The sequence below is a fragment of the Acartia tonsa genome, chromosome 2 (genome assembly GCF_053477335.1).
Source record: "Acartia tonsa isolate MP-2025a chromosome 2, ASM5347733v1, whole genome shotgun sequence".
NCBI classification, from domain to species: domain Eukaryota; kingdom Metazoa; phylum Arthropoda; class Copepoda; order Calanoida; family Acartiidae; genus Acartia; species Acartia tonsa.
Genome location: NC_137261.1, coordinates 27,170,582 through 27,242,670, shown reverse-complemented (window position 1 = coordinate 27,242,670; position 72,089 = coordinate 27,170,582). Strand labels below are relative to the sequence as shown.

General features: G+C 31.2%; 3 protein-coding genes across 5 annotated transcripts in view; 2 read left to right on the top strand and 1 right to left on the bottom strand.

Moving 5' to 3' along the window:
• Nucleotides 1–7,164, top strand: part of LOC145308295 (ethanolamine-phosphate phospho-lyase) — a 12,984-nt gene extending 5,820 nt beyond the window's left edge. For both annotated transcript variants that reach the window (XM_080150256.1, XM_080150257.1), the window contains exons 9-13: nucleotides 3,768–3,901; nucleotides 4,179–4,219; nucleotides 4,824–4,983; nucleotides 5,552–5,763; nucleotides 6,279–7,164. In XM_080150256.1, the coding sequence (XP_080006382.1) occupies nucleotides 3,768–3,901; nucleotides 4,179–4,219; nucleotides 4,824–4,983; nucleotides 5,552–5,763; nucleotides 6,279–6,476 (745 nt within the window). In that variant the 3' untranslated portion in view covers nucleotides 6,477–7,164. The remainder of the gene's footprint in view (nucleotides 1–3,767; nucleotides 3,902–4,178; nucleotides 4,220–4,823; nucleotides 4,984–5,551; nucleotides 5,764–6,278) is intronic.
• On the bottom strand, nucleotides 6,827–10,155 carry LOC145308322 (uncharacterized). Its single transcript, XM_080150258.1, has 3 exons — nucleotides 9,946–10,155; nucleotides 7,658–7,748; nucleotides 6,827–7,395 (listed from the first exon to the last, which is right to left on the bottom strand). Exons 1-3 carry the CDS (start codon nucleotides 10,039–10,041, stop codon nucleotides 7,244–7,246), a joined length of 339 nt encoding a protein of 112 aa, XP_080006384.1. The 5' UTR covers nucleotides 10,042–10,155; the 3' UTR covers nucleotides 6,827–7,243.
• Nucleotides 10,156–28,104: 17,949 nt separating this feature from the next.
• On the top strand, nucleotides 28,105–61,133 carry LOC145308269 (lachesin-like). Of its 2 annotated transcripts, XM_080150254.1 has the most exons (15): nucleotides 28,105–28,391; nucleotides 35,571–35,652; nucleotides 39,895–39,961; nucleotides 44,025–44,096; nucleotides 44,694–44,775; nucleotides 45,408–45,506; nucleotides 45,927–46,085; nucleotides 48,749–48,846; nucleotides 49,251–49,376; nucleotides 50,003–50,083; nucleotides 54,337–54,411; nucleotides 57,137–57,285; nucleotides 58,070–58,135; nucleotides 58,791–58,859; nucleotides 59,700–61,133. In XM_080150254.1, exons 2-15 carry the CDS (start codon nucleotides 35,571–35,573, stop codon nucleotides 59,837–59,839), a joined length of 1,365 nt encoding a protein of 454 aa, XP_080006380.1. In that variant the 5' UTR covers nucleotides 28,105–28,391; the 3' UTR covers nucleotides 59,840–61,133. The 2 variants fall into 2 exon arrangements, with proteins under 2 accessions (XP_080006380.1, XP_080006381.1); XM_080150255.1 differs by lacking the exon at nucleotides 58,070–58,135.
• The last annotated feature ends 10,956 nt before the right edge of the window (nucleotides 61,134–72,089 follow it).

Here is a 72,089-nt window from a genome sequence, read left to right as displayed (position 1 = left end):
GTAAATTTTCCTTTAATATGTTTCGAAATTCTTGGCGATTTACTTTTACTTTTAAAGTATCACTTCTAAACCGATTAATATCTGGTGGGTGAGAACCGGTTCTCAGCCATACTGAAAAATTATGTATAGCATCGTATTATTTCCAGTTTTCTAAAAATAAAAGTTGTATAACCATAAGAATAAAACAAGCCCGTGCCTTCGGCCTCTTATGGTTTTAATTTTCTAATTGTACAATTTTATATCCGCGGAAAGCTGTTTATAATACGATGCGATAGAAAATTATTACCCTTGCAACTATTCACAGACTTTGAATTTATTAAACCGCCTTATAAATTCATTTCAGATTTTGTAACCTTTAAACTGTATGGGTTCTCTATTTTAGGGAAGCTTCACATAGGTCCTGGTATGGTTTTAGGCTAATTTGTATTCCTGATTTGAGTCTTGAATTAGTTATAGGCTATTTTTCTACCCTTCCCATCTAGACAGTGTTGCGGAGCCGGGAGCCGAAAAGCCGCCATATTTTGCTGGAGCCGGAGCTGAAGCCGTAATTTTCGTTAAAAAACGGCTCCGGCTCCGGACTGGATAAATAAAAAGATTTTTTATAAATTATAATTTGGTAACTCTGTTTTGTCATGTGCAAATGCCCCTTTTAAGTTTTTCAAGTCCATTTTTATCAAAAATTGAACTTTTAAAACCTTCAAAAGTCAAATATAGACGTGGGGGAAAAATATGTTAAATTTTTTCTTGATTTGAGGTCGGAGCCGGAGCCAAATCCGGGGCCGGAGCCGCACCAAAATCAAACGGCTCCGCAACGCTGCTTCTGGATGCTAGAGGCGCAGCTGCTTATATATATATATACATATATTCCTCTCTCTGAACTTGAATTGAGGTGACCTGTAAAAAATCATTTGTTATGCTTAATTAATTTGATGGGGGGCCGTTAACTTAGGGTCTGATTTTGTACAATATTTGTCTTCATGGGGTTTCTTAGATATTTACAAATATTTTTAAATACATTTATTTAATAAAGTTTTCAAAACAAAAGTCAAAAACTTTTTAAAATCATCACATTAGTGGTTATTTACTTTTACTCCTAATTTTTGCCTACTTTCTCCGTCTTCTTACCTTACCTCGTAAGGGCGGGATTCTCTTTTGATTTTTTGGTGATCATCTAGAAAATACAGAGCATCATTCGTTTGTAATGGGATGCAATACTCGAACACCTAAGGATATTATGTAAAGTAACATCCAACATACAACCAACCCTTTGAATGCACGAACTTTTCTTAAAAGTCCTAACTTTGCATTGTTATGAGTTGCACCTGTTTGTGGGTCAAGGCATTCCACCATTGTCTAACGCGCATCTGACATAGCAGCAGTAAGAACCATTTTAACGTCTTTAGTTATGACGCGGTGTCTGGTCGAGATTCGAACCTATCACCTCCCGACGACGAGCAGATGCGCTAAGTGTTGAGCCACGGTCGGCGGTACATTCTCGGTCTAATGAGTGTCTGCTATTTCTAATTTGTTCTGTTGACTTTTCTTAATTTAATTATATCAAGCTCCAATAATTATTACTGAACAAATTGTTTTTATAATGATTTATAATAGTTATTTAATTTCTGTGGATAGTAAAACATTAAATTATAAGATTAATTTTTGTTTTGTTAGATTGGTTGATTCATTAAGTTGAGTGTTCAAACATTTCAACCACTACTTTTAATCTACAGGGAGTTAATTTTGAATATCATCACTGGGGATGTACATCAATTCATCAGCCATTGTCTTATCCCTTTGGATCCCTAAGTTTAGATACAGAAAAGTTGACAACTATTTATTTCCTTCATCTTTTCTCCACACAAAAGAGATCTCTACCAGGGATCGTCAGCTGCTTCGGAAAAAAACTTTTTTGTGAATTTCAAAACCAGATATCCATATTAGCAGGATCTTTGACTGTCTGTCTGTACCGAAGGATTTCTATAACCGCTGAACCGATATGGTTCTCCTTTATAGTAAAGCTCCTGATAGTTCCAGGGAAGGTTTTAAAATATTTTGAAGGAGAGTATCTCCACCCCTTCCTCCCCAATAAAAAATATCACCCCCCCCCCCAAACCAAAATTATTTTTAAAAATTTTCTTTCCAAAACTCAAAATGAAAATAGGGGAAGGGTCGATTAAGCTCCTCTCACCTAAGTGCCCCTATAAGGAACAGGATCTCTGTCTGTCTGTCTGTTTGCTTTCTGTCTGTATCGAAATTGTTCTCCTTTACAGGGTAGCTTTTCATAGGTCCTGGAAAGTTTTATAGCTATTATAGGGAAGGGTACCACTACCATCCCAAGAGAAATAGCAAAATGTCTTCACACAATAGCAGATTAATATATCAGAATATTGTTTTACCTTCTTATATTTCAAAATAACACATTTTTTGCAGTTCAATTTTGTATAATTTCTAAAAACATACCTAGAATTACAAAACTTTTAAAGATCAATTAAATTGGCTATCCTCGGCCTCCTGATTGATTTTTAACTTTTTCTCTGCAAAAAAAATATAAAATTTGTCAAGTTTGTGCATAATTTGCACTATTCTGCATTCCTTAACCTTATGTGTGTGTGTGTGTGGGGTTGTATGTGTGTGTGTGTGTGTATGTGTGTGTGTGAATGTGTGTGAATAAGGGGGGGGGGTGTTAGAGGCTAGAAAATGTGGTTGTGCAATTGTAACTAGCAGCTACGCCCCTATAAGTCTATTGGAGCATTTAAGGGTTTTTATTTTAATTTCAGTTTTAAAGAGAAAAGGGTAAATTTAGCGGGGGATCATTTTTATTAGGATGGTGGAGAATAGAGATACACTCCCCCAAAATACATAGTTATAAACCTTTTCTGGACCTATGAAAAGCTACACTGTAAAGGAGAACCATTTCGGTTCAGCGGTTAGCGAGATCTACGGTATAGACAGACAGACAGAGATCCTTTTACTTTATTACATATTATAGGGAGTGTATGTTAAAGGTAAAAAACACAAATTTAAATAAAATAAATTGGTTAAAAATATTTTATAACAATCCTTACCTGAATTATCTCATAAGATTCTCTTACGAATTTCTTCATGATATAGATTCAGAATAAGAAATATTTGTTTTTGTGTAGGTTTTGTGATTTTTTTATGTGGCATAAAGTATTTTTTTGATAATTTGTCATAAGTCATGAATTATTGTAAAATATGCAATAAATCAATGATTTTTTTTCTAGAATGCATTTTTTATATTGATTAAAATTCATTTACATACAATATATATAGGGAGGGAGGGGACAATGGGATGTTTATTACACTAGTCCCCAAAGTTTTATAATAACGTTCTCTTATTAGTTGGTTTATAAACTTTGGGGACTTGTATTGAATTTTGATTGGTTGGTTCATTTAGTTGAATTTTCCGAACGTCTCAACCATTAAATTGTAATTCCTAGAAGAGGTGATTTTGTGTATCATTATTGGGAATGTATATCAATTAATCGGTCATTGTCTTATCCCTTTAGATCCCTGATAATATGTATAGGATGCATTTGATTTAGTTTTTGCAATTACATAAATATATTGATTGGTAATTTATACTTTGTTTTGGATTTTTAGAGTTACATGTCCAGTATGGCTTCAAAACCGATTAATATCCGCTGTATTAGAACCGGTTCTCATTTATAATCAAAATGTATAACATCGTATTACAGACAATTTTCAACGATTGTGTGAGTTGGTAATTAAAAATATTTTTCAAGTGAGGTGGACAGTATAATAGAGAAGATGGCTGATAAGGGAAGGGCGCCAGCTGTTTTCATCGCGGAGAGTCTTCAGAGCTGTGGCGGTCAAGTCATATTTCCTGACAACTACCTGGGGGAAGTTTATAAATCAGGAATTGTATTATACATTATAAATTCATTCTTTTTTTCTGACTGATTTTGGTTTTGACGTGTCTGTAATTTGTGCTAAACATAAAAAAAATCAACAACAAAAAAAAGAAGAAATGTCCTAAAGTAGACAATTATCTATTCTTTGTAAACCTTTAATGTAGTGTTTCAGAAATCCATTTACTAGTATTGTTATTGGGAAAAAAATTAATCAATCAACATTTTAATCCCAATTTTTTAAGCAACATTTTTTTAATGCTTAATGTATATTAAAAATTATAGTTCGTGCTGCTGGCGGCATTGTTATAGCTGACGAAGTTCAGGTGATTTTTTTAATTTTTGCTCAAATGTGAAATTACTTGTGTAATATAAAGTAGTAAGGTTTTTATGTCTGAAGCTAGAGATCTCGGAAAATACTTGTCTGAATTAGCTTTACTTGTCCAGGATGTTTTTGCGTGGTTTTAAAATATTTTCTGACCAAACCATCTAGTAATATTCTAAAAGTAATTTATGGCTTTATAATAATCGAAATAAATAAAATATACACGGAAAAAAGTATATAAAATCACAATTAAACGTCAACGCTGACAGGAAAAAATGACGAATCGACTTGAGAATTTTGTTGAGTTATCACAAGATAGGTTTAGTGAATATATTTTTGTTCTCTTTTTTTTCCTTAAGTCAGCATTAGATTTTGCAAAAATAATCTGTAGTTTCCTTCAAATTAGAGGTCGAGCAAACCCCCGCCCCCTTTAAAATTACTAAAATAAGGGTTGGTTTTAGATTGTTTGTTTATTACTTTTAAGTCAGTTTTGGTAAGGTTATATTGTCTACTAGGTAGACCTGCAGGGTTTTGGGGAAAACTCAAATTGTTTTCATATTCAGCGCCTATTTCTTTATTCTGAAATATGGCTAATATTGTTTTAGGTTGGATTTGGACGTGTTGGAAAACATATGTGGGCCTTTCAGAGCTACGACTCTAGTTTGGTGCCTGACATAGTAACAATGGGTAAACCCATGGGAAACGGACATCCTATTGCTGCGGTATTTACCACGCCAGAAGTTGCACAAAGTTTTAGTGCCACAGGTATTGACAAATCTTTTTATCCTTTTAACAAAGTAGCATGATGTCTATCTGTCTGTTTGTACCGAAGGATCTCGCTAACCGCTGAACCAATATGGTATTTCTTAATAGGGTAGTTTTTCATAGGTCATGTAAGGTTTACAATTATTATGGGGGAGGACATCTTCACCCTCCTAATAACAGATGACCCCCTATTTTTCTTTTTCTATTGTAATCTCAAACTAAAGTAAAAATGGGATGAGGATCGTACTTTCCCTTTCCTGCCTTAATTGCCTCTAGAGCCTTATAGGGGGTGTGGCCGCTTGTTATTATATAAAGAGAGTATTTTGTGAGCTCTGAAGGATTTTAGAGAATTTATAACTATCCTAATAAATCCTACAAACACTTAATTCAATACACAGAAATTAAAGAGCGCCCCTTGAAAAACTTTTTCGCGCATTGGAGCGTGCTCCGAGCTTCTTATAAAGTCCACTTTTGTGGAATTGAAGAAGGGTGGAGCATTAACCAATTAATCATATTTAAATCCAATCTTTTTGTATATGGACTAATTTTAAATTTAAATTCTATTAAGGAGTTGAATATTTCAACACTTACGGAGGCAACCCTGTCAGCTGTGCCATTGGCAACGCTGTTCTTGACGTCATCGAGAAGGAGAAGTTGATGGAGAATGCTGTCGAGGTCGGTAACTACTTGCTGACAGAGTTCAAGCAGCTGGCAGGACGGTATAAGTGTATTGGGGATGTCAGAGGACGTGGTCTGTTTGTCGGTATCGACTTGGTCAAGGTAATTATTTTAGCTTATGAAAGTTACATTCTATTAATTTCAAACCTTTGTCCAAATGTTTTTTATGTACTGATAAAAAATTGCAATTTAAAAGAAACCACCAATTAGTTATATACCTAAAAATAGAACTGAAAGTATGAGTTGACATAATTATGTAGAAGGCTATGCTCAAAAAAAGCCTGTCTAAAAATGCTTGTCTCAGAAAACGCCTATACTAGCAAATGCCTACTACATCTGTACTTTTAAAACACAATGTTCTAGCATACAATAGATTAATAATTATATATTTTATTATCATGAATATATCACAATTTTAAGCATTTATATTATCTAAGAAAATATAGTGAGAATAAAACCACTATATCACATTCCTTACTATTTAAATTATTATGCATTTTGAGAAGTTTTAACCGGGCATACATCCAGCTGTCTATGCATTTAGAAAAGAAAACGTCTATTTCTAATAATTTTTCTTGCACAATTACTTTTTAAACATTATATTATTTCTATATTAGGACAAAGCAACACGTGAGCCCGATACAGCGCTAGCCAAGAAAATCCTGACCACCCTGAAGGAGAAGCACATCCTGATCCAGACTGACGGGCCCAGCAACAACGTCATCAAGCTGAAGCCTCCGATGGTCTTCTCCATGGAGAATGCCAAGCACTTGGTACATAATATTGTTCAAGTCTTTGATTCTGTGGAAAATTAAATTTTAATTTGTTTACAATTATTTTTCGTTTTGTTGCTTCTTATAACAAAATATTTATACTTGCTTTTTATGTGCCAAATTAAAGTTTTTTGACATTCCATCTGCTTAAAAACTTAATATTTTTTAATGCTTTTGATTTTAATGTACATATTATATATGGATACTATGGATTCTATTAATCAATGAAAATGAATCATTTTCTAATTTTTATCTTTAAAATTTGAGTCTATATTTGTGAAAATTTTACTTCTAACTTATTGCATAAATATTTATTATACCTGTAAATCTTATGACTTTTATATTTTTAATAAATTTGTAAATAAAGAACCTTAAAATAAAAATAATTAAACTTTTATTTTGAATTATTTATTGCACTACATTTCTAAATTATACAGAGTATTAAAAATTTTGATCATTTCTAAAATTTTTTATCAGATTATTCTATTTAAAGTAAACATGCTTGTTTTGATTAAATAAAATAGAATACTAATGGCTAAGCTACATTATTTGCAGGTCAGCCTAAAAGTATATTTTTATCTGATTCAGGATGAATAGATTTAATTAACTGAAACAGCTACTTATATGAAAATTATGGCAAAAATTTGTATTTAAAGCTTTGCTATAATAAGTCTTTTTTTACTTAATTTGTTTGAAAAAAATTAAAGACGTGAAAATAGTTGTGGGGAAATGCCCCAAATTTGATAAATTGAGATTCTTAACCACGTCCTTTTACAATAATAAATGTATCACATTAAAGTTCTATAAAATTAGAGGAGCATTCTTCCCAATCTGTTGATGAGACCATTGATACCCAGTTCACATAGTATGCCATAGCATCCCTCGACAAAGGATCTGTACATTCCACTAGGTTCTCCGTTTCTGCGTGACAGAATCACAGGTCGTCTTACTCCAAACCATCCTAAAAATATAATTTATATTCAGAAAATGTTTTTTTTTGTAATTTCACAGGGATCTATAGGGATTAGACAATGACCGATGAATTCATGAACCAACAAATAAAATTAAATAATCAAAGTCCCTAAAGTTGTTAATCCAAGGAATAATAAAACGTTATTATAAAACTTTGAGGACTAGTGTAATAAACAGCCCATTGTCACCTCTATCTCTCTCTGCAAAATAATACACACTGGATAATAATATACAAGGTAAAAATTTCTTACCTCTTCTGTATTGTCTGCTAGAGTCAGAGTTCCACAAAAGCATATCAAGGGTTTGGAAAAATTCTTCAAATTCAATCTGTCTCTGTGTTAACTAAAATAAGAATCATTTTTAAAGCGAAGCTTTTCAATAATTAGTGTCGGTACGTCCGTCCGTCCGTCCGTAACGGATGGCTTCTTTCGTTAATTTAGGCATGTTAGAATCGATTTCTGTAGTAGTTAGGTAAAATTTAGAAAGCGTAGCAACTTTATAATCGTTACCAGAATGTCTGTACGTTTATTTTAAACACGTTGATTTTAAACTTCTTAACAACAATTTTTATGTTATATAATCATCCGATTAATCTGATTTTTGGAGCACTAATTCCTATTACAATAAGGTACAATATTATAAGCGAAGCATCTCTATAGTCAAGTCATAAAAATGTAAGTATGTCCCTACACATTATCCTGTATTTATTCAGATTTTCAACAAATTTACTTACAATTTTGTTTCGACTTTTATACATTTATATTTTGGTTATTCAGTTCTGACACACTAAAGAAATTATTGTTCATTTGTCCATCCTTATGATTTTAAAGCTTCCTTTTATGGATGTTGTTGAAGTAACAACTTTATTGCAGTAAATGAGATGTGTTTTTTTCAAAAAGCAAAAATATTTACATTTTTACCCTTTTTTTAAATTCTAATGGTAAATAGAATACAATTAACACATTAAAACTGCATAAAATCGAGGAAAAAAGCTTTTTAAAAGAATTTAAATATTTTACATGACTTCAATATAAAATACATTTTTAGAAAATTTAATAAGTACAATTTTCAATAACTTGTGGAAGATGTCATCCTTGTTTTAAGAAATCAGTCTAGAGAATCGTAAGACATATTACTTTTTTTCAAAGTTAATGATGCAGATGCAATTTATCAAGTTGATAATTATGTATTTTGATTTATTAACCTAATGTTTCTAAAATTAAAATTGCAATGACATTTATCTTATTCTTGCTACAAACCTAAAGTAATTTAATCATGCATTGAAAAATTAAATCTTACACTTATAATAAAGCTTTTGAAAATGTAATATTTTATGTTCTTTGTGATGCAATAAAATAGAATTACTTTAAGATTGCTAAAAACTTTTAAAACACCCCCCCTCCCCCTAAAAAAGTGGGGTTTTTTTGATAATTAAGGATTTATTCGTCGGGCTTTGTTTGTTGATCCACATTCCCCCACGCAAGCCTAAAATCTGTAATTATATAAATTAAACTTAAAAGAAGCTCTTATTAGAATTTTAAAAAATTGATATAATCCATAACATAATTTTTTTTTAAATGGACATATACATTTACCCCTAAATAGTTAAGCCTATCGCTTTTTTTAAAAAATGTATTAATGAAAAACTAAAAAAAAACTTAATTTTTATATGTTTTGACAAGTTTGAGAATTAAGTTTAAGAATTAATTTTAAAATTGAAATATACAATCTATTTAGGATTTTTACAGATAAACTGAAGGGATCCAAAGGGATTAGGAAATTGCGGATGCATTGATGTATGTCCCCAATGATGTTACACAAAATTACCCTATGTATAGACGACAATTTGTGGTTGAAACGTTTAGACGCTCAACTTAATGAACCAAGTACCAACCAATTACCATAAAATTAAAGTCCCCAAAATTGTTGAGCCAACTAATAATCAAACATTATTTACATTTTTGGGGACTAGTGTAATAAACAGTCCAATTTCCCCTCCCTTCCCTGGTTAAACTGTGTCTTGAAGAACCTTGGCCGTAGGAAATTTTAGGAGAAATCTTTGTCAAGGTCAGAACTCATTCTTGTTTTGGTCAACACAGATTATTTAAGATAAAACTACATATGGGAATGGGACAGAGACAAATAATAAACAATAAATAAATTAAAATTAAAATAAGCACAAACTTTCCAAAATTATTTTATATCAATCAAACCGACAAGAAGAAAGAAAATATTTATGAGAAGAAAAAAAACCAAAAGTTCAATAAAACACAAAATGTAGACTAAATTATATTCATTTATATAAATAAACACAAGTTATTTTTTTAACATTTTATTTGTGGAAGACAATTGTTTCACTATTAAATAGATCGACTTATTTCACCCTAAATCTGTAATGCTCTTGAACTATTTTTTACTAGCTATAACCACAAAAACTGTAAAGTATGTTTATTTAATATCTCATCTTAGAAAATAGGTTAATATAACTACAATAAGATTTTATAAAATATAAAAATCATAATATAAAAAAAGCCCAAACCTGAGTTTCTCGCTTAGCAACATTAGTATGTTGTGACATAGACGGCAGAACAGCCATACAGACAACTAGCAACAAAGCCACGCTGAATTTAGTCATCTTGAAAGATATGTGTTGTCTCTTAAACTGGCAGATAAGAACTCCTATGACATAACCAGCATCCCTTTAAAAAGAACATAGAGAAAATACGCTTTTTACACACATGTACGCATGGTTACAGCGTATAGAGCTGTTGAGAAAATATACGCAATTGGGGAAGTAAGGTGTTAATAAAGGGAAGGAAGGATACGCAAATCGGGATGGTGGTTTTTTTAACAGATAATAATAATAAAAGGAGAGAGAGTGCGTATAGTTTCAGGAATAAAGCATTTTTATTCACCTATACTATTTAGACCAGCTTAGCTAGGTTAGGTTTTAAGAGGTTAGGTTTATATTTTTACAAACCATACAATTTATTAATAATACAAAGAAGAAGTTGTATGATATCTTACACGTTAATTGATTTTTATCTACTTTATCAATCCTTAAGGGATCTTAAGAACTAAGACAATGAAATAAAAATTTATGATGCAAAATTACCCTTTTTAATCACTAGCTGAAAACTTTGAGTACCAGCATAATTTACATTCAATATCCTCTCCATTCCTGTAAATCATCAAGTTTAAAATTCAGCCCTTTAAATATTTCCTTTATCCATGATAATGACTTTACGCAAAGGTGGATTCCCATCAAACCTTCTATTTCAACTAATTCTTCTGTTATTTAGCGAATGAATTGACTTGAGAACCCTGAAGTAACTTTCACTTAAGTAGATAAAAATTAGCCTAGACTTAGAGCTCTCAGGGATGAAAAACTGCATCAGGATGTTAAATTGGAGGCATCGATTTTTATAATTTAAAAAAAAATTATATTAACTTCTTACTTAATTTATTAAGAATCGGATTAAGCTGTTCTAAATTAAAAGTTTTTTTAAAAATAGAATATACATTGGCAAAATTTATCAAAAACTAATCCGAAATTTCGGAAATTTCAAATTGAATTAACTTGCTTGATTTGGAGTAGCTTTAATTGTAATAGAGATAAATAATCTATAATACAAAGTAGAATAATGTCTGTCTGTCTGTCCGTCCGTCTGTCTGTCCGTCCCTTAAGATCTCGGTAACCACTAAACCGATCGGATTCTACTCTTCAGGGAATATACCTTCTGGTCCTGTGGTGGTTTTAGGCTATTTTCTTGGGGGTGGGACAACCCCAACCCCCCCAAAAACAAAAAAAATCCCCCCAATTTTTTTGTGCTGAAGATTTCCTTGGTCATTTTACGAATTTCAACAAAAAAAATTTTTGATCACCTATTGGGGCAAAGCCCCTAGAGGCTAGAGGCGAAGCAAGAAGTAAGTTTTTTGTTGTTCATTCATAGCTCATTATTCTATCTCCAGGAAGCTTCATATGTGTCTTATGATGGTTTTAGGCTAATTCATACCTCCTCCCTACCCCTTCGTATACAGAGCCTACCCATATAAACAAGGGGGGCAGGAACTAGTAACATAAATAAAATCTTAGGAGTTTTAATGTTTTATTGGTATTTTAATTTTGTAAAGAATCGATGCATCTTAACAATGGCTATATAACCAACACGCGTCCGACGCTGATACAGCCAGATTGGGAGAGATGGAGAGAAAGAGAGAGAGAGAGAGAGAGAGAGAGAGAGAGAGAGAGAGAGAGAGAGAGAAAATGACCATTGATAGATATGACTCTAGTTAGGCTCTCTCTCTCTCTCTCTAAATTTTCTCTCTTTTCGTTCCCTCGCCATTAAAAACTAATCCCATGCAATGTGAAGGTCAATAATAATTGTTGTTATAAATAACAATTTAAAATTATGCGTCAAACATTTCATAAATGACATTTTGACATTTCTTTAATGTTTTATATTTTGTACATAATTATATTTAATTTGTTTATCATTGAATTAAAAAATACATATTAGTGCATCTACTCCAATACTAGGTTATATCATAATTTCAATAATTTTACATAGAAAATAAAGATCCTCTTTAAAAATTGGCAGAAACGGAATTGTTTTAATAAGGAAGCAAGTATTTTTACCTTTGGACCTTTCGACAAAATGGTCAGAAATTATTAAAAAGGAAACCAATCACAAAGTTTTATATCTATAACTATAAAAGGATCTAAAAAGCAACGTCCCCCTTAAGTTATGAGTTATGAGTATGGACCGATTTTTAAGAGTTAAATTATTAGAAGCTAGTTGCATAAAGGTATTATGTCAATCAAATAATAATAAAGTCCGTCACAGACAGCATGGTATAAGATTAACTCAATCTATAAAAAAGTTTCGTAAGTAAAAAAGGAAATTTTCGGATTGTGGTAAATTTGTCTTTAAAAAGCATACTAGAAAGTTAATATAGATTATGGCTCTGTCAATCAACCAAAACTATTTTGCACAAAATAATAAGGATAAAGGGATAAATTATTAAGTAGAAAATATACTAAAGTAACAGTCCTGCCTAATTCCATCAGAGCACTACAGAAGAAGTGGGACAAAGTGACTCAAAAATCAGCCATTTGACGTCATAAAAATAAGGGATTGTCAATCTCTTTTGTAGAGGTTATCTTTCCCACTTCTCCTCTCATCTCCGTAATTTTTATGTCACATGGCTGATTTTGAGTCACTTTGTCCCACTACACTACAGAAGGACTGATAGAAATGCATACAAAAGGATAGACCAAAGGACATACAAGATGACAGACAGTTGACCAGACAGAAGGAAAGACATAAGGACAGACAGAAGGACACACGAAAAGACAAGCAGAAGGACATACAGTGGAATTAAAAGAAGTACAGACATAAGGACAGACAGAAGTACTGAGAGAAGGACAGGCAAAAGGACAGAATAAAAATTAAAATAGTGGGGTCGACTAACCCCCCCCCCCTCAAAAAAAAATATTTTTTTATTTTTATTTTAAATCTAAAATACAAAAAATTGATCAAACCTCTTGGGACAAAGCACCCAGAGGCTAGGGGCAAAGTCGCTAGTCCAATATATAAAGTAGTAAGGCTTTTCTGTCTAAAGCTTAAGATCTAAGAAAATACTGGTCCAAATGGGTTGTACTTTTCAGTGAAGATTTATAAATATCTTGGTATAGAGACTTGGGGCGAAGTAACTAGTCATTATACTAAAGTAACCGGATGTTTGTTTGTCTGTGTGTCTGTACCGAAGGATCTCGCTAACCGCTGAACCGATCGGGTTCTCCTTAACAGGGTAGTTTCACATAGGTCCCGGGAAGGTTTATAACTATTTACTTGTGGGGTGGGTCACCACCAAAAAAAATGGAAAATACCCCCCCCCAAAAAAAAAAAAAATTCTTATTAAAACTAAAGTTAAAATAGTAGGGTCGACTACCACCCGCCACCCCCCCCCAAAAAAAAAAAACGATGTCTGTCCGTCTGTCTGTCCGTCTGTCCGTCTGTCTGTCCGTCTGAAGCTTAAGATCTCAGTAACCACTGAACCGATTGGGCTCTACTCTTCAGGGAATATACCTACTGGTCCTGTGATGGTTTTAAGCTATTTTCTTGGGAGGTGGGACACCCCCAACCCCCCAAAAAAATGAAAAATACCCCCCCCCCCCCAAAAAAAAAAAAAAAAATTTTTTTTTTACTTTTTCTTTTAAATCTAAAATACAAGAATTAGGTTGATCAAACCTCTTGGGGCATAGCCCCTAGAGGCTAGGGGCGAAGCCGCTAGTATTTACATAAAGTAGCTTGCAAAAATTGTCTTGTATTTTAAGATTTTTTCTAAAATTCCTTTTATTGCAATTTGTTGTTCTTAGAAGTAAAGAAAAGATAGACACACACATCCTGTTGCTTTTATGTAAGGATATCTTAAATTCAATTTTAATCAGCTAATTTCCAAAAATATTTTTTTCGCCGATAGATAGGGCGGCTTTTTTTTATATTTTTGTCCATTTCTCTGGGTAGGGAGGAGGTACCCTCCCACAAAATAGTTTCCCAGGACCTATGAGAAGCTACCCTGTTAAGGAGAACCCGATCGATTCAGCGGTTAGCGAGATCCTTTGTTACAAACAAACAGACAGACAGACATCGTTCTTTATATTATAGAAGATTAAGTAGAAGCTATGCTTTTAAAATTTGACAAGATAAATCTCCTCAAGTGATTTCATGCTTCTGATTTAATAGAAAATAAACCTGCGAAATCATTTTTTGGTTAAGTAATACTCTTTTTTCTGTGTGTCATTATTAGGTTAAAAGGTATTTTTACGTACTTTAAACGGTAGTAATATCCTAATAAAATTTAGATTTTATAATTCAAATTTCTTATTTAGATAGAAAAATGTAAATATGTTGATAGATTCACAAATTATTAAAATTAAGACTATTTTCTAGAAATTGAGAGGGATAGGAAAATGGCAAATATTTTTGTTTATAAGAAATTTACTGGTAAGTAAAATAAGAAAAAAAGGGTTGTGATTGGATAGATAATTTGTCTTTTACTTCCCTTCTGGGATGGATTTAGCTATTGGTCAAGGGAAAGCGACAACCCCCGAGGGGAAAAAAGGTGCCAGGGGTTCAGAAGGGTCTTTTCTTTTAAAAACTAAAATCCTTTTATCAATGCACCAAATCTCAAAGAGAAAGAACACTTGTCCCCAAGGTTTTATAATAGCTTTTTCTTATTCGTTTGTTTAACGACTTTCGGAACTTTTACTAAATTATGATTGGTTGGTTTATTAAGTTCGGTTTCCAAACATTTCAACCATAATATTTTCATCCAAAGAAGGGGTAATTTTGTGCATCATCATGGGGGTGTACATCAATTTAACGACCATTGTCTTATCCCTTTAGATCCCTGACCAAATCTAGATAAAATAAACTTTTATTTGTTGTTGATATGACCAACTGGTTTTATTTTTCAAGGGCAAGTATTTTTAAAATGACAAAACACTTTGTTTGTGTGTGTGTGTATGTGTGTGCTTATGTAATAATTTTATATTTATTTGTTGACACCATGTGGGAAAAACCAGAGAAATAATGGGATAAGACAATAGTCGATAAATTTATTTACAACCCCAATGACGATACACATAATTACCTCTTTTGTGTATTAAAATTACTGGTTGAAACGTTTGACATTCAACTAAATGAATCTACCAATCAAAACTTCATTAAGTCCCCAAAGTTGTTATGCAAACGAAAAAGAAAGTGTTATTATAAAACTTTGGGGAATAGTGTCCCCTTCCTCCCTGACTGTAAACGCACCTTTTCTATATATAAAGATTTTGTAATCACTTGGTCGCGCTACAAAAGATTAATGTTTTTAAGTCATAAAAAAAAGTAATCGATCTAGCACCGCAATTAATAGACAAATTTTAATGAAAATATGTTGAAAACAGGAATAAAGTCAATCACACACGCACGGACAGACAAGTAAATTATAGAGTAGTTCGCTACTAAAAAGTATAAACCGTAGTTCTTCTTAATCAAACTAAACAGATTCTTTTTAAAAAGATCTTACAATAATTATAGTGTGAAAAGCTTTATATTTTTAAATCCTATTATAGATAAGTATATATGATATATATAGAAGAGTGAGGGGTGGATATCCAACCCACTGAAAAAATTCAAGGGGGTAGATACACCCCCCTTAGTGTTCAAATCTATACCACCTATGACATAGGTACTAACCCAATGATACACCCCCTAAAAAGCCAAGGGGGGTTTTAAGTTAAGAAGTCACACCCTTGATAAATATAAGGGGGGGGGGGGGGTTAAAAAATAGCATGCTTAAAGCATCAACATATTAATCAAAGAAGGCTCCCCTCCCCACTTGTTTTTTTTTTTTGGGGGGGGGGGGGATATCACTTGGTTAAACCCTGTGCACGCAACTGATTAAAACAATTATAAAATTTGAAATTGAAATTGTCGTGAATTTCTCCACGAGTTCAAGTTCAACTACGATGACATTTTGAATTACATTGCGGTGTTCTCATACATGTCTTTTTTATTTGATAATTGTACATCGATAAAAGTCATATTTTTGACGTTTAATTTCATATAACTGTAGTGGTTTTGCCCTAAGAGGGGGTTGGGGTAAATCCACAATCTTAATATATAATAAACAAATGCTACAAAAGCATTCTAATTTGGGGTGGGTTGGAGGGACATTTTTTTAAATAAGGGGTTTCTAAGCTCAGAGGAAACAGTCTAAAACCAGGACAGTGGAAAGTGTTATGTATTTAGAAGTTTACTTTCACACTTTCCACTTCCCATCTCATCCTTTTTTATAGACGTAATTTTATGACGTCACACGTGACACTTTCTGCAGTTCTTCTAAAACCTAGGTAAAGGAGTTTGGTTATTCATTTTAAAGCAACGCCCAAATGGTCCAGCGGTGATCAAGGTTTAAAACCTTATCCGAACTGAGAGACATAGTTCTACTAAGCATTCTTTTATTTTGTTTATTTTAAACACAGTTTTGTCATATGTATAAAAAAAAACAGTTCATAAATAACCATGCTTTTTTAGTATTATCGTGTTTTTTTTACAGAATTATATGTAATTATTTTCAAGGTTTGAAATATTTGATTGATTTTAGGAATTTGAATTATTATATATACTTCATAATTATTAAACTATAGCTTCCTTTTTTTTAACTCGCAAAATATGTTCTATAAAGTTTTGCTTTCTGTATAACATCGGATCTTAAATTTAAATCTTAAATTTAATCTACAGAAGGGGTAATTATAATACAAACGTGCCTATATTTTAAGAAGACTTGATTAATATTATAGAGATGCTTCGCTTACAAAATTAGACCTCTTAGTAGCGAATGTTAACATTTCATAAATGGAGAAAAAATATATATTAATCAGTGCTCGGCAGCAGCACTTTCAGCCGCGCAGCTGTAAAAGTACCTGAATTTTGCTTGTTTTAAGTGTATACATAATTTTGTTTCTGTTAAGAGTCCATTACTATTATTGTTTCATTAATTTAAGAATATACATACATATATGTATATTTTTTTACTGCCAAACAAATAATAATAACCCAATCACCCACCCTTATTTTCCTTAGATAATTACAGATATAGGGCAAATTATCCTTTTATTAGAGGTAACAGGATCTCTGTGTGACTGTCTGTCTGTACTGAAGGGTCTCGCTAACCGCTGAACCTATGTGGTTCTCTTTTACAGTGTAGCTTCTCATAGTTCCTGAAAAGGTTTATTGCTATTGGGGGACAGCACCACCAGCCTTCCAAGAAAAATCGCCAAAAAATACCAAACATATTTTCAAATTTCCACTAGTTTTACTTACTTGACTTCCCTTCCTACAAGGGAAAGCTTTTTCTTTTTAAAACTACATTTAGGAGGGGGGGGGGGGTCTAGTTTCCATCAGTCTAGTACATTCAGTCTATTATTATTGTCTGTTCATCTGTCTAAATATGCATTGCCTTGTGATAATCTACTGAATTACTCACTATGACCTAACTCGTAGGCTCTTTCAAATATTTAGACAAAGTTTTTTGTTCAATTGAAACATTTTAGGTTCTAACTTTTTCTGGGTCTTAAAATGACTGTTTTTTTTAAATTAATTGTGAATTCCCCATCCTAATAATGATATGTAAATGATAGAAATGTATGTAAATAGATTGTGTGTGTGTGTGTGTATGTGTGAAAACACGTGTTGGTGTATCGACAGGTTCCTGACTAATGATCTTTGCCTCTCTCGATTCAGGCTGTTCCAACAACCATTTTTTTAGATATCATTGGTTATTAATAAAACCTGAAATATATCATCACAAATTTACTGTTATTCTCCTGTGACTGAATGTTATTAGAACTGTTCGCTAGTTTATTACATGAATTCTCATCAAATACATTTGTCTTTCTTTTCTACTCAACATGAGCCACAGAGGTTTTAATCGTATAGAGTTTTTTGTGTGTTTTTTGTAACAAAAAAAATACAAAAACTAAATATCTGTTTTAAATGCATTTTTCAAACAGAGCAATCATATTGCAAACAATTACAGACTGCAAATTACCAAGAAATTATTTAGAAATTTCTCATTGGATTGGCCCGTGCTGAAACCAACATATTATGCATAAGGAATAAGAATAAAAGGATGGTTATTATTTGAAAACAAAGCAGAGTGGTATATCGTCAAAAATTTATATTGAAATCTACTAAACCATAAAAAAAACTTTACAATCCTTATCACATGAGACTGTTTTTGTGACAGATTTAAAACAAAAAAATTGAATTTTCAGAGCTTTCACTCAAACCTAATTCTTAAACACAGAACCCACCATAGGCCCTACACTCGCCCGCTCCCGATAGATGCTTTTAACTTTTTTCGAACACAGTAAAAGTGTCGGACTGATTATGAAATAACAAAAAAAATTAGCCAATGAAAGGCCATTATTGACCAATGCATGGTAAAATTTATAGTGGCCTCTCATTGGCAAATTTTTTTTTTACGTCATAATCAGTCCGACAATTTTACTGTGTTCCTTTTTTCTCATCCCTGAGAGGGCTCTAACCCTGCTGGTCCCTTATATCTCTCAGTGATACTAACCATTTGGGACTCCCATTACCTATACTTAAACTAACCCAACTTCAAATAAGCTCAAAAATACATTTTTCAAAAAGTTCACATGTGGGCAATATTCCACATTAGGAAAAAATTCAAATTTTATATTTTTTCAATAAAATATTTAATTTATACAAAAAGATATCTAAAACCCTTATTTACCTATATCAGACATTATGATAAAACAACACACACGCATACATAAACAAAATATGTAATGTTCCTTCTGGTTGTATATTAAAATCTATTCAGGTTTATTTCACCACAATCCATTTCACATTTCTGCACATGATTAGTTGGGTTATATCTGGCTAGGGTTGCCAAGGAAATCTGGGAATTAATCAAAGTGCCCTAATCATGCAGGGCTATCATGAACCCAATATAACCTAACCTAGCCTGACCCTAAATAGAAAACAAACACAAGAAAAACTAACCCCCCCCCCCCCTACTGATTTTTAATTTAATTAAAATAATAGGAGGTTTTCTATGCCCGACCTGGCACTTTGAGGGAATCATTTTAAAGGAAACCTGCAAGAAATACACCACTCTAACTGCTGAAAGACTGTCACAAGTTGAACAAATACCCAGAATTTGAAGCCTCCAACTTCAATAGCAAAAAAAGTATAGGTATTTTAAAATGAAATTTTCAAAAATTTTGGGTATTGGGTCTTCTTGTAGCAGTATTTCAGCAATTAGAGCGGGGTACTTCTAGCAGGCTTCCTTTAAATAGTACTTTATACTTATAGATAATTGATTATTTGTATTGGTATATCTAGATAATTCACACCTCCCTGATAACATTTATATTTCTCCGCATCTTTGAATGTGTGTATGTGTGTGAGGGTGTATGTATGTGTGAAGGTTTGTGTTATTAATTGTTTGTTTGTTTGTGAGTAAAATTTATGTGTAAATTTAAAAGATAATTTTACCAAAAAGAATTATCATATCATAAAAAAAGCAGAAATAACATACAAAATAAAATTTAAACTTAGATTCTTTGATAATTTTAAGCTATTTTTAGTAGCGAAGCTACTCTATAATTCACTATGTCCGTCCGTCAGTCCGTCAGTCAGTCCGTAACGCTATGGGGGAAATGGGATTTACTCAGCTCCTATAAAAGATAGAATGCTGAAATTTTTTGACAACATTCCCATCATTAAGGAGCACAATTGACTGTAAAACATCATTGGCGTTCGGACCGATTTTTAGCAGGTTTTAGGCTATTTTTATATTTTTCACATTTTTCTCCATATCTTCAGTGTTTATGGTCCGATTTTCAAAATTTTTTCAGTTACAGATATCAAAATTAAATTTCCCGTCGTTTAAAGGAACAACCATGAAGGCCAGACTACCTTTTTAGCAGGTTTTCGGCTATTTTTATTTTTTTCACATTTTTCTCCATCTTCAGTGTTTATAGTCCGATTTTCAAAAAATTTTCAGTTAAAGATATCAAAATTAAATTTTCCGTCGTTTGGAGAAAACAACAATAACGGTCAGACTGCCTTTTTGCAGGTTTTTAGCTATTTTTACATTTTTTACGTTTTACACCATATCTTTGGTGTTTATGAACCGATTTTCAAAATTTTTTCAGTTATAGATATCAAAATAAAATTTCCCGTCGTTTGAAGAAAACAACTGTGAAGGTCAGACTGCCTTTTTGCAGGTTTTTGGCTATTTTATATTTTTTTTACATTTTCCCCCATATCTTTGGTGTTTTTATTCCAATTTTCAAATTTTTTTCAGTTAAAGATGTCAAAATTAAATTTCCCGTCGTTTGAAGAAAACAACAATAATGGTCAGACTGCCTTTTTGCAGGGTTTTGGCTATTTTTAAATTTTTTACATTTTTCCCCATATCTTTGGTGTTTATGATCCGATTTTCAAAATTTTTTCTGTTATAGATATCAAAATTAAATTTCCTGTTTGAAGAAAACAACCATGACGGTCATTCCCATCCACGAAATTTTGTGCTTCGCTACTTATGGATGTTGTCATCCTTGTTATCTATTATAGAAGCAAAATTTATTTACATTTAATTCTTTTTGAATTATCATATTTATTAGTAGCGAAGCTACTCTATAATTCACTTTTTCCGTCCGTCCGTCAGTCCGTCAGTCCGTAACGCTATGGGGGAAATGGGATTTACTCAGCTCCTATAAAAGATAGAATTCTGAAATTTTTTGACAACATTCCCAACATTAAGGAGCACAATTAAGTACAAAACATTACTGGCGGTCGGACGGCTTTTTAGCAGGTTTTAGGCTATTTTTAAATTTTCCACATTTTCCCCCATATCTTTGGTGTTTATGGTCCGATTTTCAAAATTTTTTCAGTTAAAGATATCAAAATTAAATTTTCCGTCGTTTGGAGAAAACAATAATAACGGTCAGACTGCCTTTTTGCAGGTTTTTAGCTATTTTTACATTTTTTACATTTTCCACCATATCTTTGGTGTTTATTAACGGATTTTCAAAATTTTTTCAGTTATAGATATCAAAATCAAATTTCCCGTCGTTTGAAGAAAACAACTATGAAGGTCAGACTGCCTTTTTGCAGGTTTTTGGCTATTTTATATTTTTTTACATTTTCCCCCTTATCTTTGGCGTTTTTAGTCTAATTTTCAAATTTTTTTCAGTTAAAGATGTCAAAATTAAATTTCCCGTCGTTTGAAGAAAACAACAATAATGGTCAGACTGCCTTTTTGCAGGGTTTTGGCTATTTTTAAATTTTTTACATTTTTCCCCATATCTTTGGTGTTTATGATCCGATTTTCAAAATTTTTTCTGTTTTAGATATCAAAATTAAATTTCCCGTTGTTTGAAGAAAACAACCATGACGGTCATTCCCATCCACGAAATTTTGTGCTTCGCTACTTATGGATGTTGTCATCCTTGTTTTTGTAGCATTTGAAGAGGTTTGCTGTTTAAAGACTTTCAGGAGATACGGAAAGTGTCATGTGTGACGTCATAAAACTACGTCTAAAAAGGAAGGATGAGAGGAGAAGTGAGAAAATAAAAAGAGATGGATTTAGACTTACTTTTATGACGTCACACATGACACTTTCCGTAACTCAAGACTTTCATATTCTGTTCTTATATTCTAATCTATTTGTAGAATACTTATCTTGTATCTGGTTTGTATAAAAAATAGATAGTTTTGGCTGAGCTTTTCCTAGCTGGCGACCAGGATCCGTAGATTTGTCCCTTGGGCAACAAAATAGTCGTTAAATGTGCCACTACACACACACATACACAACTCCTTATCTTTATACTCCACGCTACCATTTGATTTATTCAAGATATCCTATTACATAAAGTAGTAAACGTTTTTTGTCTGTCCCAAAGGACCGCTGAAGCGATATTGTTCTCCTTTACAGTAAAGCTTGTTATAGGTCCTTGGAAGGTTTTAAACTATTTTTTGGGAGGGTTCTACACCCCCCTCCCCCCAGAAATATTTTCTTAACTCTTTTGAAACTCAAATTTAAAATGGGATAAGGTCAACTTTTCCCCCTCCTACCAGTGCCCCTAGAGGCTTCTAGGGACGTAGCCGCTAATATTTTATTACATTGTTACTTTAAGATAAATAGGCTCAGGAAATCATATTTCTGCCTTACAACAGAAAGACAGTTTTATGTCAACTAAGGTAACTTTAGTGGTCCTTATTACTGCTGTAGTTGGAAGTTTCTCCCCGTTCACAGATTGCCCAAATAAAATGTCATTGAGTTTTTGGTCTGTATATCGAATAGAAAAAATGCCCCTCCCCCCCCCCCCCCATCCTCTACTACTTTGCTATGATTAGGGAGTATCGTGAACAGATAAACAAAACAAATATATTAAATGATAAATTGAAAAGATCGAAAGTATTATATTGTTTATGTTTCTACGTTGCCCATAAAATAAAGGTAAGCAGCAACATCAAGGAGATCAAAAAGTCCTTTATAACTAGGGAGGAAGTGGACATTGTACTGTAAAATACACTGATACCGAAAGTTTTCTTTCCTGTTAAGATCCACCTCATTTTTTGTTAGGGTAATTTTATTGAACTTGATTGGTTGGTTTCAAACTAGAAGTGTCTAAACTTTGCACCAATAATTTTAATCTGCATTACTCTTGTTTTTCCTAATTGAGTTTGTTTGTACACCTGTATATTGTGTATGGCTGTTGGAAAATACAATGGCTTGATAAATAAAGAATGTTCAAGGGGAATTTTCTTAAATGGTTATTAAAGATACAATATCAGTTTCTTTTTAATTTTATGTATCGTTGTCAATTTATATCAGAGTCTTAGTTAGACATACAGACGAACCCATCTAGAGACCATAATTATATAGTGGCTATTAAAAAACTCTAGATTTCTTTTACTTTTATAAAGATTTTTATATCTAAGATTTTATTTGAATCAAGGATTAATATAACTGTAATGTAAAGCAGTGACGTGAAGAAGGAGGTGTATCCAACCCCTGGCAAAATTAAGAGGGACGGATACAATGAGTCCAACCCCCTACACCCCTCTACGACCTCTCTACAAGTAAAAAAGTCGCCGCGCCTTTGAGTTTTTCAAAGTTTTGATAAAAGATACTTAGTTAGCATAGACAAAATTATGTTTCAGACCCCCCTACATCTTCTAAGCGTAAGTTTTACACCCCTCAAGCCATTAAAATTACTATCGTCTTAATGTATGAAATATATACCCCTTGATTTTGTGTTAAAAGGCGTGTAGAGGGTTTAATTATTTTAAAATACATGAAAAAGAATAACATAAAGCTTATGTAATATTTTCAATAAAACAAAGCAATAAGATATTTTTTCTTTTTTTTTGTTCTGAATGTTTTTGATAAATTACATAAATGTATGCTGGGATTCATGGATAAAATAAGGAAAGATAAATAAATCTTTCTTCTAAAAGTTATGTCTTAAATTTTACCTTGTTGGCTGGTAAACAAATATGGGGAATATCGTATTATAGACAGCATTTCGTGGATATCAAAAAAAATAATATATAAGACCTAAACCTTCGGCACCTCGAGTCTAACAAAACTGGTATTAATTGTATGATTTTTTTTCCAATATTTGCTAAAATTTGGCTGTTATGCAAGGCTAAACATAATTTTTCAGTTTGAACTGGTTCTGATCCAGTGGATATTAATCGGCCATACTGGTAAATATATTCGTCATAAAGCCCACAAAAAATTCTTAGCAATATATAAATGCATAGTGTCTTTTTTCAAATTTGGAGAAGATCATTTTTTGTACAATTGTCCTCTCTTTTTCTAAAATATGTGTATGTACATCTATTCAGAGAAAGAGTGAACAATGGGCTGTTTATTACACTAGTCCCCAAAGTCTTATAATAACGTTTTCTTATTCGTTGACTTAACAATTTTTGGGACCTTTGTCAAATTTTTATTAATTGGTTAATTAAGTTGAGTGTCCAAACGTTTAAACCACTAACTATATCTAATCTACTGAAGGGGTAATTTTGTGTATCATCATTTTGGATGTATATCAATATTAGAGTTGAGCTTTCAAACGTTTTAACCACTAATTTAAATCTGCATCAGGTTTAATTTTGTATATCATCATTGGGATGTTTAATTTTGTGTATCATCATTGAGAATGTACATCAATTATTTATTTATTTATTGTCTTATCCCTTTATATCCCTGACATCTAGTGCTTATATATCAATATTTACCCTAGGGACCAAACTTATCATAATCAGAATAGGATAATTTATGTATCCTTCCTAGCGCATAAAAGCCAAGCCGTGTAGCCATAAGTGCTTCCTAAAAACGTTTTTTAATATTAATATCACACTATGATATACTTCTCATTAGGTTTTGAAAACTACTGTAACACAATGTTATTAAACAATGGTGGAACCAATCATGTATGGTATGGGTAATGTGTGGGTAATATGATGGAATTAGTAATCCGAGTCAAAACAACAAAAGACCATTTCACTTTCCAGATTTTTACCTGCAAAGCATCTCTATAATCAACATCTACAACCGTATATATATCTTATCTGCGAGACTTTTCTATATTAGGAAATTTCAAATTTTTAATAATGATTCTAAAATTGACGAAGCATAACAGCTCTATGATATATACAAAAATGTCTGTATGTCTATTTTAAACATGTTGATTTTTATATATTTTGTCAAAAAATTCAGGTATTCCTAGCACATGTACCAAGATATTGACAAAGCATCAATTTAAAAAAAAAGTTTTAATAAGTTGTATTTTTTATTGTTTATGGTTAAATCTACCGTTAAGTTCATTCAATTTTCTGCCATGGACTTTTATGTCTATGACAACTGACATCCTTGTTTCTTCTGTTTATTTATATGTTATGATTACATATTACATATCCTTATATAAAAGTAAAAGGTTATGTGTGTGTGTGTGTGTGTGTGTCTGTACCGAACCGCTGGACCGATATGGTTCTCCTTTACAACGTAGCTTCTCATATAGTTATAACTATTTTGGGGGCGGGTATCACCACCCTCCAAATAGAAATCGCCCCTAGAAAAGAAGTACAAAAACATATCTTAAATTAACGCTAGGGACCGACATTGGGGTAGAATTTAACAAGGATGACAACATCCATAAGTAGCGAAGCTCAAAAATTATGATTGTATATCAGAAAAAAAATACTATAAAGCAGTGTCATATAATAAATATTAATATTGGTAAAATAGGGAAATCATCACACCTTTAAAATCACACAACCTTATAATCATGAAAACTTAAAAATCTAGGAATCGATCTAGCACTGCAATTAATAGACAAATATTAATGAGACTTGATGGAAATATGTAGAACATGAGCACACTCAATCTCTGATAATTTCATCCGTCAATCCTGAATAGGAATTGAGAAAACCATGAAAACCTAAAATATCTAGGAATCGATCTAGCACCCCAATTAATTTAAAAATATTAATAAAACTTAGTGAAAATATGTAGAATATAAAATTAATTAATCTCTGAAAATTTCAGCCCTTTATCTTGAAAAGGAGTTGAGAAAATCACGAAAACGTAAAAATCTAGGAATCTATCTAGCACCCCAAATAACAAACAGACGGACAAAACAATGTATATATTAGATGGGCATATATAGTGGGAATCTTCACTAAAAATTTAAGCTGTGTATCTTGAATAGGATCCGAGAAAATCACGTTTCCCCCAATTCATTAATTACGGACAAACGGACGGACGGACATTGTGTATTATACAGTAGCTTCGCTACTAAAAATAGAATTGGGGGCCAGTATCAATGTCCCCTCCTAATTCTGATTTTAAAACAATTCTATATTAAACTTTAACATTTTTTTTATTTTTGCAAAAGGAATACCTAACTTTTTTTACTTTTCGATTTAAGAATTAAAATATAAAGCTTTGTATTTCACTCTAAATTTCTTTAAATACATACCTAAAATTTTGCTCTCATACTATTATATTTAGTTCAATTCTACTAGATTAACTCTTTTATCTTTAATTACCTCATGCTGGTGAGGCTGCTATCCATGACTTATGTCTGACAGACAAGGATAACTTAGGGGAGCCATTCACTCCATTTTCTGTCCAATCACCTGGAGTACCCAACAGACAACCAACTCTTTGATTGCACGCTCTTCGTCTTGAAGTCCTAACATAGTAACAACTGTGCAATTGCATGGTAACGAGTTGCACCTGTTTTGGGCCAAGGCATTCACCTACTAAGTATATTAATGTCGCTTATCTAATATAGCAGCAGAATGAACCATTTTTAACATCTTTAGCTATTACAGGGTGTTTACAAGATTCAAACTCCTCACTTCCCCGACGGCGAGCGGATGCGCTATGTGTTAAGCCACAGTCACAGGTTCAAGTCTTTATCATAATTGAGTTCAACAGTAAGTTTTAATCAAATTATACATACTTCTAATTTCGTTTTAAAAAATATTTTTTTCGTGGTATAAAGATATCTAAGTTTTTAATTTTATGAAGTTTAAAGCTTTTTTGTGTCTAAATGAAAAATAATGTGTTAGAATTGTTTCATCATTCTGTACAATGTAAATCCATAATGTGTTTGTTGAGTGCCCCTCAGGGTTTAGGGACATACAATCTAATTAAAAGAAAATAATTTTTATTGGTACCTAAAGTTCTGTCAAATATTTTTGGGTACTTTCATTAAAACTTGATTGGCTGTTACAAACGTGAAGTGTCCACACTTTTCAACCAATAATTTGAATACAGAATGAATATTTTCATTTAGAAGATATATAGCAATTTATTCCTATTGCCTTATTCTTAAATATCTGAGTTTTACCTAAATTAATATTAAATCTTAATACCCATTTATTTATTAAGATACTTTTACTTGTCGGAGAAGCCCAACCCGCCCCTCTTAACCTTCCCAACCCTTTTTACACACCCTTTCTGTTTCTTTCTTCCCAGTTTAAAAAAACACAACTCCTTTTGCCCTCTTTAATTCTTCTCAACAATACAAGGAGGCAGATTCTTGAAATAATATGAATATTATTTGTTTTGATTTTGTTCTCATGGGGTTTTTATTATTTTATTGCACGACCTTTACTTTCAAGTTGAAAATGGCATTAAATTCAACATTTCTAACAAAATAAGTTATCTATCAGAAAAATAGAAATATATAGTAATATTTTCAAAGAAAGTATCAATTTCCTATCAGTTCTACAATATTAAAAAATAAGGTATAGCTTAAGAATTTAATAACTGTACTGAACCTAATCTTCATTTAAGAGAAGCTTCATATAGGTCCCGGATTAGTTTCAGGATATTTTATTTTTAGATGTTAGACTGGGGATGGTATTAAGCTTTTTCCCCATCATCGAATTTAATGATAGGGGCGCAGCAACTAAAAGCAAAATCTATTTCTTTAATTCTATTTAACGTTACTTGAAAGAAAGTTTTCTTTGTGTCTTTTGTTTTCAGATATGACAATTATGTATTAAAAAGGTTTTTTGTTCTTAAAAAACATATTTAATAAGGTTAATCATTTTAGAAATTATCATTTAGATGGAATTAAAGTATTTAATATCAAAACAGGAAACCTTATTCTCATTTTAAAAAGGGAGAGGACATTGGGATGTTTATTACACTAGTCCCCATAGTTATAATAATAATGTCTTCTTATTTGGCGAAACAACAATTTTGGGGACTTTAATTTAATTTTTATTGTTTGGTTTAAGAAGTTGAGTGTCCAAGTGTTTCAACAACTAATTGTAATCTACAGTAGGGATAATTTAGTGCATCATCTTTGGTGATTTACTTTAATTTATCGGTCTTGGTCGTATCTATGGGTTTTAAATCTATAATTAAATGAATTTTTCAAAATTTATTTTATTTTTAATTATTTTTAGAATACTGTACCACCATCTCTACAAATAAATAGGCATAGCATTCCAGAGACATCTCCGTTGGCCGCCAAAAGTGCCGCCACACATTCACCAGTCTTCCGAGGCGCAACCACCGGCCTCCGGGAAGTTTGTCAGAGGTTATAACCAGAACCCTCGGACTACATGAAGGCTTGTCTTGATGTCTTGAGTGATAATATTTGATTAGCTCACGGGACTAGAGAGTATTGCATCCAGTCTCAAACATTTCTACAAGAAAATTGCCGTTCAAGAGTTGATCTGTCTTCTGTAGATTGTGTGTTTTAAAATAACTAATGACTTGCTTGTATTTATAATTAATCTTATGAAAACAATAATAAAAATTCAAGCATCATCAATGAACCTTTTAAATGTGAAGTTATGTTGTGATTGAAAAAAATTTTCAAGAGAACTTACTAACAATCATTTGAAGGTAGAGTATTTTTCAAATTTATTTCACATGAAAAGCCAAATCCTAATATAAAAAGTAGCGTGGTTTTTATTTGTCTGTAGCTTAAGATTTCGATAACTATTGATTATTGAACCGATTGAGTTCTCCATTTTATCGAAGCTTCATATGTGCTCCTTGATGGTTTTTGACAATTTAGTTTTAATATCTAAGTTTGGTTTTAGGCTTTTTTCCTAGTGTACTTCAAATACAGAGCTCCTAGATGCTAGAAGCGCAGTCGCTTGTACTAATTTAAATTGTCATTATGTAAAAAAAAAAATGTGTAGCTAAGCATTTGCAGTGAAGAAAAACTATTTTCTTAAAGGAAGCGTGCAAGAAACCGCTCTAACTGCTGAAAAACTACCACAAGTAGACCAAATACCCAAAATTTGGAGCCTTCAGCTTCAATATAAAAAAAGTTATTGGCTTTTTAAATATTTTTCGTAGATGAAAATTCTGTGCTCATGATAAAAATTTCTATATTAGATTACGTCAACTACAAGCACAGGTGATGAATAAACTTATACTTCATACATAAAAATAACATTTTATAATTAACTAGTAATTATAAATTAACAGCTTTTAAATAAAAAATCCTCTGACTAAACACTTAATCACCTATTAAATTAAACTTATAAAAACAAAAATAATTAGGGATAAGCGGATTTAAATGAAAGAAATAAAAGTATTTTTAATTGAATAGAGATCCTTAGGAAAACTAAGTAGATGTAAAACAAATTATCGTTTTCTAATGACCTAGGGGATAAAAACCATTAGTTAAGATTAATTTTTATGAAGGCTTGGCACCTGCGACAAATCTGCAAATTAAACTCGTTCGGGGTGCTTTGTAAAATTTTCCGAACAGAGGATTGCTTTAAATGTATTAGGAACCAGGGATCTAAAGGGATAAGACAATGGCCTATACCTTGATGTACATCTCCAATAAAGGTAAACGAAATTACACTTTCTGTAGATTACAGTTAGTGTTTGAAACGTTGAGACACTCAACTTTATGAACCAACTAATCAAAATTCAATATAAGTCTTCAAAGTTATTAAAATTTTGGGACTAGCGTAATAAACAGCGCAATGTCTACACCCTTTCTGATTAGGACCAAATTAGACATCCATTTAAAAATAAAATTACTTCTATTTGGCAAAAACTTATTTACTTATATAAATCCCATTTTTTTAAAAACTGTACTGTTTAAAAATTTCGTCGCCCGTATCTCGTATGTAACAAAAAATAAACAAGGGTTTTTATCTGCAAATAATAAATCCATTTCAAAGTTTGAAGAAAAATGGAACATCTATATATTATGTCTATTGCATTGTAAAACTCAAATCATACATTTCAAGTGCTTAGTTTTTTTAGATCATCATTGAGACATAGTTATCTACTTAATTATGTAATGATATTCATCTAATCAGAGTAAGAAAATCATCCATGAGCAAAAGCTTTATTAATCATTCATAATCTCTTGGATAAGAAACTTGTACATACTTTATATTCGAACACACTCTGCTTAGACAGATTTTAGGTTATTAACAAACAAAAAACACTCTAAAATTATCTGGTACTTAATCTCAACAAAATAGACATATGATAGACTATTTTTTCAAATCAATCTTTGTTTCGTTTTTGCTTGTTTTTTCAACTGATTACCAAAAAGATAAAAAAAAATTTAACTAGATGTGATTTAAACAGTTTAGAAATCAAAAAGGCATTGTGCATTTTAAAAAAAGAACATTTATAGTTATTTATTGCATCATATTATAGACAGCTTTCCATGGATATTGAAATGAAAAATTATATGATTAAAACAGATTTGGTTAGCCCCTAAGGCCCGAGATAACAAAACTGTTATGAGTTTTATTATAATATTTGTAGAAAATTGTTTGTAATACGGCACTATACACAATTTTTCAGTATAGCTGAGAACCAGTTCTAATTCAGCGGATATTATTCGGATTTGAAGCCAAACTGGAAAAGCAATTTTTTTCCACTTTTTTGTTTAGAACGCGTGTGTGTTGTATGATATCTTTACTTTTATTCTGTAATCTAATTTTGTTCAGTACAAGAATATTTAACTTAATTATACTTGCAAAACTTAACTTTATCTCATAGACAAGGATGACAACATTTATAAGCAGCAAAGCTCATCAGTATGATAAATTCATCTAATTAACAGGATAAATTAGTTATAAAGTACATTTTCATAGGCAATGGGAATCTATACAATAAAAGGATAATGAAAAGAAAACGAAGTAGCGGCTTTTTTCACAGTAGCTCTTCTCCTATTTTTAGCAACCACCACGGGAAAATCATTAACATTTACCTAAAATAACCTATAAAAAGCTACTGTGAAAATACTACGAAACCCGCTACCTACTTTTTCTTTCCATGATCCCAATAAAATTCAGACTTTATTCAGCGGCAGAGAACAATCAAATGAACGAAATGCAAATCTTACGAACAAACAAAAAAAACAATCGATGGACTTAGTTATAAGCTTCGCTAATAAAAAAAAACTAATATATTAAGAATATTTTTTTAGTAAATATTCTTAGAATTAGAGCAAATTGTTTGTTTTGTCTAAAAATATTTTATTATTTATACTCTTTTTTTTTAAATCATTTTTTTGGGGAAGGTTAAGCTTACTCATACACTCCCCAAAAGGGCAGTTCGTTCATCCAGTAAACTTGGAGGGTATAGAGAGGTAGAGTGGATGAGGTATATCGTTATGTTAGCCAGCTACGAGTTTCACTCAATTAGAATACATGAAAATCTGGAGTAACATCCAAGTAACAATATATCTATATGTAACTACTAGCGGCTTCGCCCCTATCCTCTAGGGGCTTTGCCAGATGTAACCACTTATTTCGAACATATTAAAAAAAAATTTATTTTGTTGATGCGAACCATAGTTTTATGGGTTATCCATAACGCTTTCTTTTTAATCTTTTAATAATTTTTTTTGGGGGGGGGAGTTTTAGGTGTCCCACCCCCCAAGAAAATAGCTTAAAACCAACACAGGACCAGTAGAGTAGAGCCCATTCGGTTCAGCGGTTACCAAGATCTTAAGCTTCAGACGGACAGACAGACATCATTCTACTTTTTATTATAGATATTCCAAAATAAGTTTTACAAACACAATTACATATTTATTGGATGAAACGTCAAAAGTTTTGGTTACTTATATTCATTTATAAATAATTCCTATTGACTTCTGAAGAAACAAGGATAATACTGTTCATGGACTTGCCATTTGTATACATAAATCTCGGTATTAAATGATAGTTTTCGTTCGATTATTTGAAAATTGATTGACATACTAAGGTAAAAGTCCTAACACGGTTCCAGGACAAACGCAGGAAGGACAAACACAGGAGTGTCTAAAAAATTAAGTTAATTAAGTATTTATATACATGTTAGGTTAGGTTAAGATATGAATATACAAGTAAGCTCCCTGCAGGGGTTAGGTATTTTTCAAAAACCTTTAAGATAGTTTAAAATATGTTAGGTTAGGTTAAGTGTCCACTCCGACGTCTGTAAAAAAATTATGAAAAAATGGTTGCAAACTAACGAACAGTAAAAAAACATCAAGATGTCTTTTAACATAGATGTTTAGAATCTTTTTAAGGATAAAATTAATTTTGAATTTTTTCACATTTAATTGTAAAATATGAATTTCAAAATTTAAAATTTAAATTATCATAATTAATAAAAATTTTGATAGTAACTATTACTGATTAATACAAATTAGAAACAATGAAATTACAAATAAAGTTTAAATTTAAAAATGATCTTATAATCAAATTTAAATTCTACAAAAGCAGTTAATGAGATGACTGGTTTCTCATTTATTTCTAAATTATAGTTAAAAATCAAACGCTATTATAAAGTCAAACTACATGACTTCACATGAAAGGCCAGGAGACAGATCCCCTATTAGGACCAAAAATGTCAGTGAATGGACAATCCGACCAGTATATTGGTAAGAAAGTGTACACATTTTGGTATAAAAATGCTGTTTTTCTTTGCATTTAATCAATAAAATAAGTCAGCTATAAACAGTTGAATTTCTTAGTAGAAAGCTTTTATTTAAGAAATTCTACTTTCCAAAGATTTCATCGCAGATGTAGAATATACATAAATATTATGACAAGGGGAAAATTGTCATAAATTTAGGTTGCTAACATTGACATCACTTATTGGTCAGTTCGTTTATCCAGTAGGAGGGGAGGGGATCGGGTAAAGCGGGTGGAAGGAGAGAATCGTTATTTTAGCCAGCCTCAAGTTTTACTTTATTAGAGTACATGACAATCTGGTGTGAGATAAATCCAATTATGTTTCATCTTACTTAAATTGATAACTAAACAAAAAAGCAAAAATCTTTGTCTGCCAGAAATTCTTTACTAACATAGACGAATTTTTGTGTTTGATTAATTATCTAGGGTTATAAGTCTATTGTATATTTGGTACTATTTAAATAGAAAACAAGGATGACCAACATCCATAAAAGCGAAGCTCTGAAACGGTAGGACAAACGAACATTTATACTTGTAGTGTGTCAGAACTGAAAAATCAGAACATAAATGTATAAATGTCAAATCAAAATTTTAATTAAATTTGTTGAAAAAAATGCTTAAATACAGGATAATGTTTAAGAACATACTTAAGTTTTTAAGACTTGATTATAGAAATGCTTTGCTAATAACATTGTACTTTGTTGTCCTAGGAATCAGTATTCCAAAAATCAAAACAATCGGATAATTTTTTCACATACAAATTTGTTTTTTAAAAAGTTAAAAATCAACATGTTTAAAATGGACATACGGACATTCTGGTAACGCTTAAAGAGTTGCTATGCTTTCTAAATCGTACCTAACTACTTTAGGAATCACAATGCAAAGTTTGAAATTGATAGGACAATTCTAACATCCCTAAATTAACAGAAAAAGCTATCCGTTACAGATGTACGGACAGACGGACCGACCCTAATTATAGAAAAGCTTCGCTTTTAAAAACGATATCTAAATAATTCGATTTAAAAGATATAAATATATGAAAAAATAGCTCTTTATATAAGAGATATATAAAATAAAGTCCCCTGTTTCCTTGATAACAAAAACAATTTGCAATATGGCGTTTGACATATATTTCAAAACTCAAACTAAAGTCAAATTTATTGTATGATAAAAGTAGAATATGGAAAACTTGTAAAAATTAATTTAAAAGTTTAAACTATAAACATCTAATTCTAGCCACATTAGGAACAATTTAGACCTATTTAGGCATAAAGTAAAATTGTTTGTGAACTTTTAAAAGCAATTTTGAAATACAATCCTTACAGTTTTATGTCTTGACTCACATACAAATATACACACCCACACACACACACACACACTAGCACACACACGCATACACACACTGTTTCTCAGTTATGAATATTTTAGATATTACATTAGTAGGAAAAATACATACGTGTATGCAAGGACAGACATAGAAATTTAGATATTTTGAATTATTTTATGTAGGTATGATATCCAACAGTTATCGAAATATAAAGCAACAGACGAAAAAAACTTACTACTTTATATAATTCGATATTGTATGCTTATGTAAAGTTCAATTAGTTTTTTTGTTTACAAGGCAATAATTTTGAAATTTTCAATAAGTGCGAAATTATTTTTTTCTATATTCATCAGATTGAGATTATCTATAATCTTATGAACCATGTTGTAGGTACGGAAAGTGTCATGTGTGACGTCATAAAAATATGTCCAAATCCATCTCATTATTAGGGTTTTTTTCCCACTTCTAATCCTTCCTTTTTGGGTGTATTTTTATGACGGCAATCTTTCCGCATTTCCCCCATGCTTTCAAAATTTAGATTACTTATTACTTTTGCTGTGTATGTATGAATGTTTGACAGTCATAAATAATGGATAAATGTTACTAAAAATATTTCCAACCTGCAAGCTAATGCACTTGAACTGCAGCTCCTATATGTCCCACTTTGTCATATACTAGCGGCTACAACCTTATAAGACTCTAGGGGCACTCAAGGTAAGGGGGAGGAAGGTGACTCCCCTAATTTTCAACTTGAGTTTTAAAAAGGAAGAGTAAATTTTTTTTTTGGTGAGTGGTCTTGGTTATTTTTTTCTAGGGGTAATTTCTCTTGGGTGGGTTTAAATAACCTCCCTTGGAAAAATTATAAACCTTCCTTAGACCAATAAGAAGCTTCTCTGTAAAGTAGAACCATATAGGTTAAGCGGTTAGCGGGATTCTTTGCTACAGCTGAAAAAACCTTACTACTTTATGTAATAGGATTGGATAGAATAAATACAGAATAGATAAATGATAGATTACAGTTGTTTTATAATTTCAAAATCAGATAATTTTTAATTCATTATTGTAATAACAAATAGTTTTTTTAAAAGTTAGTGGATTTTCTTGTAATATTATTGGTTTCATATGGGGGAGGTTGATTTTTTCTAGTCCCAATTGTCGAGGAAGGGGTGACTTACCCCCCTCTCTGAATATCCTAAAAATTGTAGAATGGTTGGACTAGCCGTTTGAAACATCTTAGCATACAGACAGAATAAAATATTCGTCTTAAACATAGCTTTGACCCTTTTTTGACTTCCTACATCTCTTTATTTGGCAACCTTTGTTTTAAGGTCCTTTTATACATTAACACTTAAAAAGGGTGAACTTTTTTGAGCTAATTGAACCAATTCTCAAGAAAGTTTTTTATTCATTTTTTTAAATTAAAATCTAAGAATATGTGTCTGTCAGTCCGTCTGAATCTCACTAACGCCAGGCTTAGTTTTCCTGGGAGTATAAATGCTGGGTTTTTCACTGGTTTAAGAATATTTCCTTGGTGAAATAGACCGCCCCTCCCCCTTTACCGAATAGAAAAAAATAACCCGCAAACAAAAAAATTGCAGCCCATGCTACCCTCTAGAGGCTAGTGGCAATGCCACTTATAAATGAAAAATCTTCTAAAATTTGATAAAAATATCTAATCATCTTGTAAAAAGAATATCATTATATTTCTGAAGATTGCGAAAGCATGAAACTTTAAGTTAAAGATATAAATGGAAGTGAAAAACGTTGTTTTACATTATAAAATACATGATAAACTGTATATTTTAGATGATTCATATATCCGTATTGGTGATGGGCCTACAGTGTCTCAATGTTCTGGGTGTAGATGATCATGAAACAAGCAGAAGAGGTAGGCATATAAACATTTCTCGGACCATGGAAAGAAAACTAAGTAGCGGGTGTCGTCGTATTTTCACAATAGCTTTTTATATTTTATTTCAGGTTAGGCTAGGTAAATGTTAATGATTGCCCCGTAGGGTTTGGAAATTGGAGAAAAGCTCTTTTGAAAATGCGACGAACCCCGCTACACCCGCTACTTCGTTTTCTTTCCATGATCCCATTTCTCTTGTAGGTCAACTACTACATAACTAGCGTATGTCCATTGTACGATATATCACTTGCCTTTTCAGTCCCTTTGTTTAACTTTCCTTGATATTTTTCCAAATATATTTTTATTTATCGTTGGTTCGCGAGTTATGGATGTTTTCATCCTTGCTCTAATTCATCTTTGCTGTATTATTAAAAAGTTATGTAGTTTTATAAGTTTGTCTATCAGTGAAGCTACTCTACAAATCATTGGTGAAGTGTTGGTCACTCCACCCGTCTGTAATTGTCTTAACATAACTCATTGTTGATCTAAAAAGTTAAGTTAAATGGGACAGTTTTATTCATATTAATGATATGCATTCAAATTCTTTTCTCTTAAATATATTTTATTTGTTTGCAAATAAAAAGTTAATCTTATCTATGGGCTTAAAATTGTAAGGGGTAGAAAAGCCTCAAACCATCAAATGATCTATGTGAAGCTTACCTAAATCAGAAAACCCAATCGGTTCAGTAGTAAATGAGATCTTAAGCTTTAGACAAAAAATCTTATTACTTTTTGAAATAGGATTAATGGTTTTTTACTTCCTTATAGAAAAAGAATTAATTTGAATTTGGTTTTCAACAAATTATATTTATGTTTGTTTATACTATACATATCTGAACATATTTTGTCTATGAACAGATATAATAAAAAGAATAATAAGCAAAACAAACAAATAATAATCAAACAACATACCTACATTTATATTTTGATGTAGGATATATTGTTGAAGAGTATAATATATGTATGTATTTAGCAGGTGTATGAGTTCCCATATCACCATATAAGATTCAATTAGATGGGGCGCTGTATACTCAATAAATCCCAGGGTTTCCGGCAAAGTGGTTAAACTAGATCAAGGCATCTCTCCCCCCCCCCCACCCTCCCCCATATCCCCCATCTTTCTATTTTACTCTGCCACCCTCTCTCCTGTATTATACACCTAAAATCTTATTTCTCTAATAAGATATTAGAATGCTGGGAGCTTTATGTTTTCTGCAAAGATTTAGGGTTGACCAAAGTGCATTTAGAAATAAATTGTTTTTCAAAGTTGAGCCGGGCTTTCTCATTATGCCTTCACCATAAGGGTGTGAAATAAGTTTTTAGGAGTTTTGTGGGTGTTGGGTGGGTGTGGGTGTTTGTGTGGTTTCAGCGTGGGAGTTTGTCTACTTAAACAACTAAGATCCAATTTTCACACGAGATCTTATTTTTTTTTTTAGTAGCGAAGCTACTCTATAATTCACTTTGTCCGTCCGTCAGTCAGTCCGTAACGCTATGGGGGAAATGGGATTTACTCAGCTCCTATAAAAGATAGAATACTGAAATTTTTTGACAACATTCCCATTATTAAGGAGCACAATTGACTAAAAAACATCATTTGCGGTCGGACCGATTTTTAGCAGGTTTTAGGCTATTTTTATATTTTTCACATGTTTCTCCATATCTTCAGTGTTTATGGTCCGATTTTCAAAATCTTTTCAGTTACAGATATCAAAATTAAATTTCCTGTCGTTTAAAGAAACAATCATGAAGGCCAGACTGCCTTTTTAGCAGGTTTTAGGCTATTTTTATATTTTTCACATTTTTCTCCATATCTTCAGTGTATGGTCCGATTTTCAAAATTTTTTCAGTTATAGATATCAAAATTAAATTTCCCGTCTTTTAAAGATGACAACCATGACGGTCAGACTGCCTTTTCAGCAGGTTTTTGGCTGTTTTTTTATATTTTTAACATTTTTCTCCATATCTTCAGTGTTTATAGTCCGATTTTCAAAATTTTTTCAGTTGTAGATATCAAAATTAAATTTCCCGTCTTTAAAGGAAATAACCATGACGGCCAGACTGCCTTTTTGGCAGGTTTTAGGCTATTTATAAATATATTTAACACTTTTTTCCATATCTTCAGTGTATATGGTCCGATTTTCCAAATTAAGGATTTAAAAATTAAATTTTTTGTCGTTTTAAGAAAACAACCATGGCGGCCAAACTGCCTTTTATCAGGTTTTTGGCTATTTTTATATGTTTTACATATTTCCCAATATCTTTGTTTATTTTGATCCAATTTTCAAACTTTTATGGGATATCTGTATCAAAATAATTTTTCCCATTGTTATGAGCATCTTTAATATAATTTACTTTGACCATCGTCATCATACAAAATAAAACAAGGTTTCATATTTATTTTATCCAATAAATCTATTCTTGATTTTAGTAAAAACCTTTTAAATCTACCTGTACGTATTCCCATCTACGATTTTTTGTGCTTCGCTACTTATGGATGTTGTCATCCTTGTTTTTAGTAAAATAAGGGCTTTTGATGGTTAAAGAGAACTTATATTTTTATCCTATTATATAAAGTGTAAAGGTTTTTTTGTCTGAAGCAAAAGATCTCATAGAATGCTGGTTCGAATTTGTTGTTCCTTTATAGGGAATTAAGTAATAAGGTTTTTGTATTAAGATATCTCAGAAAGTGCTGGTTTTACTTTATATTAAAGCTTAAAAATGTCTAAGGGTTGTTTTAAGCTAATTCCTTAGATCCCTACGCCCTCAAATATAGGTTAGGGACTAGGCAAATAGTATTTTACAAAACAATAAAAATGTTACTTTTTACCAAAGGCATGATTCAGGAAACATTTTCATCAATAAGCTTTTCTTTGTTTGCCAGAAATTTAAATTCAATTGTTGATTTTTATGTAAATATTTTACATACATTACAAGATTCAAATTAAGAATAAATGTTTCTTTTTTCCTCCATCTTTGATTTTTTTCTGTAAGAATACTTGTTTAAAAACTGTTGTATTTAATCCTTAGTATCCAATATCCCAATGTAATTATATGCATCACAAGTATAATCAGGGAGGCAGTTGACATTGGGCTGTTTATTACACCAGTCCCCAAAGTTTTACATAACGTTTTCTTATTCATTGGCTGAACAACTTATTGGTTTTTACAAGGAACTTTTTATTGAAATTTAATTGGTTGTTTCATTAAGTTGAGTGTCCAAACGTTTCAACAACTAATTGTAATCTTCAGAAGTCGTAATTTTGTGTATCATATTTGGGGGTGTACATTGATTAATCGGCCATTGTCTTAATCCTTTAGATCACTGATACTAAACTATGCACAGTGGGCCGAACTCTAAAAAAATCGGGCAACACAAAAATATCTTTGGGAGGGTGGTTTTGTCCCCTTTACCTAAGCTCTCCCAAATACCCCAAGTTACCCCTGGTATAGATAAATTCCTCCCCCTCCCCCAAAATCTCTAAAAATTTCTATATGTTTTTCTAACGGTTTGGATTAATCATGTTTTACCAGTTTTTACAGTCTTTTTGCACCATTGTGCACTCCATAAATTATACAATCTGATACAAGTAAATTAAACATTTGGAATTTTGGAGAAAACCTTTTTTTGAAGATCGCAAATCTAGTATACTAGTTGATGCGCTCCTATCCTAGTGGAGGGAGTTCTAATCCTCCCCAAAACATTTATACAGCTTTCCTGAAAAAAACATTCGGACCAGCAATTCCCGAGATAAAAAATCTTAATCATCCTTTGTCTGAATCTTAAGTTTTCAATTATTAATGAACCTATTAAGTTCTCCTTTTAAAGGAAGCCTGCCATAGGTCCAATCATAGCTTAAGGCTATTTTGATTTTATATTTAAGTTGTATGATGGTTTTAGGCTATGTTCTTACATTCTTACTATTAGAAAACTGAGCCCCTACATTTTTGGGGCCCAACCGCTAGTATTATATAAAGAAGTAAGTTTTTTTGTCTTTCAGTTAAGATCTCGCTAACAACTGAACTGATTTAGTTCTCCATTTTTGATAGATAATAGGATGGAATTAGGCTATTTCATATATAGATTAAATTCTTGGGATGGTTTTAGACTGTTTTTTAGACTTCGGATAAAGAACCCCTAGAGGTTAGTGGCAAATGCGCTAGGATTGCTGTAAATTAAAAATTTGTAATCATATAATCATAAGACTTTTATTGATCGTTTAGGTATTGTGCAAAACACGGCAGACAAATATGAATATGAGCCCTACCAGTCAGGACACACGGACACAAGGTAATATATATACCCACTTAACATTGATCGTTTAGGTCGGGTGCGACACACGGATTCTATTCATGAATTTGAACCCTATCCTGAGACAGATGCTAGGTAAGTTGTTATATTCCCGCAGGGCGAGCATTTGACCTGGGACTTTCAAACCATCCACATCCTATTATCCCTTTATATACAGTAGTAAGGTTTTTTTTGTATGAAGCTAAAGGTCTCGGCAAATACTGGTCAGAATTACTTGTACTCTTCGGGGATACCAAAGCATATCCTGGGGTGGTTTTAGGCTATTTTTCTTACCTTCCTGTTTTCCCATAGGAGGTAGTTGCGCAGGCACTAGTAAATATGTATAAATATATTGGAATTAAAAACTCGGGAATACTTTCCAATATTTATTTATTTTTAAAATCATATTTCTGATGTAAAAGTAACGATTTAATAGTTTAATAGTCTGTAAATTTGTTTTATTGGGGGGTAATCATCCTTGAAAAAACATGTTATAATTATTTGTTTTAATTTCCAATATTTTTTTGGGTGCTTTGACCGTTTTGGTGTGTTATTTTTCCATATGCCCTTTTTTAATTTAATCCCTTATAAAAGACTAGCGACTTCACCTACTAAAGGCCTCTAAGGGGCACTTGAGATGTGGGAGAGGGTTGAATTCAAAGACTCAATCTTTTATTTCAGCTTTAAAAAGAAAATGTTTTAAAAGATAATTTTGGGGGATTTATCTTTTTCCAAGTGCGATTTCTCTTGGGAGGGTGGTAATACCCTCCCCTAAAATAGTTGAAAACCTTCCAAAAACCAATGAGAAGCTACATTGTAAAGAAAAACTATATCGGTTCACCGGTTAGCGAGATTCCTCGGTACAGACACACACAGAGATCCTGTTACTTTAAAAAGGATGAAAATGTTCACATCTACAATCTATTGCTGTGGTCAAAGATTAAATTGACAAGGTTAGATCGACATGTGAGTATTGGAAAAAGAGTAATCAATTAGGATCTCAAATTAGTTTTTTCTTATTCATTCCAATGCCATGTGAATACATATAGAATGTCTAGATAACTAATCACTAAATTTGGCCTAAAGAAATACAGTGAAAGCTTTGCTTGAGGAAATTATTCTCATCAAAATAAATTGTTGCTTGTATAATTGGATTTCAGAATATGTGACAAAATATAAACAAAAATCTTTTGTTACTAGAAATTCCTTTTTAAGTTAGACGGATTATTGTGTCTGATCTTTATTAATACCTCTATTGCATAGTGAATGGAAATGTATAGACATCAATTTACAAGAGGTTAAGAGTCTTAATGAGTTTTTAAAAGGGGGGGGGGGACACTACTTCTTTTTTTAATGAGAGTGCTATGTCCTTTGACTTTAATTTTCTTTCTAGGGGAGATTTCTCTTGGGAGGGTGGTGGGACCTCCCCCAATATAGCTAAAAACCTTTCTAGTACCATTGAGAAGCTACGTTGAAAAGGAGAAACATATAGGTTCGACTGTAGGCGGGATCCATCAGTACAGACAGACACACACTAAGATATTCTATTACTTTATTATTAGGATATATGATAAAAATACTTTTAATATTCAAAAAAAAATTAGCTTATTGCCTCTAAAAATCTTTATTTTTATTTTAAAAATTAGCTACTTTGATTAATAAAATTATGATTAGACTTTTTTCATCTAGAATAGTCATAAAAGTTATCTTCTAAAGATTCTTAAAAAATAGAATCAAAAGATATGAAGTTACTGTATATAATACATATTTTGTGTTTTCATATAAGATAAACCATATAATCCCCAACATAATTGATTTATACGCAAAGATTTCTCAGACACAGACAAATAATTTTATGGAGTGGAATACATTATAATTCATATTTTACCTGTAATAAAAGAAAACTTTTGATTCATTTTTCCGATACATTAATGTTAAGTCTATAAACTTTTAATGTTACTTTTTTGCGGTTACAAAAAATATGGAACTTTTATATCCGGTATTTTTCCATTATCTCAGATTCTGTAGATTGAAATTAGTGATTGAAACGTTCGAATGTGGTAGTCCAACAGACTGTCGCTTCCTAGAGAAGCTTTGCTCCCAGCCAATTGTAGATAAGATATCAGGTGTTCTAATCCCCTCACAACGATTCCTCAGCCAGCCATCCATTGTTTGACCGGCGGAGAACGCGGTCACCCTGCCAGCAAATAGCAGAGGGAAGGGATTGCCCCTCCCCCTCCCCTTTTCCAGCAGACCTACCTACCCTTTCTCAGGGGACACCAGCCTTACCCCCTCAATGGACCTACCCTTCTTTTCCTCACCTGGACAATGCTTCCCCATCATCTCCATCCCTTTTTTACTGCCTACCCAATATCTATAATCTTGTGTATATAAACCATGATTTTGTAATATAACATTAGTTCTGAATAAATCTTCAATCTGTAACCATTTGAAGTATCTTGTTGGATAGAATCACTAGGCTAGGGACTCTTTCGCCGGACTTCGCCAAATAGGGCTTGCAACGCTTCACCCCTATTACACGAACACACAACTAAATAAATTAATTAATCAAAGTTCACTAAAGTCCCCAAAGTTGTTAAGCCAACGAATAAGAAAACGCTATCAACAAACTTTAGGGACTAGTGTAATAAACAGCTTATTATCCTTTCTCTCTCTGCATTATCTACCTTGTTCTTCTTTTTTAGGATTTAGTCCCTTTCGTGGCAACGCCCCTTAAGGAGCGATTATTCATATTTTCACAGTTGCTTTTTTCCTATTTCTAGCCCCTGCGGGGTTGTTCTAACCCTGCGGGGCAATCACCTAACCCAATATAACTAAAATAACCTAATAAATGCCATTTTAAAAATACGACGAATCGCCCCTTAAGGTGCGTTGTCACGAAAGGGAGTATACCCAATTTTTAATAAAGTGTCATTTATGACTGGGGATCTGTTGAAAAAAAGAAAAAAGCAGCTACCTTAGTCCAATTCTAATACAACTGTGGGTTATTAGTCCCCTAGTTTTTTTTGGAAGGGGAAGGTCTAAATATTTCAAGTTATTAAGAAAAAAAAATTCCTTACCTTTATAAAAAAAAATCTATCATATTGATGGTAAATGAAAGACATAACATACTCGAATATTCCAACACAAACATGAGCAACTACTTTCAAGGATGCGGGGTTTCTAATCAACTGTTCCCATTCAAAAGACAACTAATATATTTATAGACTTATTGTAAAAATTGAGATAATTTTTTAAGTTGTATAGTTGAAGTTACTTAGACTTTAAGAATAAATATTTACTTTTATTTTACCGCAATTGAAAATTATAACCTAGAAATTAAACCTGTCTAATTCTGCCATAAAAGTTTTATTTCATTCTTTCGTTGTGTAAAAACCACCAATATTTCTAATCCACAAAAAGCGATCATGCAGGGTGTACAATCAATTTATCGTCCATAGTCTTATCCATTAAGATCTCACGAAAAGTGTTTTAAAGCTGTGGTTGAGATCCAAACACTGGAAAAAGAATATGAAGGGAGGTTAAAGTAGTATGTTGAATCAGATATCAATAACAAATACGTGAATTTTTATTTTTTTCATGGATTAATAAAGTATCTTCAATGTATAATCAAAGCTACTCTTTAACTTACGTTGCATGTACCTACGTAAGTCCATAAAACTACGGGGAAATATTGCTATATCAATAAAATTTTCAAACGATTTTTCTTTTATGAACTGCTTATTTAACTTTATCGATCAATATATCCTAAATATTATGTTAACAATTTTATCTTAATATCTAAATGTGATTTTCTCGGCTGCTTTAAGTGATAGGCTTTCTTTTTAAATTTTTACATTACCAATAACCAAAATTGCAAATTTCATCGAAAATTGCTCATTGGCATAGGAAATATGCACAAAAATTTTAAGCCGTCAATCTTAAATAGAAGGCAAGATTCATGTTTACCCCTTGCAGTATCTAAAGAACAGACGGACGGATATTTCAAAATATAGAGTAGCTTCGCTACTAAATATACAAATAATATTCTTTTATGATTTAGAGAAAACACGCGAGTTCCATTTTCCAAAGATGTTGATAACAATATCAGATCATTTGCGGGTCCCACCTTCAGGTAAAGTTTGGTCAAATCAGAAACTAGGGATGGATCATCTATACAAAACCTGTTTTACCCCAAATTAAAGCCAATTTTTTCACTTTAGTCTCAATATTATAGTTCAATATTTATTATTGCAAACATGATTTTTGGTGTTATAATTTATCTACTAGCGGCTACGCCCCTAGATGTCTCTAGGATATGTAAAAAAATGGGGGGGGGGGATTTTTTTATTTCCTTGGTAACTTATTACTTGTATACATATTTTGTGGGTTAAAGGACTGTGAGTTATTAGTTGATAAAATTATCTCCTACTTATTATTTATTGACCAATTATTTGTATCTAAAGGAATAAGGCAATAGCCGATAAATTGATCTACATCCCCAATGTTGATACACAAAATTTTCCCTTATGTAGATTACAGTTAGTGGTTCTGGTTAAAATGTTTGGACACTGAACATAATGAACCAGACAATCAAAATTCAATAAAAGTACCCAAAGTTGGGAAACGTATTATAAAACATTGGGGACTATTGTAATAAACAGCCCAATGTACCATCCCTCCATGTTTAACAGCAGTATCTGTTAATTTAACCTGCTATACTTGTTTTTAGGGACACGATAGAAAATGTGACAGTAAATGTTGGGAGGGAAGCAGTTCTATCCTGTCATGTGGAAAATCTGGGACAATACAAGGTAAAAATCAGCTTTTAGTGCCTAATAAGAACGACCAATGATATGCCAGTATATATTGTCATTGACCAATGGTAAAATGTTTACTGGCCTATCATTGGTCATTTGTATTGTATGACGTCATTTTTTATAGGCACTATAAGCTACTGCTTTTAAACAATTGAATAAAACATTTATTTATTTGAGTCATAATGAAATACTGCTTTTAATATGAGTTGGTTATCTGTTCTTAGTTGAGGTAATGTTAATGTAATTTTGTTTTGTTTTTACCCGTGGATTTAACATTATCAATGTTTTTTGTTAGTAGTAGAAACATTATCATTTTTAAAGCACTAGAAAGTATTAGCGATTCCTATGAAGATTAGGTTTTTAATATTTTTTTATTGTTTTTATATTTTAATGTTTGTTTTAAATCTTCGAACAAAAATTTTAAAAATCTTCGAATTTATTTTCAATGTTTTTTTTATATTTTTCTCAATGTTTTTGAAATAAATAAAATCTATTAATTTACTAAAATCCTCATACATATATTTTTGAAAAGGCATAAATAAAGATGAATCTTTAATCCTCAAGCCTAAAGTTAAAATTGACTTTATTTGAAAAGCAACACTTTTTTACATTTTGTCCATCCCTAGGTTGGTTGGTTGAAAGCCCGGGACCAAACAATTTTGGCACTACATAAAAGAGTTATTACACAGAACACAAGAATCCAAGTCAGTCATGAAGAAAACCAGGTAAATAATATTATTCATACATTAATATTGATGCACATGATATGATAAGTGTTTTTTATAAAAACAGATTTTCTGTAAAACCGGCCATCCCTAGACGTAAAATCAAAATTCATGTTGCTTAAAACAATCACGAAATTAGTGGTTACCGGGATATTGACTAACAAACAAGAAAACTTTTAGGGATTGATGCATATCCTAAGTTATAATACACAAAATTACCTCTTGTGTAGATTATAATTAGTGGTTGAAACGTTTAGACACTCAACTTAATGTGCCAACCATTCAAAATTCAATAAAGTCCCCAAAGTTGTTAAGCTAACAAATAAACGTTCTTATAAAACTTTGGGGACTAGCGTAATAAACAGCTCAATGTCTACTACCTCCTTAAAAAACTTCTTTATAAAAAAATAAACTATTAAGGTTTGGAATTTGCATATCCGGAACATAGAGGAGGGAGACCGTGGCTGCTACATGTGCCAAATCAACACAGAACATATGAGACAAGAGATCGGATGTATTGATGTCAATGTTCCTCCAGATATTGATATGTCCAAGACTAGCTCGGATAATGCTGTTCAGGTGAATAGACATACTCTTACTTAATACGGGCGAGGATGCTGTCCATGACACTCATACATTATTGTCCAACATCCCAGGATAATTAAGGGGAGCCAAATCTGTCTTTTTCTGTCCAAACAACCGGAGTATTAGGTTAAATAACACTCATCAGACAACCAACACTTTGATTGTATGACCTTTGTCTTAGAAGTCCTAACAGTGCATAAGAATGAGTAGCGCCTGTTTCGGGCCGAGGCATTCCCCCTACTCTAACTATTAATTAGACATAGCAGCTGTAGGAACCTTTTTTGTTTTTAAATAGTTTCTTCAAGCAAAATGTCAAATAATTTACTTGATCTAACTTTTTAAGAAATCAATCTTAACTTTCTAATTATTAGTTAAACGCATTATCATTGTAGAGTTTTGAATATATTGCAAATAAATCAAATGAAATTCAGCATCAAGATTAGAAAATAAAATTATTAAGGAAATCCCATGTTAATAAATAAAGTTGTAGAAGTGAGAATAAGAAAACACTTATTCAGTCAAGTTTTATTTTACAAATAAATTGGGTTCTCAAGTCATCTTTTACTAAATAATAACAGTAAGTTACTGTTCATTATAAACCATTTATTTTTATGTGATATAACTAGGTCTAAGAGACTTGAGTAGTCGACTTAAAATAAACTTTTTAACTCTCACACCTATCCAGCAAAATGCAACCAATACTCATTTCCAAAATATGTACATTTAGTAGATATTACTAGACAATAAAGCCTAGAATAATATCGTTAGTGTTTAACATTCTTGGGGATAGATGAAAGTATCAGCAAGAGTGGGCTGAAAATTTATTTAAAATTCCGGATTTTTTCCTTAAATAGGTAATAGTGATGGAGGAAGGGTTCAAAGATTACAAACTTTTTTTATGGGGATAAGAGAGGGGTTTTAAAGGTTAGAGTAGAGTAAACAACCCCCCTCTGGACATTAAAGGAAATGGTTAAAAAAAATTGGGTTACTAAATCTAAAAATACACATAATAAAAAAAATATAAAGAAAATGGTTTCAAATTGATTTAAAAATTACGTGATACAATTTAATATAACAGTATTCTACAATTCCAGTAAATTTGATTTCATTAAATACAAGCTTCATAATGGCAATCAAATATGATCTGTCTAATACAAAATTGGCATGCTGAACAAATATTGAAAATTAGCCTCAACAACCAAATGGAGAAAATTTTCAAGTTTACAAAACTTATGAAAAAGATTTTGAAATATACTGTCTAAAATTTTTGAAATGATGCAAGATAGTTGAATTATTATATCACAATATTTATTTCAAAATCTGTTTGGGTGAGGGGAGATATTCTATATATTTTTCTCCCTTTTAGAATAAATATCTTGGTTTAAATATATAGCTAAAATAATAAAGAGATAAATCTCAAGAAAAAGGGTAATTTTTTCGCATATTTTCCGTACGGTTGGATTTTGTACTATAGTCAAATGCTCTTATTAAGTCAAATTATTCTTAATTATGGACCATTTCATCTTATGAACACTTTGACTAAATAAGAGCATTAGTAAAAACTCAACACCAAACTTTACGGAAAATACACGAAAAAAATGACCCCCTTGATATTATACTTTATCTAAACGTAAACTCTTGAATAATTGCAATTTTAATATTATCTAATATTTTACATAATTCTTGGTATTCTAAGGTTGATGCATATTATATTAGGATTAATTATTTATCATTTGCAAGGAAGGAAAGTTGAATTATTTGAATTCTAAGTAATTTCTATTTTTTTATTAAAAATGTCTTTACATGAAAAGTTTTACCTATTCTTTGTAAGAAGTACCTAAATGTATTTAATAAGATCCTGTAAATGACATAAGAAATAGATTTTATCTATCTTTACAATTTGTAATATTAGAGTAAAACAATAATGGGGGAGGAGTTTAATAACTGTATGTCCCCACCCCGAGGACCCAGTGCCGACTTTCAATAGGGTCTTTAAAAATCAGCCAATACCGTTTGAAATATTAAAACAGCCAAATCGCTCAAAATAGCAGAACGCAATTTGCTAGCAGACAAAAATAAGGTCCCCAACAGAGGGATCCAGGTAGTTATCTCGTTATACATCACTATAGATTTTTTGTAATACCCAAGACTCTTAAAACTAATTAAAAAAAACTGTGTATTAACTATCTAAAGATAAATACCCCCAATCCCATCCAAACTCTTATTATTTTTTTTTCTTGCAATTAAAAAGGTATTATTCTTATTAAAAAGACTGACAATTAACAATCATTATCCTTATTAATAAAACCTAACTATTAAATAAATGCTTTCAATAGCTATATCTTTGGTTTAAATCGTATACTTTAAACCAAGTACTTGTTGTGTAACAGTACATAAACCAAAACATAGACCATTTAATAATAAATGTATAAGCATAGATGTATAACCCAGACAACTATCTAGTGCCATTGGTGGAGACCTTTTCGTCTGCTCTTTTATACCGACTTAGTTGTGATAATATTACCGCTGTTATTGGCTGATATTCAAAGACCCAATTGAAAGTCGGCACATGGTCCCCACCCCGTGAACATAATTATTATATTACTTTAAACTTTGAATAGCTACAAAAATTATTATTTATATTAACTTTTATTTAGGAACACTATAACACAAGTCTGATATGTACAGCTAACGGCCACCCTAAACCAAGTATCACATGGAGAAGAGAAGATAAAAGACCGCTTTTTACTGACAGGTGGCTTTTAAATTTTCTATTTGAAGCATGTTTTGTTTGTAAGCCCTTTAAATTTTACCCAACGTCATACAACTTTGTAATCTTCTTCGTAGGCTCAAAAAAAATGGGTACTATTGAATAGTTAATGGTTTGCTCATTTTCTAAGAAATAATTTGGATCTACAGAAGGTGTAATATTGTTTATCACAATTAGGGATGTACATTAATTTATCGTTCATTGTCTTATCCCTTAAGATCCCTATCATTTAAAAATATTTTGGTACAAAGAAGGTGCAACTCATTAGCACATTGTGGCAGGCTTTTCAGATAGGTAAGGGTAATGCAATCAAAGGGTTGGTTATTTCATATTATCTTTAACATTGGCTTTTTCCATTAAAGCATGTTCTAAATTTGTACTATATTAAGACCAAGTACCGAGTATAAAGGGAGAGAGTTGCCACTGGTGCGAGTTAGCAGGAAACAGATGGGATCATACCTCTGCATAGCTGGCAATGATGTCCCTCCAGCTGTCAGCAAAAGAATTATGTTAAGGTACGGGGAGGTGATAGGTTCGAATCTCGTGTCATAACTAAAGACGTTAAAATTGTTCCTATTGCTTCTATGTTGACATAAATAGTTAGAGTAGGGTGAATGCCATGGCCCATAAAATGGAGTAACTCATTGCCATGCACAATTAGGACATCTCAGACAAAGGTCGTGATATCAAAGAGTTGGTTGCCTGTTTGGATGTTACTTAACCAAATATCCACCAGTAAGTGATAGAGTATTGCATCCCATTCAATCGGATGATGGCCTTGGGTTTTTTAGATGTTCATTTGAAATCAAAGTAGAATCTCGCCCCAATTAGGTAAAAATCAAAGTAGAATCTCGCCCCAATTAGGTAAAAATCAAAGTAGAATCTCGCCCCAATTAGGTAAAAATCAAAGTAGAATCTCGCCCCAATTAGGTAAAAATCAAAGTAGAATCTCGCCCCAATTAGGTAAAAGGGAAAAATAAAAAATAATTCCGGGTAAACAGTTTTTTTGTTCATGTCAGATTCATGTCAGTTTTTTCAAAGAAAAATCCTATGGATATAATTAAAATATATGAAAAATCATTAAACATAATATACAGCTAAATATTTTAATTTATTTTATTAATTTATCATTATTTTTTAGTGTAAACTTTGCACCCGAGGTGTATGTACCAAATCAACTCATTGGTGTAAGACTTGGTAATACAGTGAAGCTAAGTTGCAGGTAAACAATTTAATTGTCTTCCATTTATATAATATATCCATATTATTTGAAATTATAAGGGTGTGGCACTCTCAGGGAGGCTGTTTATTACACTAGTCCCTAATGTTTCATAACAAAGATTCCCTGTTCGTTGGCTTAACAACGTTGGGGACTTTTATTGAATTTTGATTAGTTAGTTGATAAAGTTGTGTGGCTAATTGTTATCTACAGAAGGGGTAAATTTGTGTATTATCATTGTGAATGTACATTAAAATATATAGCAATTTTGTTAAATGTCTAACACAATAATTTAACAATTATTTATTATATCTTTTTTAATTTGAAAATATGCTTTAAAAGAGTATTCCATAAGATCCCAAATGACCACTGAAGCTTTATGGCTATAAATGTGTGTTGCTTAATAAGACCTACACTCATAAGGCCTACACTCATAAGACCTACACTCATAAGACCTACACTCAAAAGACCTACACTCATAAGACCTACACTCATAAGACCTACACTCATAAGGCCTACACTCATAAGACCTCACTCATAAGGCCTATACTCATAAGATCTACACTCATAAGACCTACACTTATAAGACCTACACTCATAAGGCCTACACTCATAAGCCTACACTTAGAATAAGGAAGATTTTTTCTAGAATAAGGAAGAATTTCTTAGAATATGGTAGATTTTCTTAGAATAAGAAAGAATTTGGGGGAATAAGGTAGATTTTTTTAGATTAAGGAAGAATTTGGGGAAATAAGGTAGATTTTCTTAGAACAAAGAAGAATTTCTTATAATAAGGTAGATTTTCTTAGGATAAAGTAGAATTTCTTAGAATAAGGAAGAATTTGGGGGAACAAGGTAGATTTTCTTAGAATAAGGAAGAATTTCTTAGAATAAGGTAGACTTTCTTAGAATAAGGAAGAATTTTTTTAGAATAAGGTAGGTTATCTGAGAATAAGGAAGAACTTGGAGGAATTGGGTAAATTTTCTTTGAATTAGGAAGATTAAGTGAGATTTAGGAAGGTGATTTTTATCCTCTTTTTCAGATATGTGAGAAAAAGGAGAAAGATTTTTGTCCATATTTCACTTATCTGAGAAAAAGGAAGATGATTTGTGTCCTTTTTGGAAGGAAATTTCTGTCCTTTTTAGGAATGACTTAATTTCCTTCATATGATCCCATAACATAATAACAGAATATACAGTCTGGCTTATTAACTTTCAAATTTAGGAAACTTATCACCTTAGTATACATAAATTTTTCGAAATTTTCATGGTTAATCAAATATAGACTACAATGCAAAAATTATTTTTGTATTATCATATTTTAATAAAAACCTGTCTGCTAATATAAGGAAAGAAAGAAAATAAAGATACATTATAATTTATAATTACAACACAAACATCTCTCATCTTGTAATTTATCATTTTCTTAATTTAGTTTACACAAATAAACATTTCATCTTTTTATTCTTTTTCATAAACTACATATATCATAAGAATAAATTATATCAAAGTGTTGTGTTTAAAGAGTAATTTAATTTACTCTGTTTCTAATTTATTCAAAAAATTGTTAATCTTTACAAACTTTAAACCCTAAATTGGTCTACATGAGTGTATTTAAATTAAGAAGATTTCTAGATCTTATAACTTTTATTTATAATTCCAGTCCTAATAATGTAATTTTAGGTATTTTTTTGTATGTTGTTTGTATATTATAATTGTTCGTTCCCTTAAATTGCCTGCTTAAGCACTAATACCCCCCCCCCCTCCATTTTGAAAGGCATTGCAAGTAAGGAAAGTTATTTTTTCCTATTCCAACCCCTGCGGGAGCCCTCAGTCCTACCCAAACCCTAAGGGGCTCCCTAGGGCACAATATAAACCATCCTAACCTAAAACTACCCACTCAGTTCATTAAGATAGGGGTTCAGGGATCAACAGGCACTTTGTGGAAATATTCAATTCAGCAATATTGATAGATTTGATTAAACAAATTATAATAGTGAATATCAGGTTCTCTCCTGGAACTTGTACATATACTGTACAGAGGGGTTTCAAACTAAAGTTTGATCTAAGTTCTTTGCAGGAAGAGAGAAAAGATTATTTATCATTATTGCAACGGGGAAGAAAAACATATTTAAAAATAAATTATAATCTTATAAAATTGTAAAGCATGTAAAATTTTGTATTTAAATATCACTTACTTTTAATATATTGAATCTGACACTTTCATTTTTTCTTTTAAACGGTTATATGTTACTTTATTTCCTGTTTTGATATATGTTTTTTTTCTATGTTATTTCGTTGCCACTCTATACTCTAACCAACAACTAACAATAACAAATTGGCAAGTTCGGTTTCTTGGTTACTGTTTGTTTTTATTTCAAAATGTTGTTAGTATAATTTTGCTACGCTTTTTTTTGAATGTAATTGTTCTCATTTTTGAAAATATATCACTATCACTGAATTGCACTTGAAAATCTTTGAAAGAAAATATGAAATTGAGGGATCCCTTTTTCTTTACTCTTTACTGACCACTATCAATAATAGTTGTTTCAGAGAGACAAGTGGGATAGGACAATGGACAATAAATTGATCTTCCTTTCATAAAAGAGATATTTATTTTCAGTGACATTCTATTTATATGTCTCAACAGAAAATTGATTTACAAGGGGTTGACGGCAAACCTAAAAAGATTAACTAATTAACACTAATCCTACTTTTTAAAGTAATCATATTTTTTTGTCTATTGCTTTATTTCATTAACTACTGAACCGATTGAGTTCTCCATTTCAGGAAAGCTTCACATAGGTCCCGAAATAGTTTTAGGCTATTCTATCTTAAGATTTAAGTTTTATTATGGTTTTAGGCCATTTTTCTGTCCTCACCTACCCGTCGGATGCAGAGCCCCTTTATGCTATGGTCACCGCCACTATTATGTAAAACAACTAGGATTTGTTGCTTTAGATATTTTTTATTGAAACACCTTAATTTAACTAATCAAGTAAGATCTTATTGGCCACTAGGGGAACTTTAAAGTAAAACAAGGATGACAACATCCATAAGTAGCGAAGCACAAAAAATCGTCGATGGGAATACGTACAGGTAGATTTAAAAGGTTTTTACTAAAATGAAGAATAGATTTATTGGATAAAATAGACATGAGACCTTGTTTTATTTTGCATGATGGCGATGGTCAAAGTAAATTATATTAAAGAATGGGAAAAATTATTTTGATACTGATATCCCATAAAAGTTTGAAAATTGCATCAAAATAAACAAAGATATGGGGAAATATGTAAAACATATAAAAATAGCCAAAAACCTGATAAAAGGCAGTCTGGCCGTCATGGTTGTTTTATTAAAACGACAAAAAATTTAATTTTTAAATCCTTAACTTAAAAATTTGGAAAATCGGACCATATACACTGAAGATATGGAAAAAAGTGTTAAATATATAAAAATAGCCTAAAACCTGCCAAAAAGGCAGTCTGGCCGTCATGGTTATTTTGTTTAAAAGACGGGAAATTTAATTTTGATATCTATAACTGAAAAATTTTGAAAATCGGACTATAAACACTGAAGATATGGAGAAAAATGTTAAATATATATAAAAAAAACAGCCTAAAACCTGCTAAAAAGGCAGTCTGGCCGTCATGATTGTTTTCTTTAAAAGACGGGAAATTTAATTTTGATATCTGTAACTGAAATTTTTTTGAAAATCGGACCATAAACACTGAAGATATGGAGAAAAATGTGAAAAAAATAAAAATAGCCGAAAACCTGCTAAAAAGGCAGTCTGGCCTTCATGGTTGTTCCTTTAAACGACGGGAAATTTAATTTTGATATCTGTAACTGAAAAAATTTTGAAAAACTTACCATAAACACTGAAGATATGGAGAAAAATGTGAAAAATATAAAAATAGCCTAAAACCTGCTAAAAATCGGTCCGAACGCCAATGATGTTTTATAGTCAATTGTGCTCCTTAATGATAGGAATGTTGTCAAAAAATTTCAGCATTCTATCTTTTATAGGAGCTGAGTAAATCCCATTTCCCCCATAGCGTTACGGACTGACTGACGGACGGATAAAGTGAATTATAGAGTAGCTTCGCTACTAAAAATGGATGTGTAGTTTATTTCTATGGGTGATTTGTAAAAGTCTTCCCTGAACCTAAATACAACATTTTTGTAAAAGAGATCCTTATCAGTAAAGGTGATTTTATATTTGAAACAAATTTATTATTGAATTTAAATTTTAGAATTGAAGCATATCCAAACACAATAAATTACTGGTTGAAGGAGGGCAAAGAACAACATCAGATGCTACTAGAAAAGTAAGTACACCTAATTAGAAATTTTCCAATTATATACAATTCAATTTATATATTAAATATGATTTTTTTTAAATATGTTTTAAACCTATCATTCTTAGTCCTAAAAGTACATAATTTTGACATTACAATACATAACTAAGTAGGTTGATTCAGCTTAAATCATAAACAAAAAACTATTTCCTTTTGCCTTTTGCATACCTTAAACAACAATTTCAATTCTTCTTTTCAATATTTTCAGCCTAAAGACTATTTAAACTAGTTCTTATACAGCCTTTTTACTTCATTAAAGTTGATTGATCTGAATATAATTTGAATTGGGTAAATAGTAAAACTAAATAGCAATGTTTGTGTATAAGTGACACAACTAATCACAACTTTTCTTCCCGTCCATCAAAGCTGGCGTTTAGCCTAGCACAGTGGAGTTAAAATAGAAGCTGAATAAAAAGATAATTCACTCCAATAAGATACGTGAAGAAAGCCGCTCAGAAAAAAATTCTGATGTCATAAAAATGATGGAAAAGGAGAGGAGGAGTGGGAAAGAAAACCCCTAATAAGAGATGGATAATCCCTCATTTTTATGACGTCCCATGATGATTTTTTGAGCGACTTTCTTTACGTAACCAATAAGATTTGGATCATGAAAAGAAAACAATGTAGCCTGTTTCGTCGTATTTTCACAGTAGCTTTTGATAGGTTATTTTAGTTTAGGTTATGCTTGAATGTTAATGATTGCCACGCAGGGGCCAGAAATAGAAGAAAAGCTAATGTTGAAATACTACGAAACCCGGTACTTTGTTTTTTTTCCATGATCCTAAGATTTAATGTTTTAATGAAAGGATAGTAGTAGCATTTCAAGCTTTTTAGGCGATTTCTTTTACTGTATTTTGCATATACAATTTTACATTCGCTTTGTTACAGTTTTGTACTTTTTTTTCATGAGCTATTCTATCCTAAACAATCATATTCAAGATAATTAAAATTACATTTTAGCCTAACTAATAATACTGGATTTTTTTTATATATAATTTTATCAACTTTGTCTTAAAACATAAAAAAAAACAAATAGCTTTGTAATGATTGTTGAATAAAAAAGATTGAAGTTTTTTTGCTTCATTTTTTAATCTACTGTACCTTTAAATAGTAACAAAAGGGAGTACATTTTGGGGTAGATGTTTTAACTAGTATGAAATAGTGAATAAAAGGGAAAGAAACTTGGGAAGATTGGGGGGGGGAACTAATTAAAATGAACTGAAACCTAAACTAAACTAATCAGAAATCAAATTAATTTTCCCAATCACTGGATAAGAGAGAAAGATAGATTTAGGAAGATTGAGAGATAGTTTAGATAAATTAATATTTATGTAAAACAAATTTTATCCTATTATATAAAGTAGCAAGGTTTTTTTGTATGTGGCGTAAGATTTCGATAATTACTGAACCGATTGATTATTCCAATATAGGAACGCTTCACAAGTGTCCCCTGATAGTTCTAGGCTATTTCATTTTATTATTTAAGTTTTAAGGGTGATTTTAGGCTATTTCTAAGGTGATTTTAGGGTGATTTTAGGCTATTTTAGGCTCAGTCGGTAATTTACTTATTAAGATATAAAAAGAATACAATTTTTAAACACACTCGGCAATAAATTTAAGGATAGGAGTTAAAGTGAAAGGCTGCTGATAAATAACATAAAACCTGTATATATTTAACTTTCTTTATCTTTTAGAACGATTTCTTAAAACTGTAAACTTGGGCATCTACTATATAAAATTGAATACTAAATCATATCATAAAAGTTTTTATGCCTTGAAAATAACTAAAGCCTCACCCTTTAATCTTAATTTTCCAAAAGTTGTTTTAACAAAAATATATGTAACTAACCATCTAATTAATCATTCTATCCCTAACATTTCTATCTAATTATATCAACCAATGCAACGACTAACATTTAAAAGAAATCTAATTCAATTAAATTTTTTGGTGGACTTTTTAATTTGCGACACTGCATCTCAATTTAGAAATGTTAATAGGCAAAAAAATCCAAATTGGATGCAAAATAAATCTATGAGTTTAATATTTTCTGTTGAATCAATGGATGTGATTTGAATTTTAATGTGCACAAGAGCAGAAATAGAATTATATAATAGAATTGAAAGAATATAGTCAAATACTTTGTTTTTGTCAAGGTTACAAAATTAACGTTATTTTTGTATTTATCAAAATGATATAAGAATTTGGATTAAATCAGTTTTTTAATGAAGAAGAAAATATTACATAGATAGTGAAAAAATGTTTTTAAATAAGGTTGACAATAAGAATTAACATACTTTTAGAACTAGGCAGATTTTTTTTTGTAAAGAAGTAGGTAAATGTTTAACTTATCTCGATTGCACCTCTAAAATCCTGAAATCCCGAATGACCAGACAAATAAACGGACAAAATAAGATACATATATGCCATAAATAAAAAGCTATTGTTTAAATTTAACTTTTTAAACCATCATAAAAGTGGCTCCAACTCTACATTCCTGTGAAATCGTGAAGCTTTTTGTAGTGTTTATAAAAAATGCAGTATACTGGCCTACCATTGGTCAATTAAAATGTATACTGGTCTGCCATTGGTAATTTAGTCTGTGTACTAGACTATCTTTGGTCATTCCTATTGTATGACGTCATCTTTTATGGGCACTGTAACAGATCTAACCGTGTAATTTATTTATATTTTTAGTATGAAGTACAGCATAAACGAGATGAAATCCGACTATACAGTGGAGATGGAGCTAGTTATAAGAAACATCACAAAATCAGACCTTGGAATATATTTCTGTAATTCAACAAACTCCCTCGGCAAGGCTGATGGTTCTATCAGACTTTATGGTGAGTTATTTGCAGATTAAAGTAGACCAATAGAGGGGGAAGAGGTTAAATAGCTGTATGTGCCCACTCATTGGACACTGTGCCGACTTTCAATTGGGTCTTTGAATATAAGCCAATAGCGTCTAAAATATTAGCACGGCCAATTCGCTACAAAAGAGCAGAAAGCAATTTGCCTGCAGACGAAAAAGGTTTCCAACAGTGGATCCAGGTAGTTGTCTGGATTATATTTCTATACTTATACATTTATTATTCGCAGCGAGGCTGCTCTGTAGGTCTGTAAACCCAAAACACTTACCTGTATATTAAACAAAACTTAAGTTAGGTCTAAGATAGCGATGGTACTCTATATTTTCATTTGTCTGTCCGTCTGCTTAAAAAATATAAACATAAAAACATATCTTAAGACACATGTTAAAGATTTAGTGATTTTTAATAGAAATGTATTCCAGATTTATGACATATAGAGTAGACATCTGGTCTTTAATTCACTTTTTCCTTCCATTAATTTTTGAGCTTTGCTACTTATGAATGTTGTCCTCCTTGCTATTTTTTCAAAACAATTTACCCAAGCTTAATTAAGAACATCTTCATTTAATGGAAAATAAAAAAATAAAACAGAACAGCTATTAATTTGTTTTCAAAGCATATACTTTTATTCTTAAGATATTTTAAGAATAGAAAAAAGGGTTTAAATATTAATTAATAAAGATTATACTCAATTAGGAGTCTAATTGAATCTATTTATAGAATATTAGTTGAATATGACACAAATTCTTATTTTTAGAATATCCAGTAAATGAAATGACGGAACAACAAAGGACAACGACACAAGATACAGAAATCATAATTGGTAAATAAATTCATTTAATACAGGGATCTAAGGGATAAGACAAAATATAATCAACAAAATAACCCCTTCCGTTGGTTAAAATTATATACAAGATACAGAAATTATAATTGGTAAATTCATGTAAATACGGGGATCTTATGGGATAAGACAACGGACGATTGATTAGTATTTTTTATTACAAAATACATTAAGAATATTAACCCTTTACGTTGATTAAAATTATTGGTAGAACAGTTTTGACACTGATAGTTTGTCATTTCCCACTATTTAAGAGTAACTGTATGCCATAATCGTTTATATACAATTTCAAATCAATAGTTACACAAAGAAAATGTTATCATCATTGTTTTGTTATTATTAAATGAATTAAAAGACTTTTTTGTGTGAATTTAATATTTATAAAAACTTTCAATCGCGACGGGTTTGAGAAGTTTCCAAATTCAAGACAACAAGGATGACAACATCCATTAAAGCGAAGCTCTGAAACTGTAGGAAAAGCACATGTTTTAAATGAACAAAAGGACTTTTTGTTAACAATTATAGAGTTGCTTCTCTTCCTAAATCAAACCTAATCATGCAAAGTTTGAAATCGATCAGACAATTCTAACATGACCAAATAAACCAAAAGAGCTTTTAAATTTTTTAATTTTTTTAGAAATGATTGAGAACAATGATGGTGAATTTTTGGAGATTGATGTTACAAGTAGCAGGTCTTCAGGAACAGGTAACAATTATTTTTGGAGATAGATGTTACAAGTAGCAGGACTTCAAGAACATGTAACAATTATTATTAGAGATAGATGTTACAAGTAGCAGGTCTTCAGGAACAGGTAACAATTATTTTTGGAGATAGATGTTACAAGTAGCAGGACTTCAGGAATAGGTAACAATTTTTTTTGGAGATAGATGTTACAAGTAGCAGGTCTTCAGGAACAGGTAACAATTATTTTTGGAGATAGATGTTAGAGGTAGCAGGTCTTCAGGAACAGGTACCAATTATTATTAGAGATAGATGTTACAAGTAGCAGGTCTTCAGGAACAGGTACCAATAATTGTGCCAGATTTTAGCCAATTTTATTTCTAATAAAGTGTATATTCAATTAAAAAGAAAGAGGGAGAATTCAACTACTAAATGAAAATATTTATGGTTAGAGGAGTTACAATTTATTTAAAAGAGAACTGAATAGTGCAGCAGAAAAACAGACTACAGACCAAATGAAGGAAAGACGGACAGACACAGTTACTTATAAAGCAGCTTTCTTACTGGAAACAAGTCGATTATACAGTGAAGTTTTTTTTAAATATCAATATCATGGTGTTTTCCTTCAAAAAGCATATCGAGCACTGAAAATTAGGTGGGGAGGGGTGGTATTTTTTCCCTATGCCTAACTCCTCCGGTGGGATTTAATCCTGCGAGGCCTGTACCTCCGCTGCCCTAACCATGCAGGGTTATCTAGCAGAAAGTTTCTTTGCTCAACCAGGCCCTTTGAGGAAAACTCCCATTATTGTTTTTTTTTTTATTTGTTTGATTGTTTAACCTTTACTTAAAATAAAATGTCTTTAGGAACTGCAGAGAAATTTCCCCGAGGTGACCAACAGCGGAGGGAACACAGACCAGACTCTTCCTTTCCTTTCTCCTCCAGTGCAGACCACATGACCTCTGCAACTTTGTTCATCCTTGTTCTTGCACTCTCATTCCTGTAATCTGCTTTTTCTATTAGTTGCTGAAAAAGTTTTGGATTATGATAAAACAAGGACTAAAACGTTCATAGATGCGTAAAAAGACATTAAACAATAAAATAAAGTTAATCAATAAAATGAACGGCTAATTATAAATTTTTATCTAAGATTTTCGATTTGAGCTTTATTTTACCATGAATTGTTAAGATCCTAAATTTAAAATTAGAATAGACTAATGTAGGAAAATCAGAGGGCAATATTTGACAATATACTTGAAATAAGACTTTTAAGTCATGGTTTATATGTGCTGTTATGGAACCTGTGCTAAAAACAGATAACGGCTAAACGACTAAACGTAAATGATATGTTAGCACATTGTTATTGCTAGCATAAAAAGACCTAAAAGTGTCTTTTTCGTGCATTTGTGTGCACTGAGAAATAACTCTTTCTTGCTTTGATAGATTATTTGTATTCTTTTTATTTAAAAAATGGAGTGCAAACATAAAATTCAGCCGTTTTGGCTTATACCTGCTTTTAGATTAATTAGAGTTTTACTAAAGGTTCCATTTTAGCAACCGCAGTGCCGTTTTTTGTGTATAAACTAAATAAGAAGCTAGTGAAAGTGGCTGACTCAGATTTTGACGTCTAAAAAATCAACCAATTAGAGGCCACTATAAATTTTTCCATTGGTCAATTACAGTGTATACTGACCTCTCATTGGTTATTTTTTTACGTCCTAATCTGAGTCAGCCACTTTTACTAGCTTCCTAAATAAAGAAATTTTATTGTGTGAGGTAACAGGATAACTATATAAATGCTACGCTCCCCAAAAAAGAAAAAGTTTTCCCCCTATCGTGTTTATGTGAGAATGTTAAAAATATGATGATGCCTATAGGGGGTCATTTTCTTTAATCAGATTATAAAAATAATTTTATATCATATGTGTATTTTCTTTTTTTCGGAAAATCTGCAAAATTGTAAAATATCTTCTTAATTTTTCATATTGTCAAAACATATCTTAATTTAACCAACCCATATCAGAAAAAATTATCTTTTAGAAATAGGACCAATTTTAGTGATTTCATTACTTTATCTTTATGATATTGTCTTTTTGAGAAAATCCTTTTGATATTTTATTGTTTAAATTATAAATTAGGGTATTTATTGTATTTTTATGGAGAACCCCTTAATTATTATTGTAAATTTGTTAATTAAATTGTTATAAGTTAACATTGTCATCTTGCTTAAATATTTATTAAATGTAAAATTAAAAGCTTTCCAGCTTTTAGGTTCATATTGAATCAATACAGTTTTTATTGTATTACAAAATGTTTTATTATTGGTTTGTTAGACTTTAGCATTGTGTTTAATAATAATTATCAATACATTATTACTTGTATGTTGCACCAGATTTTCAAGTACTCTGATAAAAAGATGCTTGCTTGGATGAAAGAACTGATCAATAAACTGACCACAAATTTTCCCCTGTCAATATATCCACATATAATGTATAACTATTTTAATGAATTTTATAGGTATTTAGATATTAATTTCAATTCATTTTGTTCTAAATTAATTTTATCCATATTCAAAGGAAGCTTTGTCCCTAGCCTTCATTGAGGTCGCCCAACAGGGAAGTATTTATATCTTGTTTAGTTTAAAAAAAAAAAAAAAAAAAAATTTGGTTGGGTTTAATTCTTTTAGGGGGCCATATTTTGCAACAAAAAAAATTCTAAAACCGCCCAAAACCAATACTATGTTTCCTTGTAAATTATGGAGCTATCGGTCTAACCGTTTTTGAGATTTTTGTTGACACACACACACAAATGAATTGTTACTTTAAATGATGGGACAAGTGTATTCTAAATTTGTTTAGATATTTGAACATCTAATATTACAAACCTTGACTTTTTAGAGATATTTATGTCCGGAACTAATTTCTCTCTCTCTCTCTCTCTCCCTCTCTCTCTCACTCTCTCTCTCTCTCTATCTATCTATCTCTCTCTCTCTCTCTCTCTCTCTATCCCTCTCTCTCTCTTTCCCTACGTCTTTATCTATCTATCTTTCTTTTGCATTCTTTTTTTTCTTGAAGGAAAGAAAAATTTTGTTTGAAAATAAACAAATAACAATAGCCAAATAGAAAGTTTTCTTGGTGACAGCGGAAAGTGTCATGTGTGACGTCATAAAAATAGTCTATTTCTTCTTCTTCTTCGCGTCTTGCTGTTTCAATAAATTCGACCACTAAAAATAGTCTATTATCCATATCTATTTTGGAGGTTTCCTTTCCCACTTCTCCTCTCATCCTTCCATTTTAGACGTATTTGTATGACTTCGCACATGACACTTTCAGCTTTCTCGCTTTCATGGCTTTTATAAAATCTAATTTATCTAAGAAAAGTTTTATAGTTTTATGGTAAAATTGTAGGTATGATATATAATCAAATTTAATTAAAAACAATTTTACTTTTAAATCCAATCTTTGTACTATTAACTTTTAGCTAAACACTGTCCCCCTCCGTGTAAATACTCTATTCAGAAGTTGAACTTTTGGTATTAGATTTTCATACAATAGGGAAATAAATAGCATCTGTTTCCAGGTATTAATGGCCAATTGTTGATATTCGCAACTTGAAATTATTCCACGCCAGAATAAATGGCCGTCCGAGGCACTCTTTTCACTATTGTGAAAAGCGAAGCTTTTCTACAAGCACGGTTCTTTCGTGCCTACGTTTTGAGAGTTATTTTAGACATGATAGAATTATCAAATTGATTTTAAGCCTAACATTTTGATTTTTCTAACAAAAAGGTACAATTACCAAATACTGACCAGTAGCATGATTAAGGATTTGCCATGGGGTGTGAGGAGTGAGTGGGCAATAAAATGCGGAAGCTAGTCCTTTCCAAATTTTTATTTTAGTGGGAGAAGGTGGCACCTCCATTCCACACGTCCCTGGTGCGAATACTCTACAAATAACTTTTAATATAAGTTGGTCCGACTGTCCGATTAATTAAGCTTCGCTTTTAAGGATATTTTCATCCTTATTATGCAAAATGGCAATGTAAATAATATTTAAAAATGGGGGTGTACAAAGTAAAAGCTAAAACCTTCTAATAAATGAAAGTTTCATGTATTGTGATTATTGACATTAGATCCTTATTAATGTACTCTTTAAGTTTGTAATGAAGAACATTCTTTACAAATATTTATATTATTGGTATTAGGTGAAAATTACATACCCACCCACAAAAAGAATGGGTTATCGAATTCAACTCCCCCCTTTTCAGGTGCTCCTAGAGGCCTCTAGGAGCGTAGCCGCTAGTATGTAGTCATAGAAACTTTTGAGATGTAAGAAATTCTACAATTTTCGGCCTAATATCTCAAAAATTTATAACATTAAAAATTAACTTGCATCACTTTTAATTTGGACCATTTTATGAAAACTTCTCTTTGATAACTTTGTCGCATTGTGTGTGTGAGTGTATGTATGTGTGTGTGTGTGAAAGTGTGTGCGTGAGTGGGTGTGGAATATAAAATATATGGGTGGAATTTAAATTTGAATTGATATTTCATGGCATTTAGTGATACTTGAGCACATTTACACTTCTCTACAACCTAGGACATGGAATATGCTCATAAAATATTTTCCAGGATAACTTCGAAACCGATTTAGAACCAGTTCTCAGCCATAATGAAAACTCATGTATGGCAACGAATTTCAGACAATGATTCAATGAATATATTTTTTAAATCATAAAATCAATACAAGTTTTGTTAGCACAGGCTTTCGGCCATACAGGTCTAACAAAACTGGTTTTTATCATACAATGTTTCATTTCTATATCCACTGAAAACTGTCTGTAATACGATGCGATAAATAACTATGCCAAAATGAAAGACAGATAATGATTTGGGTAAAGATAAAAAAAATTAGTTAAGGTTATACTATGTAGGAATATATTTTTGCTAAAGCAGCTACTAGTAAACTAAAAGATTTACGTTTCAACTTTCTGCTGTTTTTTTATTCAATAGAAAATTTCACAAACAAAACACAGAAATTGCTTAAAATTAGAATTATTATGTTATGGCAATATCATATTTAGTGATTGATTTAATTTAGATTTTAAATGTAATTGAATATATAGGTCAAAAATAAAACCAAGAAGTATATAAATAAGGAAAAATCAAGAAATATTAATTTATTTAATGCTTATTATTCTTTTCATATGGGTGAAAATTATTTTTCTTTGAAGGTAAAAAGACATGCAAAAAACATCTAATTGTGTTATTTTATTTTTGTGTGCTTGATTGTTCAATCACGCAACGAGTATACAAAAAATTACCTGATTTATTAGTAATGAAGATTAAATGAAGTTAAAATTTTTTCTTTTGATTTTGTTAATGACAATACCTTACGAAAAACTAACTATTGTGTGAGACTAAGACTAAAAAGAAATATAAAACACAACTACTTTACACAGAGAGAGAGGGGACAATGGGCTGTTTATTACACTAGTCCCCAAAGTTAAGTATAATAACGTTTTTTTATTCGTTAGCTTACAACTTTGGGGACCTTGGTGATTTTTTAATATTGTTCAGTATTCATAAGTTCAGTGTTCAAACGTTTTAAACGTTTCAATCTACATAAGGGGTAATTTTGTATATCATCATTGGGGATGTACATCAATGTATCAGCCATTGTCTTATCCCTTTAGAACCCTGACTGACTATTTTATGATAAAATATGTTAAGATAAAATTTGAAAAGGCACTGCAGTAATAGAATAATCAATATACCGTTTCCTATATTTGTACAATATTATATGTAATTCTATACAATATTATTATTTTCCAGGGAGCAGGGACTTGGTTTCCTATATTTGTACAATATTATTATTTTCCAGGGAGAAGATCTTGGTTTCCTATATTTGTACAATATTATATGTAATTCTATACAATATTATTATTTTCCAAGAGCAGGGAATTGGTTTCCTATATTTGTACAATATTATATGTAATCCTATTCAATATTATTATTTTCCAGGGAGCAGGGACTTGGTTTCCTATATTTGTGCAATATTATATGTAATTCTATACAATATTATTATTTTCCATGGAGCAGGGACTTGTTTTCCTATATTTGTACAATATTATATGTAATTCTATACAATATTATTATTTTCCAGGGAGCAGGGACTTGGTTTCCCATATTTGTACAATATAATATGTAATTCTATACAATATTATTATTTTCCAGGGAGCAGGGACTTGGTTTCCTATATTTGTACAATATTATATGTAATTCTATACAATATTATTATTTTTAAGGGAGCAAGGACTTGGTTTCCTATATTTGTACAATATTATATGTAATTCTATACAAAATTATTATTTTCCATGGAGCAGAGACTTGTTTTCCTATATTTGTACAATATTATATGTAATTCTATACAATATTATTATTTTCCAGGGAGCAGAAACTTGGTTTCCTATATTTGTACAATATTATATGTAATTCTATACACTATTATCATTTACCAAGAAGGAAAAACTTGGTTTCTTCAGTATCGATTTACCGACAGACAAAGAGATGTCCTCTGTTACGGACTAAATTAGTTTTATAGTAGATGCTCAACAGTAAGCAAAATCTTCACAAAAAATCTTCTAAAATAGCATTAGCAACCAAATAAGCATATTTCTCTATAAACGTAGGTTTCTAAGAGACAGGCAGACACTTAGAATTATTGAGTTAAGATACTGAAGAAATTGCACGAAAAAAAATTCTTGCCAAAAATTAGTATCGCACAACCCTGTGTAAGCCTATACTTGTCTCTACATACTTACATAACATCAATGATATACCAAAGAAGATAAAGTAAGTAGTATGGCTTTTAGTAAATCTTTTTTAAAAGGCATTTATTTTGAATATTACATTTAACTGAATTCTTAAAACATGTGAGTTTACTATAAGCCATAATGCTTATTGGTTTGATCAAAAGTTTAAATTTTATTTCAGGTAGAATCTTCTACCTGGATTCTATTCTTTACTTTATCTTTTTTTGTGATATACCTACTACAGACAATACAATTTACAAATAATTCTTTTCTACCAATTTTGTAATTCGAAATAGATATTTTACAACAGCTCATTCATAGCTTTTTAGTAAGCAAAGAGCGACTAGCAATAAAGTATTTTCCAGTATGGCTTCGAAAATGATTGTTATCCGCTGGATTAGAACCAGTTCTCATCCACACTGAAAAATCATGTATCGTATCATATTATGTTCAGTTTTCTTCGAATATAAAAATATACAATCATAATAATAAAACCATTTTTTTAGCCCGCGCCTTTGGCACCTCGGGGCTAAGAAAACTGGTTTTGATTTTATAATTGTACAATTTTATATCCGCGGAAAGCTGTTTAAAATTCGATGCGATAACTATTTTCCTTGGAAACCATCGTTGAAACCAATTAATAGAATAACATTAGATACTTTTGCATTGTTACTATTTAAAAAACAAAAAATATTCTAAAATATAAAGTTTTTAGTTTGATAAATTGTAATGCAATATGTATAGCACTAGTGTAAGGCAAGAGAAGCCAGCTAAAGTTGAGAAAATTAAAGAATAATTGGTCCCATTGTTAGGCAAACAATTTTTCAACACACAGTTCAATTCAAATCACTTCAACAAGGAATAAAATAGGGCTCGGATCATAGAGAAAAAAATAAAAGAGAGGAATCGAAGCAACTAGAAGACGAAAATAGGCAGTGGGCCTAGAGGCCTACTTAGCGATGTTGCCGCGCTAAAATTTATTGCTATTCCACTACTTTTCAAATGGGAGGATTAAAAATTATTTTAAAAAATATTTTTTTACTTTTTACTATTTCCATATTTAGGGCAAGAATATTAGATTAGATATTTTCGTTTTAATGTTTTAATTAAAAATTACATAGAATTTTATTTTTATTTTAAAAAATTTGTTCATGAAAGATGAATCCTTCTATTTCTAAAAAGGGGGAAATTTTTTTCATAATAAACATTCAGCTGATTCTGACCGCCCACGGCTGTTTGCTAAATATCCCTTTTCTTTTTATTCACATTATTATTTATGATTGACTTACAAAAAGCCCTGGGCGGTTTTTGATTTTCGTCTGCTTCTAAATTTAGGGATGGGGAAGTAGTATTTTACCATGAAAAAGGGGTGAGTATTCATCCTCTTATCCTTTTTCCTTATGGCTCGGATAAAAAAGAGAAATAGTAGGCAGGAAAAAAGGATACTCATAATTTATTTTGAGACTAACAAGGTAAATGGACAAAGTGTCTCAAAAATCAGCCATGTGACGTAATAAAAATGAGAGAGATGGGAGGAGAAATGGGATAGAAAACCCCTAATGGATAATCCCTCATTTTTATGACGTCACATGACTGATTTTTTTAACTCTTTGTCCAGTTACACTAACAAGTAAAGAGAACTCTCAACTTAAAAGTTAATAAGATTGAAGCTCTTTATATATCTTTATAAAAAAAATTATATCATACAATACAAATAAAATGATAGGCCATTACACTGACTACATTACCAATGGCAGTCCTGTATACATTTTAATTGACTAATGGTAGGCCAGTATGACGTCATTTTTTACAGGCACTATAAAAAGCTTCGAAAAGACTTAGGTAAGAAGAGATAAAAATTTGTAATTTACTTCTGAATGCTTGTTTTCAGATTACAGATCCTTTACCCCAGATCTAGCTTCTTTTGATTGATTGTATTTAATATTGTCGCACAGTAGAAGCCTTTCTCAGGCAGGAATAGTTATTATAGTTATTAATTGCATCCTATAATAGACAGCTTTCCGCGAATAGTAAAACGACAAATTATAAGATTAATTCCGGTTTTCATTAATACCGAAAGTGCAAAGGCCTGGTCTTACAAAACTGGTATTAATTATATGATTTTTATTTTATTATTCGTGGTTCATTGTTTGTAATACGATGCTATACATGATTATTTCAGTATGGCTGAAAACCAGTTTTAATCCAGCGGATATTAATCGGTTTTGAAGCACATACTAGAAAATTAGAGACAATTTTAATGTATTATTCAAATTCAATATCAAGTTGCTTTAATCTATAAAAAAAAGTAAGTTTTTTTTAGTGGCGTGCACAGGTTTTTGCCGGGAAGGGGGACCAGGGTAGGGTTTAAACCTTGAGGCGATGAAAAATGGCAAGGAAGCAATAAATATGAACTTGTTTCTAAACCTAAAGTTAAGTATTATTATAAATTTTACATAAAATATTTATCTATATTATCCATATATAACTTATACCATAAGACACTGCATGAAAGAGAGAAAAATAAGAGTGCAAATTAATCTGTGCATTTTTAAAAACCACATTCATATTACTTATAAATAAAACTATTTAACTTACAAATTTAACTTTAGGCACGGGCTAAAAAACTGGTTTTAATCTTATGATTGTACATTTTTATATTCGTAGAAAGCTGGATATAATACGATGCTAGACATAGTTTTTTTTCTAATGGATGAGAGCCGGTTCCTATCCACCGGATTCGAATAAATACGAGAAATTCTATTTAATAATGTTCAGTTTTTTTTAGAAACCCTTTCTATGTACCTGACCCGACCCATAACAAAAGTACTGCCCGAGGTTTCGTGATTATCCTGATGCAGTATTTATCCCTAGCTTTTTTTACAACTTTTACTACGTCTGAAATTCTTTCAAAGATAAATACAAATAGATAAATAAACAATTAACGATAATTATATCTATAAAACTCATGTAATAGATTTTTAAATAAATCGTCGTATTACAAAAAATTCACAAAAAGAAGTACCAAATTTTTTTATGGTGGAAAGGAATTGTTGAATACACTAATAGACAATAGAAAGATATTTATCAGCTTTGAATGTCTAAAAGTATGGAAAACTTTACAAGTTTGATACACATTCCAATGTTGAGACATCAAAGATTTTTTGTTGCTTTCATACAGATTTTTATTTGAACTTATAATCTTCAATTAACCTAAAATAATCTTACAAAAAATCAATAATCGATTATAAACAAATGACTTTAATGGATGTTTTCATACTTGTTTATATTGTACTGTGTTTTCCTGCTCTATATAATAGAACATCTTTGCCAATTCCTGCATTGGTAGCAGATGGATTTAACTGTTATTCAGGCAGGGACACTTGTGCTGATAAACAAATTTAAGGCCTGTTTCCCTTGAAGTGAATATTCGAGCAGAGAACCCACAACCCCTCTCCTAATATAAATTTTAAAATGGGGGTAGTTTTTCGTGTTGTAGGCTAGTATAGGTCAGGTCATATTAGGTACAGGGTAGACCCGCAGGGTAAGGGAACCTAAGGTATAGACCATGCAAGATTATTGGCTTCTGAATGTACGCCCAAAATTATTAATCGAATTATATATCTTAAAGGTCAATAATTAGTCCAACTTAAAATAGAATACGAAGAATTTAGTTTGGTTCTAGTCTCATACGATTCAAGCCAAAAATACGAGAGACGATATTTTTGGACAATATGATTTCCGTTAATCTTTATAGCTGATTTAATGTATGTATACGAAAACGAAAAATCATTGCCCTTTCTACTAAAATGCGTACATTTTCTAACCAAAAATGCGATCAGATTGTTCTTACACTGAGATCTTATTGTTTATTTGATTATTTAGAGTTTTATATTTATTAAAAGAAAAAAGAAAAATTGGGTTTTTTAAAAATATTTTATAGCGTCACGTTATTTTGCTCTAGTTGCTTCGCCCCTAGCCTCTAAGGGAGGGATAAGGAGTTTATGAAAATAGCTTTAAATCACCCTAAGGCATATATTATGCTTCAATTTGGATAAGTAATCTCCTAGATCTTATGCTTCAAACGAAAAAAAAACCTTGCTATTACATAAAAAAAAGGATATGGCTTGATTTTGAGATTGTTATTCTATGAAATTGAAAGTGTATATTACTATCCTATTTTTTTCAGAATGTATATTCCACTCCTAGCTGTTATCAAGAATTTACTATAACTACAAAACTATGTTTACCTTTATATCACATTCACATGCATACACTTTTAGAAATTTTCTTCTTTTCAATTGTTTATGAATAACTCAAGACTCTATAATTGTTCTGTTTGGATCAAATCATCGCTTGTTTAAATTATGAATCAGAAAATTTTTGTATCTTATAACTTCATAGAGGTAATGTTAGTATATTATATCACTAGCAGCTACGCCCTCATCATATAGGGGCTCTGTATTGTAAATAGTAGGGAAGAACAGAAAAATAGCCTGAAAGCATATAAGTCTTCAATCTAAAAATAGTATAACCTAAAACCAATCTGGGACATAAGAGAAGCCTTTCTAAAAGAGAAGTTATCGAAATCTCGAGCTTCAGACAATAAAAGCCTTATTACTTCATAGGATATCTTTAAATAGGATTGCTACTCTATAATTCCAAACATCTGCTGCCCTATATAATACCTCAACCTGTTCGTCTGAAAGTCCATATTGGAGAAAGACATTTTCTTATGTAAATTTCCTTTGATTAGTTTATTTGCATGTTAAACTTAATATATACGACGATGTTTTCGAACAAAAGTAAAATATCAATCTAAAGATCGGGGTTTACATTTTAAGAATCAATGTAATTCAGCTTAAGTTCTATCAAAATTAAACAAAATAAATCTCAAAGCAATAAAAATATTTCAAGTTAAAAAGGGTAATTAGATTTACCTTATCTCATAATATCTCGAGCAATCCTATTATATAAAGTAGTAAGCGGTTTTTGTTTGTCCCGAAGGATCTTGCTAACCGCTGAACCGATATTGTTCTCCTTTACAGTGAAGCTTCTTATAGGTCCTGGGAAGGTTTTAAACTATTTTTGAGGAGCGTGTCTTTACCCCCTCCCCCTCAAAAAAATATTTTTGTTTACTCTTTTGAAACTCAAATTGAAAATGGGATGAGGTCCACTTTTCCCCCTCCTACCTTAAGTGCCCCTAGAGCTCTAGGGGCGTAGCCGCTAGTATATATATAGAACATTCAATTTTAACCTTTCAAATAGTTCTAGAAAGATACCCGATATTTACTATTTGATTTTATTATGTGTAAGAAATGTAAGAAAATACATATGATATTACACAGAGAAAGATGAATACATGTGTCTTCTCTTTAAAGTATGTCCTTAAACATTATCCTGCATTAAAGCAGTTTTTTAACAAATTTACTTAAAATTTTGTTACGACTTTTATACATTTATATTCTTGTTATTCAATTATGACACTCTACAAGTGTTAATATTTGTTTGTTTTACCGTTTCCGAGCTTCGATGTTGTCATCCTTGTTAAAACTAAGATTTAAAGGATAAACTTTTTTCGCCGAAATGAAAATGCTTTAAGAGACAACTAAATTTAAAAGAGAAATTGAAATTTACTCGGCTGTTAGCACACATAGGTAGCTTTTTTTACTAGCCATTGAGCAACTCTATAACGTCCTTGGTCCGTCGGTTAATCTGTCTATTTGTTTTTGTGTATTTAATATTGAAATTTTTTTTTCATAAAAAAATATTTCACATCCTTTGTCCCAAAAGTAAACAGGATGAGACAAAAACCGAACGATGTTTTGATATACATCCCCAATTGTGATAAAATAAATTACCCCTTTTGTAGATTAAAACTATTGATTGCAAAGTTTTAAACTACTAGTTTTAAACTAACCAATCCAGATTCAATAAAAAGTACCCAAAGTTTTTTATCAAACGAATAAGATAACGTGGCTATAAACTATTTTGCTATTGTTATTACAGTGCAATGTTTCCTTACTTCAATGACTATATCACTTTTTAAGAAAAGGAAATTTTTGATTCTTCCAACTGTATAGGACTGCAGTGCCATTTCAATAAACATTAAGGACAACACTTTCTCTCATGATGTCACATTTTAACACAACTTTCATGGCATGCAGCTTCCTACAAAAAAAGCACATTTTTTTAATCCTTGCATTAAAAAAATATCTTTAAAAATAACAGGGAGTTTGTCTGTCTAACTATGCATAGCTTAATATATCGCTAACAGCCTAACCGATATGGAATTTCTAAATAGTGATGCTTCTCGTATGTCCAGGGCATGTTTTAACTATTTCGGGTGAGGGTACCTTATGCCTTTCAGAAGAAATTGTCCCTAGAAAAAAATAGTGTTACTCTGACTTTAGCAAAACATTTGTATCATACCTAAACAAAT

Bases quoted from the DNA above. Each gene is read 5' to 3' on its own strand.
- LOC145308322 (XM_080150258.1), bottom strand. From the start codon at position 10,041: ATGACTAAATTCAGCGTGGCTTTGTTGCTAGTTGTCTGTATGGCTGTT. The intron at 7,749-9,945 runs GTTTGGGCTTTT...TTCTTATTTTAG, and splicing joins TTGCTAAGCGAGAAACTCAG to TTAACACAGAGACAGATTGA. The intron at 7,396-7,657 runs GTAAGAAATTTT...TTATATTTTTAG, and splicing joins TAGCAGACAATACAGAAGAG to GATGGTTTGGAGTAAGACGA.
- LOC145308269 (XM_080150254.1), top strand. From the start codon at position 35,571: ATGATTCATATATCCGTATTGGTGATGGGCCTACAGTGTCTCAATGTT. The intron at 39,962-44,024 runs GTAATATATATA...TTTATGATTTAG, and splicing joins TCAGGACACACGGACACAAG to AGAAAACACGCGAGTTCCAT. The intron at 49,377-50,002 runs GTACGGGGAGGT...ATTATTTTTTAG, and splicing joins AGCAAAAGAATTATGTTAAG to TGTAAACTTTGCACCCGAGG.